Genomic DNA, 63,399 nt, shown 5'->3' on the forward strand with positions numbered 1-63,399 from the left:
TCATAGCATAAATTATTCTTTATTTCTAATGTTTTTCAATGTCAATTAACTAAATGAGCAGATTTTTTTCACTTGGTCGAACTATGAACTCCTCTAATCTCAAAATGCATATATATATATATATATATATATATATATATATATATATATATATATATATATATATATATATGCTATTTGGCATTAGATGGTTAAAAAAAAAAAAGAAGGGATATATACCCCCACATGTATATATATATATATATATGCACTACAACCCTTTAATAGTATATAATTAATTGAATTCATATTTTAATGTGGAAATTGCCAAAAAAAACCCCTAAGTTTACAATATTGCCAAAAACACCACATTAGTTTTCAATCCCTAAAAACCCCTTCCTTTTAAACTATATGGTTTTCAAACCCCCAAAGCATGTAACGGATGTCAACGGAGTGATTTTCAAATTTTATGGACGAAAATGCCCTTGCATGAGGGAGTCATGGGCTGCACCATTTCGGCGATTTGAGAGGAAGTGGGGGGTTCCGTAGGGGTAACCCTAAGAAACGAATTTACTGGAGCCGTATACATAGAGTTTTTTCTCAACTCGCGTCTTCAGCTTTTCAATTTCCAAAGTTGTCTCTACCGGCGCAGCCTCTGTAATTTCAGCTTTTCCCTTTCCATCGGTATCTCGAAGGAGAAGTCCCGCGCAAGTAGTTAGCATTTCATCAGTTTGTAATCTAAGGTATTGAGTATGGTTTTATGTTAACTATTCTGTTATAAAGAAAGATTTTTCGGTTTTGTTTTGTGTTTTTGTTTTTGTTGGAAGATATTGAAGTCTGCAGGGGGATTTCTCGGCTGGGGTTTTTTGTTAGTCTACAGGGTAATTTCTCGGCTAGGGTTTTGTTTTGTTTTGCATTTTCGTCTGTATACACTATCAAAATAGTTTTTTCGATTGTTATGATTTGTGTAATATTTATAATGTACATTTCCCCTTTCATTTGATATGGTTGCAGTTTTACAAATGAGGTTTACGTTTAAGAAATGAGATGTTACCGTTTAAACTTTGTTGTCTCTGTTTAAGTATTGTTGTCTCTGTTTAACAATTGATATCTATGTTTAAGAATTGAGAGGTTACCGTTTAAAACCTTATATTTTCGCTAAAACATTTGTGAATACTGCATGTTGAATGTGTTATTATTGTCGCAGGCTTGTGATTATGGCGGTCAACCTAGTTAATAGGCGATGCTATTTGACACCGGTAGTGGAGACCTTAGCTGAATTGAAAGATAACATGACCCCTTGACACTGGGAGATCATCCGAAGGACACAGTATGCAACATTCACTGAGCTGGAAGCTATATTCCAAGAGGGGGCCCTTCTTGATTCTCTATTGCAAAGGTACGATGGCCGTACCAATAAATTCAGGATCGGGGAAAGCCTGCTGAGTTTCAGGCCTCAAGATGTGGCCCTCGTTCTTGGTCTGCGTTGCGATGGCGACGTAGTCGTGTTTCAGAAGAAGAAAACCGGCTCAGCGTTCGAAGGGAGGTATTTATCAAAAACCTACGAGAGACACAGAGACTCCATCAAGAGCACTCTTGTGCAACTTGTTCGACAGAGGGGAGAAGAAGAAAATTTTGTCAAACTCCTGATGGTGTACCTCATGGGTACAGTCATCTTCCCAAATACATCATGTTCAGTTCCGAACTAGATCGTTGATTATGTCGATGATCTACCCGCCATGGGGCGATACGCATGGGCGCAGGTGACGCACAAGTAGCTTATGGAGGACATTCCACAAGCAGCCGCTCGAGTGCAAGATAGATGCGCCGGGAAGAAGACCAATACAGGGTATATTAAGGTTTACTCAGTCGTGCTTAACATCTGTTTTTACGAGCTGACCCGAACTGGAAAGAAAGTCCGTTTCGGCAAGATTCCAAGGATGTTGTGCTACGGTGAAAGTACTTACCGGAAGCAAGCGACGATAAAAACCAGCTTGTCATCGTTCGAAGGAAAAGAGGTAATAAATCATGGACAATGTTTAACAGAAGTCTTTAATGTTTAAACATATTATTTAGCGTTTAACTTTATTATTTACAGTTTAAATTTCTTCATAAAGGTTTAAATATTTTGTTCTCCGTTTAAATATATTTTATAATGTTTAAATATATAAAAACTCTGTTTAAATATAGTTTTCTATAGTTTAAACTGAATGATTTCGCTGAAATTGTTTGGTTTACTTATGTTAGTTTCCTGAGCTGGTTCCGACGAATGCTGAAGAAGAAATATTTGTTGGGGCCAACCGACGGATGGATGCTATTGCTCCAGAACCACTTGCTCGAAGGCAGGATGAGAGGGCAGCCTCTATCATGCGCGCTCGACACCGTTCTCCTACTTCTAGCCCACCACGCGCACGCATTCATCGACGCCAGAGAAGCCCTCTCCTACCCCGCCAGATTGCAACAACCCCCCCGACCACGACAACGATAGTCCCCCTGATTATGGCAGCCCCCCCGACCATGGCAGCCCTTCCGACCGTGGCAGCCCCACCGACGGCACTAGGAAAAGATGTCACTGCAACTCTTATGCAGGCGTGGCAGATATTGATGACCGAGTTTCCTCGGCTTGTCGCTCGGGTTGAGGCACTGGAAGGACGTTCACAATCTACTATGCCGTCCCTCCAAAGAAATGAAGCACCCGGGACGAACAAGGCGTCGGAATTTGACGACGACGACATTATCGGGGTGGTCATTCCAAGACGGCCACATTCGAAGAGACTTGCGAAAAAGAGGAGAACAATACTGCCTCTGTCTCCACCGCCTACTGACGATGAAGCAATAGCAACACCATCGGTGGCTGATGCTGTTACTGAGTTTGTCACCGTTGATGACATGATCGTGATAGTAGAGGAGATCTTAGATGATGTTGCCATTGCCGCGGTTGAGAAGATCGTTTACTTTCTTGTTAACGAAATCCCCGACCCGGTGGAACCGGCGGCCGAGAGTGCGGCATCAAAGATGGACACAATCCCTAAAGAACAAGAACAAGCTAAGGGTGTGTCTCCCATTGATGCTGTTGCCGTGGCCACGGTTGAGAAGATCATTGAATCTGTTGCCGTGGCCGTGGCCGACAGTACCGCATCGAAGCAAGACACAATCCCACAACAAGAAGAAGCATGTAAAGATATATCTGCGGTTAATGCTGTCGTCCCCGCATCGAAGCCAGACACAATCCCACAATAATAACCATGTAAGGATATGTCTGCGGTTGATGTTGTCGCCGTCCCCGCATCGAAGCCAGACACAATCCCACAACAACAACAACCATGTAAAGATATGTCTTCGGTTGATGCTGTCGCCGTCCCCACATCGAAGGAAGATGCTGCTGGTGCTGAACACCGTTAAGGCTCAACAACAGTGCCGCATGAAGACACTGACCGAGCAACGAGAGATATGATCAAGGCCAATAAAAAATGGGACGAGACGGCTCGGAAAGTCTTTGTTCCAAAGAAGAAAAATTGGGTTGGGCAATCGCGTCTTAATAAATAGGAGCAGGAGTTGATGAGGGTCTTCCTCAATTGCCCTATGGACAGGTAAGTTTAAAGTTTTTATGATAGTGTTTAAATGTTTATATATTATCATTTAATTTATCTATTTAACGTTTAATTATTTATAATATCATTTGAAAATTGTCTATATCATTTAAATAGTTATAATATGGTCTAATTATATCTGTTATCGTTTAACCTCTGCACTGTCGTGTGGAAGAATGACGCTGTCAGCACCACACGGGACAAACTATACACTCTGCTTGAGGGGAAAGAGATGGTCACAGATGTTGTGATGGACGCTTTCGTATGCATAATACAAAAGTCGCTGAGCAAAGTGTCATATCCTTACAAGAAGCGCGCCTCCATCACACGACCGCTGGCGCTGTTTATGTCAAAGCAAGACGGCGCATATGAAACCACTATGGCTATGATCGGAGATGCCGTGCGTAACTTGCATGAAGTTCAAATTGTCATCCTCCCGATAATCATGAATGGCCACTTCCATGTCGCCGTCCTTGACAATGATAACCAAGAATACATGCATTATTCTTCATGCGCGGGGTACGATAAAGACGCGTTGGACATGGTAAGTTCTTTAATAAATTATGTCTGATTAATAGTGTTTGGTATTTAATCGGTATTCTAATCTCAACTTGCATATCTCGACAGTGGAATCTATTTGACATTTGTGTAGATATGGAGTTCGGCGAGTCGGCGACCTCAAAGTACCCACTAGTTCACAACATGAAAACCCCATGACAAAAACAAGGAAGCGTCAATTGCCCCGTCTATGTCATGCGGTTTATCGAGCAATTACTCACCTATGAGAAGCTACGGCTACCGCATACAGACGTCCCTTACCTGAGATTAAAGTATGTTTCTTGCATACTTAAGGATGGGAGGTCAGCCGGCGTCCATGAAAAAAGGGGGTTGTCGCAAGCAGGTTAAATTTTGTTTTCGAAGAACAGGACTTGTATATCTCAATGTAAATTTTGTTTTCGAATGTAAACCATGACAAATGCAATTCATTGTTTTTGTTTTCGAAGAACATGACTTGTATATCTCAATGTAAATTTTGTTTGTTTTCAATAGTAAAGCAGGTTAAATTCAATTCAGTTTCATTTCATTGTTTAACTTATAGTGTCATTGTTTACCTTTCAGTTTCATTGTTTAAATTTACCAGCTATCATTTAAATATCAGTGTGAAATATTTAAAATTACAGTTTCTCTATTTACAATAACACTGTCTCTGTTTAAATAAATGCATTCATTGTAAAGAATAAGAGTTTATCTGTTTAAATATGAAAAGTTACCACTCAATTCAGATTGTTTCTCTTTAGAAATCAGCTTATTTACAATGCCTAATCGGCGACAATTTCATTGCAAGATCTACGATTGTGATCGGATCCATGGTAGCGGCTGCAATGTAACTCGCGGATATCAAACGCTTGCGACTCAATCCTCTTTCGTCTAGGACACTGATAAGTGCTTGAGTAGACATATTTTTATATATGTTTTATATGCATTGAGCATCATTTTTACCATGGTTTATGTCTCATATTGTGTATTTGGTGTTCTTTTATGCATATAGGTTGTGAATACCTTGAAAATTAAAAGGAAGCAAAGATAGGCTATAAAGACACAATGTTGGGAGTTCTTATTCAATTCAAGGACCAAGACACGAGAGGAGTTCATAAACGTGGAGATGTGTGCCAACTTCCAAGAAGATTCAAGTCAATTCACTAGTCGGGAGGGCACAAAGGCAGCCACATCTTCATGTTCCTTCTCTTTGTGAAGATTGCAAGACCTCTCAAAGATACGTCGATGAGGAGAAGTTTTATAGCCTACCACATGAACGTGAGCCCGGACATGTGGCCTCAAGAGAAGAGTGTTTGAACCGCATTTTGTGAAAAAGTACTGTAGTAATTTCAATGCAGCAGTATTGTAGCAAAATTACTGTTCACGCGCCCTCGTGGAAATTCCTGCAGCCCACGCGGGCGCGTGGAAAATCCACATGGGCGCGTGGGGGCACGTGATAGACGCGGTCTAAGGCCTATAAATAGCCGTTTTGCCCTATTCTTTCTCATCTTTTGTGCGGCTCTTGAGGGGTGAGACGGCTAGGGTTTGGAGAGGAGGTCTTTGCGGCTTTGGAGGCGCTTCATCACCAACTTTAATCGATTCCTCCTCCGTCATAGCATCAAGGAAGCCACCGGTGAACCTAGCTTCGGAGTGGGTCCTTCAAGACGTCAAAGCTCTCCATCAAGGCCATCAGTTCATATATAAGGGTGTTTATTTCTATGGTTTTAATGTACTTTCATTCATTGATGGTGTGTTTTGTATGTTGCTCCATGGAGAGGTAAAACCCTAGAGGGTATTTGGGCTTGTGAACCCTAGGATTCTCATCTTTTGTGGATTTTCTTAGTGTTTCTATTTAATCCGAGTTTGATTAAGTTTTAATCTTGATTGTCTAATGCTTGCTTGCCTTATTGATCTTTTGGTTATTTGGTTTGCATGATTTGTTACCTTGGTGAGAGACAGGTCTCCATTAGGGTTAGAATCTCAAGATTGAAGAGGGTTGAGAGGGTGAGTCATGAGATAGTGAGCATCCACTTTCCCCTCCGATTGGTGTATTCTATCTCCGTTCCCTAAGCTCTATGCAATCATATTTGGTGTGAGGAGTGAGATTGAGAGATTTCTCCACCGGGACCTCGTAGGGGACTAGTATCGGCGATCGGGAGGTCGGAGCCGATTATATTTGGATTTCTACGACTTAACTTACTCCTCATAAAAACACTTTGCTTATCCGGTACCTAATACATGAATCCTAGGGGGAGCATTGTCCGAATACCAAACTTTTACTGATTGAGATCTCCATCCATTTTACCCGTGCATATTCATCTCTGGTATTCATTTCTTCGCACATTAGATCACCACACCTTTCCATTTATCATTAGGCTAGAAAGCAGAGAAGAAGTTAGTACTAGTAGCCCTGTTCCCTATGGATTCGACTACCCGACTCACCGGGTATTTTATTACTTCGACACCCGTGCACTTGCGGTTTACACGCATATTCGGACGCGTGTCAAACGCCCAGGCTGCCTTCTCGTCATAGGCGGTTGCAAACGAAGCTCACGATTTCTGTCTGAAGGCTTGTCATCGTCGGGTATGGGGAATATAGCTTCCTTATACGCCAGATTGTAATTGTCGACGGTGAAGTAGCCGCTAATAAATTGATGAACGTTAGCGTCTATCTGCATTATTGCAACGCAAGCGTGTTTGCAAGAGATACCATAAACTTGCCACCTTCGACATGAAAAAGTTCTGATGGTAAGATCTACAGAGTTGCTGTACTGGTCGATCACTTCGTAACAATCATCGACACAACGACCAACACGAAGATTCCGGCTATCCTTGACAATTATCTCTACCTTCGAATGTATGTCTGGGCATAAGTAGGTCTCCCATTTGTTCGCTTGCTCACGGCGATTACATAACATGCGCATTAACTTGAACCTCGCAAACAAGTTAAACAAAGACAGTGATGGTTAAATAATTGGTAAACTGGTTTAAACAGTAGGGTAAATATTTAAAGGATAAAATTAATATTTAAAGTCAGACAATAATAATTAAATAATTATGAAAAGTTTTAAAGGGTAACACTAAATGTTAAGTGTAAATCAACATTCGCAGACCTTATGGAGTTGACCATTTTTGTCACCGGTAAATGGCGAGCTTCTTTGATCTAAGCATTGAACGACTCCGCAACATTTGAATACATCTCACCCCAACAATCACCTCTGAATAAATAATTCGACCAATGTGCCATATCCGATTTATTAATAAACCAGTGATGGGCTTCGGGTGATGTGGCTTGCAGTTCATTCACGGTATCATCGAATTCTTTAGCCGTGGATACCCACGCAATGCGAAAGCATATAGACCGGCACTCCTCCCTTAATGCCTTCTCAAGTCTGACATTGGCTTTCATAAAATTGGCCTCCAAATGTCGAAGACATTATGCATGTGGCGAAGAAGGTAATTATCTCATGATAATCTCCTTCCTCGTATAAAGCATTGCCTAACTTGGATATGAACCAAGTCCAATTGGCATCTGTCTCGTTGTCGACAATACCGAAGGCGACGTGAAAAAAACCATTGTTTCCATCTTTCCTTGTGGCACCCAGTAGAGTACCCCGATACTTTCCAAGGAGGTGGGTACCATCGAGAAACAGCAACGGCCTGCAAGCCCTCTTGAATCCCATAATACACGCGCTGAAAGAAAAGAATGCACGTTTAAAACGATCACCGTCTCTTTCCATGATCGCAATGGTGCCGGGGTTTGTCTCAGTCACCTTATCCACGTACCAAAGCAACAAATTGTAGCTGGAGATGTCACTGCCGTCGAGGACCACCCGGGCATGCTCTTTTCCCAACCAAGCCTGCTTGTATGGTATGTGGACACCATGTTCCCGCAACATGTCCTTCTGAATGTCGATGGCCTTACACAAGGGCCGGTTCTTGAGCTTCTGAATCACTTGTGCGCTTACCCATTGTTAGGACGCTTTCGGATGTGAAGCCGAACCTATTCCACCACCGCAAGTGTGTGACGGGTTGATTATCTTAATTTTGAAAGTATTTTTATTATACTCTTTTGATGCATGAAGGCGCCAATGACAACCATCGGCAGCGCATTCCACAGTCACCAGATGTTTTTCGTTCTTTATGAATTTGAAGTCAAAATTCCGTTTGATTGCAAAATTTTGAAGTACATCCCTGAAATGTTCAACACCGTCAAAACGTTGTCCGATATCCAACGACAGTACTTCAGAATGATCTGACGAGGAAGGAAGACATCCCACACCGTCAGGGTCACCATGGGGTTGAATGGGAGCGCTTGCAGAATCTGAATTCCTGCCAACACTTCAGTTAAATGAAAAGATCAATATTTTAAGCAGAGAATAGACTGTTTAAGTGATAAAGTAAACATTAAATTAAATAGTTAAATAGTGAACAATTAACTTAAATGAGTAATACAAGATTTTAACCAGTGACTGACATACCTAAACAATAATGAATCTATACAACTGGATCAAATAAAAGAGAAGGAACTTACAATAAGAAAAACTCGTTTTCATTAGGATTCGACAATGGCACATTGTCTGTCTCAACAACAAGATCAACTACATCGCATTTCAAGATGGAGTGCACGTGACACATCCGCTGGAAGTCAACATCGTTTTCTATTGGACAAACCGTTTTATATCCATCGGGTGTGATAAACTTCACCCTGACAAGGGAAACTTCGAGACCCCATCGCTCACATATCTCAGCTAACACCAACTCCCAAGAAGTCTGAGCCGTGAACATTAGCACTCTTCCCTCCCCGTTGTATCTAGCAATACCACAAAAACTCTCCATAATATATCGGCTGAAAACCAAATCGTACAAACCAAATGAAAAGAAGAACAAAAAGAAGAAGAAGAAGAAGAAGAAGAAGAAGAAGAAGATGTAAAGAACAAACAGCAATCAGAAAGGCAAACAAAAAAGTGCACAGTTGTATGCATAAAGGTTAGACTAGACGTGATGTGATTGGGCGGTATTTTTCCCTCCATCCCAAGGGCAAAAAAGGAAATAACTAGTGTGGACCCACTTGAACTGACATACAAGGGGTAATCCCTAGAGACAAATATTATTGGATCCATTGTACTTTTCGGCCGGGCGGGCATCCTTGTCTGGAAGTTGGCATCCGCTTTCCACCATTGTCGCGAGGAAGACATATTGTCATTGCTCGAAAGAAAGTTCTCACCTTATCATGAGTCTCTGTTTAAACGTCAAGCTTTTTATGTTTAAACCAATTCATATAGTGTTTAAACTAACAGTTAACTGTTTAAATAATTTCTATATCGTTTAAAGAATATGTAAACCGTTTAAATATAGTGATTTAACTGTTTTAAAATATATGTTATTGTTTAAATTAAATGCTTTCACTGACATCGCGTTGAAGATGGGTACCTCCTGGGTAACTGTTTAAACATCTTTATGTATTTGCTTAAACACCGTTGTCACTGTTTAAAGAGTAAATCTATTATTGTTTAACATTTTGTTTTGTTTACAATGGCGTTTTTTGTTTCTCAAATTGTTTTTACTATGTCTCTGTTTAAATTTCACAAGTTGACACTCAAATAAGTTTGTTTGTTTAAAATATTTAAACATTTACAATGGCCTCTGATTAAATATCAGAAGTTCACACTCAAATAAGTTTGTTTCATTTAAAATAAAACATTTACAACATTTACAACATTTACAATGTCTTCTTGGACCTCGGACACTCGCGAGTCGACCCTCGTTCGTCTATTAAGATTTCATTTTGACTCACCAAGTATCTGTACATTCGAATGCTCACGGCGGTTGCATAACATGCACATCAACTTGAACCTGCACAATGTAGAACACAACATGTTAAAAAAGGTTAAGCAAACACATTCATAAAAACATCTATTAATCAATGTGTCATGGTCTGACTTAAGCGAAGATCCTGAGAGTTAAACACAAAAAATAATATTTGTACACTGATGAAAAGTTTTTAAAGGGTGAGAACAATTCTCAAATGATAAATATCAACTCCGTCTTAAAGGATGTTTCATGATCTTCCTCCTCTGGAGAATTCTCTGCAATCAAGCAATAAGTGAAAATTTTTTTTTCTTGCCCAAGTCGAAATGCCCGCTTAATTGCTTGCCCGTCATCCACCACTGGAGAATCCTCTGCATTTAGGCAATTATGCGGGAATTTCGACTTGGGCAAGAAAAGATAGTTTAACTTGTTGCATGATTACGGCTGATTGATTCTCAAGATGAGAAGGATCATGAGACATCCTTTAAGATAGAGATGATCTTCAAATTTTGGTCTGACTCCAGCTTCTATCATACACTAGAAGCAGAGGAGGAGGAGGACGATGAGGACGATGAGGAGTGGTTGTCCATAGGAAGGGTTCTTCCTTGTCATTTATGGTGTGAAGTCCACAAGCAGGTTGACGCTTCATATCCAAGAAAAAAGGAAAACGCACAGTGGACCAAGAGTGACTGATCACAACGAACGGGTCTTCGGATATTGATGTTACCGTGCAGAAGAATTAATATCGTCATTAATTCTTCTGCACGGGATACCATAAACTTGCCACCTGCCACCTGCCATATGCCAACACTTTAGTTCAAATGAAAATGATCAATATTTTACGCAAAGACTTTGAGAATTTACACGTTAGGTCAATATTTATACGTTAATATAAATAGTTAAACAGGTAAAGACAAATTTAAACGGAGACGACAATTCTTAAACAAATATGTAATATATTTAAACATAGAATAGCAAAGAGTTAAACAATATTTAACATATACAACTAGATAACCATAAACGAGAAGAACTATCATAAACGAGAATAACTTTACAATGAAATGAACTCGTTTTCAGTAGGATTCGACAATGGCACATCGTCTGTCTCGACAACAAGATCGACTACAGCTCATTTGAAGATGGAGTGCACTTGACCAATCCGCTGGAAATCAACTTCATTTTCTGTTGGACAAACCGATTTATATATTTCGGGTATGATAAACTTCACCCAGACTCATTTCCTGAAACAGATTTACATCTATCATTACCACAAAAACCCTCCATAATAAACATCCATTGTTTATAAATTCTGTTACTCCCACGCTCCCGCAGAATGGTCAAAGTGATAGCAACGAAGAGATTCTCACCGTATTACGAAACCGGCAGAACTGAAATCGAACAAACCAAATGAGGAGAAGAACAAGAAGATGTAATGCAACTTCTAGACATTGTATAACATAAAGCAAGCAGAAAGCCCTTGAAAAGATTGGACATGATGTGATTTGGCGTTTTTTTTCCCACCATTTTCAAGGGCAAAAATGGGATTTCACAACATGGACCCATTTGAAGTGAACGGTAGGGGGTAAAAGGGAAGTTAAACACTAACGGAAGGGCTGTCCGGGGTTTGCCAAACTTGGAGGGGTTGTTTGGGAATATTTGAAATTCACGAGGGGTAAACAGTAATTTTCCTTATTTTAATTGATTCATTATATGTAAGTATTACATTAATTTTAAAATAATATAATAAATCAAATCACATGCATTGGTAGGTTTATTCAAGAAAAATAAACTTATTTGAAGTGTGTATATATATATATATATAAATGAGTGTGTACATATTCTAATATATTGTTATAGGATATCTAGATGAAATAAGACAACCAATTAGAGTATGCTACCTTCACGTATTTTTGGAGAATACCGTCAAATAGCTTATGCAATTGCTATTAACAATGTATTATGATAATCTAACCATTTACTTCAAAAGGCCCCAATGTCTCATCTTGCTTTGTTTTTATTTATTATTAAAATTTTTAGTTTGTGTTTGATTAGGATTAGGTAAATCAAAGTTTTGTCAATTTTAAACCTATCAATAATATTTTTGTAATTATAATTTACTTTTAAAGTTTTAGTACAACATTAAAAATATCTTGTGTTTGATTAATATTAAGTAAATCAAAATTTTGTCAATTTCGGAAATTATCTATAATTATTTTCAATTATAAATACTTTTGAAATTATAAATTTGTTTTTTAAAGTTTTAGTATGATTTTAGAGATTTTCAAAGTATTACATGAATTTTCATATTTAAAAAAAGTTTACTTATTCATCAACAAATTTATATATTTATATTTATTGATATACATTGATAATTCTTAACAGAAATTATTCTTTTGAAAGCCAATTAACTAATATAATAATGATAAAATAAGATTTTTTTTTCTCTTAGTCAAATAATGAACCCTTCGAATCCCAAAATATATATATAGATAAATATATGATATTTGATATATATATATATATATATATATGCAGTACAACCCCTCTAATAGTATATAATTAATTGAATCATATTTCAATTAATTTATTACATGTAATTATTACATTAATTTTAAAATAATATAATAGGATATTCAAGAAAAATAAGTTTTTTTTTCAGTTATCATATATGCTTACTAAGATTTTCCATATTATACATATATTTTCAAATATTTAATATTTTATTTTATTCCTCAAAATGAATTAATTTAATTTTATTCCCTATAGATTCCAAGTCCAATATATATTTTTTTATTATAATTAAATTTTTTTATAGAACTATTGATTTTTGTTTTCCAATAAAAATAATTAAATATAAACAAACTTTAATTACCCCACTAAATAAGAAAAGTAAATTATTAGTATAATAAATTCATATTCTATTTACGCATTTTATGCTTAATGAAACCATTGATATGCATATAAATGGTACATGGTAATATTAATATTCATAACAAATGATATAAATAAACTATATTGCCTTCATTAAAATTAAATGATAATCATAAATTTAACAGAGTTAAAATAGCATAAAACACAAATAAAGTCATCCTATAAGGGACTCCATTGCTAAAATCATTTATTACAAATTAGTTTTTCTTACTTCAATTTTTTTTCATCTTGTTGATCGATTTATAACAATTTTGCCTCATTGTTAGATACAGTTCTGTACATCAATCAAACTTTATTAATTCATAAATTTAATACAAAATTATCAAAAAAAATATGATATTATAAAAATTACCTTGAGCTCAACAGCATCAACATAGTCATGAAATATTATTTGTTGGAATAAAATCAATTATAAAAATGTTAAATATGAAAAATTATTATTTAATAATCAAAACTAATTTACTTTACACAAACCTTATTTTTCAAAGAAGAGGTTCTAATTCTTCAGCTTCTAGATAAATATTAATCTCATCTACAAAGTCAGCCAACAAATTACATGAAAGCTTGTTTTTTTCCCTGGTAAAAACAAAGAAAAAAATACACATTAAAACTTATATACAATAGTATAAGCAAATAAGAATATACTCTAACATATAAAAAAAACTTCTTAACATAATAAATATGATTATGAGACTATAATGATGCATATAAATATTTTTAAAACAAAAATATATAAGTAAAGCATACTCTAGATCTTAAAGCACAACATCCCTGAGTTTTAAAGGCTATCCACAAGATTTTTGAATTTTTGAATTATCTTTGCCAATGACTTCTCCTATTACATCTTCAACAAAGTTGCATCATAAAGCATCAGTTTTAAAGGCATAATAATTACATAAATAGTTAAATACTTACCAAATAATTCTTTTTTGTTGAGTTCACGTGAAACCAAAATATCAGCAAACGATCAAAACCAAAAACATTGCCTTGAAAAATTTTCATCTATAGCATCTATAAATAATAGTTTTATATCAAGAAAAAAAAACTTGAACCATATCAATGGTATTAATTTCCAATTTATTTTGGAAGAATGGAATCTCCAAAAGTCTAGCAACCCAAACTTAAACATAATCTATATATATATATATATATATAGAGAGAGAGAGAGAGAGAGAGAGAGAGAGAGAGAGAGAGAAATCTCTAATATTTAAATTTAGATAAAATAGGATATTTATTATTATTAATTTTAGAATTTGATATATAATTATAATCCGATAAATAAAAGACTTTAATTTATCATGATATAAATTAACAAATTTCATATTTAAAATTTTAAAAATCTATTTTAAAAATATTAATTAAATAAGAGAGATAAGTTCTATTATCATGAAAAAAATAATCTATTTGTATTTTTAAATTAAATAGTAATATAATTATAATTATTGAATGTTTAATATTATTGTAACATTTTATTTAGGTTTTTATGAGAGCTTGACACGTCATATTTTTGTCTTCTACTTTAATATATATTAGATGATTGTTATTATTATTATTATTATTATTATTAGGAAAAATTACTGTTTGCCCCTCATGAATTTCAAAAATTCCTAAACAGCCCCTCCAACTTTTGCACACCACGGACAGCCCTCCAGTTATAATTTAAATTCTCTTTTACCCCCTATCGGTCACTTTAACTAGGTCCATGTTATGAAATTTCATTTTTGGCCTTGCAAATGGTGGAAAAAAAAACCGCCCAATCACATCATGTCCAACCTTTATGCATACAATTTTGCATTTTCTCCCTTCCTGCTTGCTTTTTGTCTAACAAAGTTTAGAAGGCTCAGCACTTCTTCTTCTCCTCCACATTTGGTTTATTTGATTTGAGTTTTGCCGGTTTCCCGATAAGGTGAGAATTTTCTCGTTGCTCTCACTTTGATCAGGGAATAACAATTTATAAAAATGCAAAGCTATTATGGAGAGTTTTTGCGCTATTGCTAAATATAACAGGAGGGACAAGTGCTAATATTCACGGCGCTAACTTCTTGGAAATCAGTGTTAATTGAGATATGTGAGCGATGGGGTCTCGATATTTCCCGTATCAGGATGAAGTTTATCACACCCGATGGACATAAAAAGGTTTGTCCAATAGAAAATGAGGTTGACTTTAGCGCATGTGTCACGTGTACTCTATCTTCAAATGCGATGTAACCGATCTTGTTGTTGAGACAAATGATGTACCATTGTCGTATCCTACTGAAAATGATTTCTTCTCATTGTAAAGTTCTTCTCTTTTATGTTTATCTAGTTGTAGAAGTTAATTATTGTTTAATTATCCCAATTACCGTTTAAATATATTACGTTTCCATTTAAATATTACTTTCTCCGCTTAAATTATTTTGTTTCTGTTTAAATATTTGTTTTAACATTTAAATTTTTTAGTTACCATTTAAACATTTTATGTTTCTGCTTAAAATATTGATCATTTTTGTTTAAACAGAAGTGTTGGTAGGAATTCGGATTCTGCAAGTGCTTCCGTTCCACCTTATAGCGACCCTGACGATGTCACATGCCTTCTTTCCTTGTTAGATCAATTTGAAGTGTTGTCGTTGGATATCGGATAACGTTTTGAAGACGTTGAACATTTTAGAGACGCACTTCAAAATTTTGCAATCAAACGGAATTTTGACTTCAAATTCCTCAAGAACGAAAAACACTAGGTAACTGTGGAATGCTCTGCCAATGGTTGTTAATGGTGCCTTCATGCATCAAAGGAATATAATAAAAATACATTCAGAATTAAAATAATGCACCTATTACACACTTGCGGTAGTGGAATTGAATTTGCGTCACATCCGAAAGAGTCCAAAAAATGGGTACGCGCACGAGTGATTCAGAAGCTCAAGGACCGGCCCTTGTACATGGCCATCGACATTCAGAAGGGCATGTTGTGGAAGCATAGTGTCCACATTCCATACAAGCAGGCTTGGTTGGGAAAAGAGCATGCCCAAGTGATCCTCGACGGTAGCGACATCTCTAGCTACGATTTGTTGCTTTGGTACATAGATAAGGTGGTTGAGACAAACCTTGGCAGCATTGCGATTGTGGAAAGAGACGGTGAGTGTTTTATTGCGTGTATCGTGGGATTAAGAGGGCTTGCAAGCCGCTGCTGTTTCTTGATGGTACCTACCTCCTTGGAAAATATCGGGGTACTCTACTGGGTGTCACAGGCAAAGACGGAAATAATGATTTTTTTTACGTCGCCTTCGGTATTGTCGATAACGAGACCGTTGCCAGTTGGACGTGGTTCATTTCCAAGTTAGGTGATGCTTTATATGATGAAGGAGATTGTCAAGAGATAATTACATTCGTGTCAGACAAGTTTAAGGCCTTTTGAACGCTATTAAGAGAGTCTTCCCTTCTTCCCCACAAGCATACTGCGTTCGACACTTAGAGGCCAATTTTATGAAAACCAATATCATACTTGGGAAGGCATTGAGGGAGGAGTGTTGGTCTATATACTTTCATATTGCGTGGGCATCTATGGCTAAAGAATTCAATGATACCGTGAATGAACTGCAGGCTACATCACCCGAAGCTTATCAGTGGTTGATTCATAAATCGGATATGTCACATTGGTCGAATTATCTGTTCAGAGGTGAACGCTAGGGTGAGATGTATTCAAATGTCGCGGAGTAGTTCAATGTGTGGATCAAAGAAGCTTGGCATTTACCGGTGATAAAAATGGTCGACTCCACAAGGTATTCGAATGTTGATTTTATTTAACGCTTAAGAATTGTACTTATCCTTTAAGAAGATTTCCTTTCGGTGCAAAAACCATTGTATGTGTTTAACTATCCTTCTCTTCGCTTAATTTCGTATCCTACCGTTTAAAAATATTTGTTTTTGTTTAAATATCAGTGTCTTTGCTTAAACTTGTTTACTTCTTCGTGTTCTACATTGTATAAGTTCAAGTTGATGCGCATGTTATGCAACCACCATGAGCAAAGCGAACAAATGGGAGACCTACTTATGCCCGGACATACATTCGAAGATAAAGACACTTGTTGCAGAAAGCCGAAATCTTCATGTTGGTCTTTGTGTCGATGATCGTTATGAAGTGATTGACCAGTGCAACAACTCTGTAGATCTTGCCAATAGAACTTGCTCATGTCGCAAATGGCAAGTTTATGGTATCCCGTACAAACACGCTTTTTTCCCCATCGATTTATTAGCGGATACTTCACCATCGATAATTACAAACTGGCGTATAAGTAAGCTATTTTCCCCATACCTGACAATGAGAACCCTACAAATGAAAATCGCGAAATTGCGTTTGTGACAGCCTGTGACGAGAAGGTAACTTGGGCGTCCTAGACGAAAGAGGATCGAGTCACAAGTGTCGAAGGTCCACAAGTTACATTGTAGCTGCTGTCACGCGTCAGGTCACAATCGTAGATCTTGCAATGAAACTATCGCCGACTAGGCATTGTAAATAAACAATTATTTAAAAAGAAACAAACTTATTTGAGGTCAACTTTTGATATTTAAATAGTCATTGCCTCTTAAACGTTTTACTTAAACATTTTGAGAATCAAAAAGGGACATTGTAAAGAAACAAAAAGTTATACAGAAACTCTTAGAATTTAAAAAAAGACAACGATATTTAAACAATAACAACGATATTTAAACAAAGACAATGATTTCTAAACATGTAGACACTGTTATTTAAATGGTAACTCTGAAAAATAAACAGTAAACTAAGAATTTAAACCGAGACGATGATATTTAAACAAAAACTATGTTATTTAAACGAGATACAATGTTATTTACACGGTAACTCTATTGTACATAATTATATATCAATCTTTTTTCACCCCGGTCGACGAATCCCCTTTTTCAATGATGCCGACTGCGTTCCCTTCCTTAAGTATGTAGGTAACATATTGTAAGCGCAAGTAAGGGATCTCCGCGTGCGGTAGCTGTAGCTTTTCACCGTCGAGCAGCTGTTTGATAAACCGCATGACATAGATGGTGCAGTCGATACTTTCTCATTTCTGCCTTGGGATGTCAATGTCGTGAAAAGGGGGTACGTTGAGTCGCTGATTCGCCAAGGTCCATATCAATATAATAGTCGAATAGTCTCCGTTGTTGAGATTTAAGATTTGATGTTAGAATCCCGACTAAGAGAACACTATTTATAAAATTCTAGTTATCAAAGCACTTACCATCTTTCCATCCCTCCAGCGTCTTTGTTGTACTCCTCACTTTCGTCAGAAGTATAGTGCCTGTATTCTTGCTTGTAGTTATCAAGAACGACCAAATGGAAGTGGTCATTTATGACGATTGGCAAGATAACTATGTCAACATCATGCAGATTACGTGTGGCATCTCCCATCATAGAGAAAAAAGTTTCACTAGCGTCCACCTGCTTGGACATGAATAGTGCCAGTGGTCGCGTGATGGAGGCAAGCTTCGCATATAGATATGGTACTCTCGTCAGAGATTTCTGGAATATGCAAATGAACACGACCATCACATCATATATCACCATTTCCTTCTCGTCCAGCATCGTGTATAAGCTGGCTCGTGTGGTGCTGACACAATCATTCTTCCATACAACAGTACTATGGTTAAACCGTAAAAGATAAAGTTAAATGGAGACTAACAAAGTTAAATGGTAAATCATCACTTTAAACGGTAAAGGAAATATTTAAAATGTAACTCATCAATTTAAATGGTAAAGAAAATATTTAAACGGTAACTCATTAAGTTAAATGATATCGTATATATTTAAACCTCAACAGAAATACTTGATAATTACGAATCCATCCAGCAATTCAAGAAGATCTTTAATAACTCTTGCTCGAATACGTCGAGGCGCCCCTGTCAAGGGTATTTCTTCTTCTTCAATCGAAAGTCAGTCCGCACTTCCTTGTATTGTTGGTTAGCGAGAACCAACTATCAACCGCAACTACAGCACCTGTCATTGTTTTTTCATTAACGATTTCCTTGCCCCTCGTTAGTAGTATCTTTCGATTCATTGCCAGGTGTTATTGTTGACGGTTGTAGGTTTGACCGAAGCAACGATTTTGTTAGCAATGCTGTCAACGATCTTTGCTGGTTTTTATTGTTGAGGGATTGTGATTGTGTCTACCTTCGACGCGATACCGTCATTCGCCGATTCCACCGAGATGGCGATCTCTTTGGCCATCATATCGACTATAGCTGCAGCTTCTTCCAGAACAATTTCCTCAGACGCTGCCATTGTAGCCGGCCGATCAACCGCCAGTGGTACTACTACTGTTTCATCATCAGCCGGTGGAGGGAGAGACATTATTATTTTCCTTCTTTTGGCGAGTCTCTTCAAACTTTTCCCTTTTTGAATGGTCATCCCAATGACGTCATCATCATCAAAATCTGAAGACATGCACTCACATCCTCGGCTGCATCCGAACTTTTTGAAGTGGTATCCATGACAGATGCTTCATTTGTTTGTAGGAACGGTGCATTCGATTGTGGTCGTCCCTCCAATGCCTCCACCCAAGCAACAAGCCGAAGGAACTAGGTCATCAATACGTGGCAGCTAGCATCAGAAGTGCGGTGACATCGTCACCAAGGGGGTCGTTGCTGTCGGGGACTGTTGCGATGGGGAGGCTATTTCGGTATGAGGGGATGTTGCCATCGGGGGAGGAGGTCTTTCAGCCCAGAAGGGTAAGGCAGGGCTCCTCCGGCACCGAGGGATTCGTGCAAGGGTTGGGCTATCATTAGGTGAACGGCATCGAAGGCGCCTTGAAGAGGATGTCCTCTCATCCTGCCTTCGAGCCAGTGGTTCGGGAGTAATAGCATTCCCCCGGTGGATGGCCCGAACGTAGATTTCTTCATTCGCATTCGCCGCGACCAACTCAGGAAACTAACATAGTTAAACAACACAATATCAGTGAAAACCGTGTTTTAAACACTAATAGCTAGTTTTTAAATGATAACAAATATTTTTAGACATCTAACTTAACAATTTAAATCGTTTACATAGGTTTTTAAAGGGTAGCCAAAATATTTAAACAGAAAACAAAGAATTTAAACACTAAGTCAAATTTTTAAACACTAAATTTGATTTTTAAACACTAAATCAAATGTTTAAACATAAACTTTTAATATTTAAACAGATACTCATAATTTATTACCTCCTTTCCTTCTAGCGATGACAACATGGCTTCTATCGACGCTTGCTTCCGATAACTATTTTCACCGTTACACAGCATCCTTGGGGTTTTGCCAAATCGCACCTTCTTTCCGGTGCGGGTTAGCTCGTAAAACCAAATGTTCAGTGCGACCGAGTAACCTTTGACGTACCCCGTGTTCATCTTCTTCCCGGTGCATCTCGCTTGCACTCGAGCGGCCGCTTGTAGGATGTCCTCCATCAACCACTTGTGCGTCGCTTGCGCCCATATATATTGTCCCATGGCAGGTAAGTCATCAACATAGTCAACGATCCAATTTGGAACCGAGCTAGGATGTGTTTGGGAAGAGGATTGTAGCCATGAGGTACACCATCAAGAGTTTAATAAAATTTTCATCTTTTCTCTGCTTAACAAGCTGCTCAAGTGTTCTCTTAATGGAGTCTCTGTGTCTCTCGTAGGTTTTAGAAAAATATCTATCTTCAAAAGCGGAGCGTGCTTTTTTCTTCTTCTGAAATACAACTGCGTCTCCATCGCAACACATTCCAAGAACGAGAGCCACATCTTCAGGCCTGAAACTTACCAGGCTTTCCCTAGTCCAGAATTTTTTAGTGCGATCATCATATCTCTGCAGCAGAGAATCAAGGAGGACCCTCTCTTAGAACACAACTTCAATCTCGGTAAATGCTGCAAAACAGTGTCCTCTGTATTATCTCCTAGTGTCATCCACTCATGTGACCTTTCAACTCAGCTACAGTCTCCACTACTGGTGTCAAGTAGCATCGCCAATTAACTAGGTTGACCGCCATAATCACAAGCATGTGATAATAACCATACATTAAACAGTATTCTAATAAATTTAAGTGGAAAGTAAATGTTTTTAAAAGGTAACCTAAATTCTTAAAGGGAGACATAAATATTTCAACAGAAACCTTACATTTTAAACAGAAACAACAACTTTTAAACAAAACATCAAATGTTTAAATACAATCCCATTACTTAAACGGAAACCTCATTTTTAAAACTGCAACCATATCAACGTAAAGGGAAAACCTACATTGTAAACATTACACAGCATAACAATCAAAAAAACTCTTTCGATCGTGTACATAGACGAAAATGAAAACCAAAACAAAACCCTAGCCGATGAACATTCCTACAGAATTCAATATCATCCAATAAAAACAGAAGCACAAAACAAAACTGAAAAATCTCCTTTTCTAATAGAATCGTTTAAAAAAAACCATAAACACAACTTCTTCAATGGTGTCAACCTAGGCTCAATACCTTAGACTGCGAGCTGATGAAATGCTAATACTTGAGCAGGAATTGTTCTCCGAGACAATGGCGGAAATTATAGTTCTTCTTCAAGACAAGGATGCCAAGCAAAGACAACTTTGGAAATGGAAAAGCTGAAGAGTCGAAGAGAGAAAAAAAGTATAACCGGCGGCAATAATGGTTGTCTCTAGGGATTACCTAAAGCAATAACCCCGCACTCCCTCTCAAACCAGACACATGATTGCACTACCACAACTTCCCATACAAGGGGCAACTTTGTACATAAAATTCAAAAGTAACTCTGTTACAGCCAGTTACAACTTTTGGGGGTTTGAAAATCATTGACTTTAAAAGAAAGGTGTTTTTAGAAATTGCCAAATTAAGAGGGTATTTTTGGTAATATTACAAAGTTAGAGGGTTTTTTTGGCAATTTTCACTTATTATTATTATTATTATTTGGAAAGATATAGAAAATATCAAAAATTCTAAAAAAAAAAAGAAGTAAATAATAGATTATTTGAATGGAACCACCTATACAAAGAAGGATGGCAACTCCGTACCACAATTGTTGAGGTGAGTGGCTTCTATCGTATCAATATATATATATATATATATAACTAATATTAGACTAATTCAATGGATAAGATATTCATTTTTATGCAAGAGATTGGGTGTTTAAATTTCACCCAACACCTCGTGAATAAGAGATCACTGTGTAAGGCCTATGCCCTAGGCATAAGGCCCATAAGTTATATTTTTTAAAAATATATTTATATATAATTTTTTTTATTATTACCCATAAGTAATATGAGTAATGATATTTTACCGAATAGATTTTCCAAATGATGTGGATGGCAACTTGCCATTTTGTCATCATCCGCATTATATATATATATATATATAGATTCAAATTTAAACCTTAAACATCCCTAAATTTTTAAATTTTAAAAAATTATAAAACCATATCTAAAATTCGGAAATCTTAAACTCAAAAATACAAAATTCTATATCCAAAAATCTAAAAATTTAAACCCTAGATAATAAATAATAAAACCTAAAATCCTAAACTCTAAATCTTAAATCCTAAATCCTAAACCCTAAATCTTAAATCCTAAGCCCTAAATCCTAAATAGTAAACCACAAACACCCTGCGGGGGTTTGTCATTTATAATTCAGGGTTTAATAAGGGAGTTTTTGCTTTATAATTTATGATTAAAGGTTAAATTTAGGAATTTAGATAATAAAGATAAATTTTTTAAAGGATAGCGTGAATGCTAATAGAAATGCCAACTTGACATCTACGTCATCCGGGAAACCTATTCGGTAAACCAATTTGATAAAAATAACATCACTCAATTATAACGTTAAAAAATTTTAACTATTTTTTGAAACTATAAGTTCAATAATATCAATATCCAATAAATTTTGCATTATAACAGGTCTCTACAATTTTCTAATCCCCATGAATCATTTTTATGAAATTATATTTAAATTTTTACTATTATTCTATCACATAATTATAATTTAAAAAAGTTCAAGTATTTTTAAATTATAAATAATTAATTTCTAAAAATATCGATATGTAATAAATTTGGTCTTTTGATACGCCCCCTCAATTCATATATTTTTTTTTTAAAAAAATATATTTAAAATTCTCATCTACTATTATCCTATCCACATAATATTATTCTATTAATGAGTTTTTTATACATGGCAGTTAAATAAATAAATAAAATTCAAAATCTCTAGATTTTTTTTAATCAATATTTTTATTTATTATAATTATTAACAATGATTGATATTTTTTGTTTTTATTATGAAAATTATAATTTAATAAAAATAATTTTAAAAATTGTCATAATTTTGTCTAGGCCCCTTTTACTAAGACATCACTGTGTATGACTGGTTAGGGTCCCCTGTGCACAAGGTGACAGAATCCACGGCTTATGCTTCAAGGTTTACTGAGGAATAGCATTAGTGTAGATATTCAATGCCTAGCTATACACACGTCACGGTTGTTGTATTTGTAAATATATATATATATATATATAAAAAAATGAATTTTTCATTAATAATTAATATGGGCAATGCCGGTCAGCACCCACCTGCTTTCAGTGGTCAGCGCAACATAAGACATGGCATGAACCCACATGAGCTAATGCTATACCTCAATAATGTCTTGATTATTATTTAATTATTACTCAAAGCAATATTAAAAATACCAAAAATTTTGAAAATCATAAAAAAAAAAAAAGAAGTAAATAATAAATTATTCAAATGAAAAACATGTAAAATTTTTATTAAGATTTAATAAGGAAAATTATATGAGTTAACCATTCAATAGCCCAATGATATGACACCAAAGTATAAGAGGGAGGTCATGGGTTCAAATCCCTCCCCCGACAGTACTGTTCATATATTGTTTATCCGGGATTCTTATACTATTCTCATACTGTACATATATTATACATCCGGGTTCCAGTACTGTTTGGTACTGTTTATATTCATATAAAAAGGACGCTTGTCGTCTATTATTCAAAAAAAAAAATTATATGAAAAGATTACTAAGAAGAATAAAATTAAAAAAAATATATTATTATGTAAAAATTCATTATGCTTTATTCGAAAAGTATAATATTATATGTGTTTATATCATAAATTCTTTATATATATATTCTAGCCTTGAAATATTTAATTTTTGGAAGGTTGATGCCACGAAGCATAAAATCAACGTTGATTAGTCCATGATTTTTAGCTATTATTGTGGTGTCTTCTATGTTATTATTAGTAGGATGTTCATGGCGATATTATAATTTATTTTCTACAACCAAGCAATTCTTCAAGCATATGGACATTTACGCAATTTATTAATTCATCCAACTAATTTTGTCATCCAATTATTTGTTCCCTACACTAAAGCAAGACTTTGCTATTGTAAAACTCACTGAAGTGGGCATATTACTTACAATAGCAACTAGCATCGGATAATTAGCTTCTTTTATTCTTCACCTAATAAAATATTCAAATTTTCAATCTCCTCTAAAGTAAATAAATCATTAAAATTAGCACCTAAACATTTTATTCATGTAAAGAACTAGAAGTAGTAGAAGTCGTTATGCATGATTATTCAAACAGCAATCAATGGAGGAGTAGGAGGTGGTTGATCACAATAGCTCGAGGAAAAAAGATGGATAGGAAGCATCAACATCATCTTGATTCATGCCCTTAACCCAAAGTAGAAGTTTTTAGATGTTTTTTAAAGAAAGAGGGAAAACGGGTTGCCCGGTTCTAGTCCAACTGACCAGTTAGTTGGGTTTGATCATGTTGACTTTTGGTCAACAAGTAGTATAAAATTGGACCGGATCGCTGCTTGGTTCACTTTTCTGCAGGTTCGGTCCGCGTTCAGAAACATCGTGTGCGAGTGTAAATATATATATATAGAGAGAGAGAAATCATGTCTATATAACGACAACAAAGCTATTAGTTTTAATTATCCAGGCTAGGTTACATGAATCTTTAACTTTCCATGTTATCCTATCAAAAACTAAAGGACGAGATACACCAAGAATAGATATAACATTACATAAAGTTTTTACTATGTGAGGTCTACCTCTACTTCTTTTAATGATCCTTCACCTAAATCGCTTCCACCACTATACAAAAAAAAGGGTTTTTGAGGCAGTTTTCAAGCCCCATAGATGCGGTTATAGTTATTTCGTTTAACACGTATAGAGACGGTTTTAACCTCTTTCTTATCTCTTTCTAATGGTTTTAGAGGCGGTTATAACCGCCTCTATAGCTAATAATTTTTTAACACTACCAAGTAGTTTAGAAGTTTTAGAGGTAGATTTAACCGCCTTTATAGCTAGTAATTTTTTAACCATACTAAATAATTTAACTGCCTCTATAGTTAATAAATTCTTATATGTTTGTAGTTTTCAGAGGCGGTTATAACCCCCTCTAAATTTGTTCATTAATTAAATTGAATTTTAATTTATTTTCCTACTAATAATATATAAATTTGTTTAACCTGTAAATCAAAAACATTAATCTTTCAGTACATTCAAAATGTAAAAAGTAATAAATAAATTTATTTAACTTATAAATTAAATTTCATTGACTTTTATTAACAAGTAATGAGCTCAAGTGCATTGTATTTTGATTGATAACAAAATGTCAAAAATTTTACACTATTTGTCTACTTTTATTACAAAATATTTTTTTGGCTTAATTACAAAAAGTAAAAAGCTTCATGCATCCTCTTCATCTTCAACCCTCTAGATCTTTAACATGAATTCTCCAAAATCTGCAAAAACATGTAAAAGAAATTCAATCTTGTTCAATCAAAAATCAAAAATATGGAACAATACAAAACTCACTAATCCACAATCAAGACCTAAACATCTCAAAAGATCAAACAACCATGAAATAAAGTTTTCCTTTCCCTTAACTAAAAAGAGGATGAGAACACCACACTGCAATCTCAACACCATTTAATAGTACATCATACAAGAATACCAGTACATTACTTTCTTGCTATAGGAAAAGATCAAACTTTGACGATAAAAAAGATTAATCAAGCATCAAATATATGAACTTTCCAACAAAAGAACCATCTTTGATGAGAAAACCATCCCAAGATCAAATTTTTACAAAAAAAGAAAAAGTGCTTTACACCAATGGATGAAAATTCAAGTAACAAAATATAGCCATAAACAAAGTATATCCATAAACTTTGACGATCAAAAAGATTAATCTTGAAAATTCAAGATTAAACTATGTTGTGTAATGTGTGTGAGTCACATGCTGGGTGTCAGGTTAGTCAAAAGGAAAAGAAATGACTTTTCCAAGGGAATGTATGTGATGTATGCTCTCAGTTTTTTTTTTTAAGTATGTTTAGAGAAATTTCAACTTGATCATTGAAACCTCAAACTCTAAATTTTTGTGAATCAGAAAATTTCTTTTCTTCTTCTTCATTGTGTGATTTTATAGAGGTATCATTGCAAGGTATTCTGTATACAAAAAATTAAACAAACATAGCAACATGTCAAAATAATAAGAACATTAAGAACAAAACAGTTATGTTTATTGTTTATCAAAACATGCTTTATAGTGCTTTGAAGAAATCAAAGAAGTTTTTAATAATTTTTAGCCAATGAAATTAACAACATTAAGAACAAAACAGTTATGTTATTGTTTATCAAAACATGCTTTACAGTGCTTTGAAGAAATTAAAGAAGTTTTTAATAATTTATATTCTTAGTGCTAATTTAATAAGCTTGGTTTTGATCGTATAGGTACCTTTTTTTCATGATATGGCATATGAAAAGTGTATGAATCTTTATATATTAAGTGAACTTCTTCTAATTTATTTTAAAATTTCTAGATGCAAAGATACCAAAAGCCTACAAATAATATAAAATGATAATGGAAATGGTGCAAATAAGCATTAAGAAACATAGAAGAGTTTCCAACAACCTTTCTCCTAGAGTATAAACCAGTGAAGAAAATTCTACGCGACAATATTATTTTTCTTGTAAATCCATTTGTGTAGTTCACAATTAATGAAGACTAACTTGAAATAATACCTTATCAAGCAATAGGTTTGGATGTTGAGATGATTGCTTTTTAGTCCACTAAGGAAACAAATGAGATACAATCGTTCATTCCTCCAATTTGAACCTAACAACAAATACATAATCAAGAATAATTAAACTAAAAAAATTATCCAAGCCTTATGAGGCAAATACAGATTACCAAATAGATTGGCTAAAAAACCTAACTACTAGTCTTAATATTGTTGAAGGAAGAGAAGTGAAGAGGCAGCTCGTCACAGACAAACTAGTGTCCTACTAATAGGACACAGTCATTAGTGCATCCATATATCATTGACAAAAAGAAAAAAAAATGATATGTCAAGCTTCAGTTTTCCCAGTTGGCCGAACAATATGTTGTCTAAAAGCTTCTATTTCATAAAATTAGGTGTTTAGCTTCCATGGCGGAAAGCTAAGATAGCCAAATGAGAAAATGGTTTTAATGAGAGTGGGTGCACCAAACATGCAATTGTTTCCAAATCATAATCAATATTTGAAGTCTAGTGATTGAAGCTAACTTGTTTAATTAATACTTTCCAATGAGAAAAAGAATAAACTTTTAGCAATCCTTCATATGCGTACTCTTCTAAAAAAAGCTTGTACAGTGCTTTGAATGAATTAAAACTTCCTTGGGCAACCTTCTTGACCTGCACATGGACACTATGGAGCTCAACATATAGAAAATAATATGAAAATAAGAAATAAAAATCAACTTAAGTAATCCAACCACCACTGTTAAGTATGACACAAACTACTGAATAGTGATCTTATCAAATGCTTGGACATAATTCACTTAAATAATCATTAGAAAGGACTTTGTACATGTACGAAACTTTACATGGTATGGACTGTTGATAGTCGCAGAAAGTCTATTGAAGCATAACATTGAGCAGTAACAATGAGTGGTTAATGCTAAAGAGGTTCACCTAACAGGGCTAGCTCTATTACCTAATGTGCATGTTCATCTTTTTCAATTTGTACAGTATCACTATTCTAAAAATTCAAAGTTAATCAGATAAATAATTTTAAACACTTTGATCTAAACTCTGACTACCAATACACCAAACATTTAAAAAAAAAAAAAATCAAACAAAAGAACACAGTACCACAAGTAAACCCAAAGCTAGCGATTCAAGCTAATTTTCTAAAAAAATTTAAAATAACAAATGTTAATTCAACACCACAATTAACACATCTTCTATTTATAAAAGTGAACAAAATCAAAACAACACACGGTACCTGATTCTTGTTGCATTCATTTAGTTGTGATAAAATTTAAAAAATGAAATCACTTATAGAGCCTCCATGGTCCTCTTCTTCAACTTCCTCGCCGGAAAAGAAAAGAACTCACATTAGTTAGTTCAAAGTAGGGTGTCAATGCCTTCTTCATACCTTTCTACATGAAGACAGTCCTCTCCAGAACTTCCCCAAGAAGCAAGCGAACTATGACAGCCCACTTGTTGCACTGAATTTGGAAACCTCGGGCTGCAACAGGTGCCTTTCTAGAAAATTACAGGAGCCTTTCCTTAGCATTTGTATACTCCAATTGGATGGTTAAAAGGGATATCGGCAAAAATGCAAAAAAAATTAAAAAATTAAAAAAATTAGAGGGTTCGGTCAACAGATAAAAATTTGGGCTTCAAAGAATTATTTTAAAATTTTGGGTTGGAATGAAAAACTTTTTAATAAACATTTTTTAAAAGTAACTATTAAATATATTTATTTCAAATTTTTTTTATAAAAATATGAATTATACTTATCCCAGGTTATTTGGTTGGGGGCATAGTAATTATCCCCCAACCAAACATGGTGTTAGCATCATATCAAAGTAACTACCTTCAATAGTGATACTATTTTAAGATAATGGTGATCTTACATGCAGGTATCTCCTAGAAAGTTCAGCATAACACTTACTGAACTAGAGAAATAATTTAACAGATTAGTAATGGTGGTCATAATCATAATAAAAAATAATCAGTCTTGCCTTATTGGTTTGAATAAGCCTAAAAGCAAGGTGCTTTTGACCTTAATTTTTCTGCCTGCCTATAAATTATAATGGAGGTAGTTGCAAAGCAGTAAGTTGAGAAGGGTTTCTTGCATCTCACCAAAAACCCGGTTAAGGCCAGTTAAGTAAGGCACCAAACTTAACCACATGTGACACACCGTTGCGTGTGTACCGCAAGTGCACCAGTATCGAAGTAATAAAATACCCAAGGGGTGGGTAGTCGAATCCATAAGGAATAGACTCTAGAAATAAGTAGTATTGCTAATTAGCTAAGGTGATGATCAATTGGTGATTATATTTAAAATATTTATAAAATAAAATGGCGAGAAAATAAACAAAGGATAAAGAGGAAGAAACACTCAGTGATAAAGCGGAGTACTTGAACAGTACTCCCCTAAGACTATTGTTTCACATACAAGACTAATATTATACTTCCCTAATTAAGATTCAAAGAGTCATGTAAATCCAAAAGCACATAGTCCCAAATCTAAGGTTAACTGTGACTAGCCCTCTACGTATGCCCGAGGAAAGGAATACTCTCAACACCTCATATTGCGTGGAATTGCTTGGGGTTCTAGGGATTTCAACTAATAAATCTTATTCCCAGATCTAGATCTAACCATTTGGTCCAAGCAAAAGACCCCTAATCACAACTAAGCCCCAGCGGAAGGGATCTTTCAACACTTCACTTTATTGCGCATGTGCAATTAAGCCCCAGTGGAGGAGATCTATCAACACTTCACTCTATTGTGATTACAAAGAACTCTTCGAATGTGGAGGTAGGATAAATCACATAAGAAGGAAAAGGGGACGCTCTGCTACCTCTCGACTCACCCTCTCAACTCTCTTCAATCTTGCTAAGTCTAACCGTAATGGTGATGGTCGCTCGACAAAAGGGTGACTAGATGGATTCTCAATCTTAGTGTCACTCTAAGGGAAAATCAAACCATAAGCATTCAAGATTGAAACTCAATTGAAAACTCAATTGAAAGAAACATAATAAAAAACAATGAAACAAAAATATCCTAGGGTTTACAAGTTCAAACACCCACTAGGGGTTTAGATCTCCATGGAGCAATACAAAATCAAAGAATAAATCAAAGATAAATGCAAATTGTACATAAAAATAACCCTCTTGTTGTCCGTGATGATGGCCTCCAAGAGCCGTTTCTCATTCTCCAAGGATTCCTCCATCGAGCATAGGACACACCTCACCGAAATAATGCCGTCAAAAGCTCCCCAATAACTCTCCTTCGAAGGAAATTGATATCAAACATGCTAGAAATGCTCCAAAACCTAGCGAAAACCTTCTCCAAACCCTAGCCACACTCTCTCCCAAAGATAGGAAAAATACTCCCAAATAACTCTTTGATGCCGGCTTTTATAATGCTGAAATTGGGATTTCACACGCTCATTTGGAATTTTCACAAGGGCGTGTGGATTCTTTGTTTTTTTGAATTTTGACGTTTGCGAACAGTAACAGCTACGATACCTCATGAATAGTACTTTGTTACAGTGATTGTTGCATTAACTACTACAATGATCCCGAATACCTTTTTTCTATTGAGGTCACACAGTTGGGCGCACACCCGTACAGTAGGTCATGTCGAATGACGCTCTCAAAAACTCTGCATAAGCTGGAATATGAGTTTGTAACTGCCTTTGTGCCCTTCCAATTTGTAGATAGATTTGCACATTCTTGGAAGTTGGCACACACCCTCATGTGTTTGATCACGGCTCATGTCTTGACACTTGTTCCACATAAGAGAATCCTCAAAACCTGCGTTCATGACCTATTTTTGCTTCCTTTCTTCTTATACTGCCTCCACAACCCTGAATACACAAAAAGAACACAAAAACACACAAATGAGCCATAAAACTTGATAAAAGCAATGCTCATTATAAGTTAAACATGCTCAATAATATGCATATACAAGCACTTATCAACATGACAAACTTGACCAAGTTCATCACATCTTAGGGTGGCCATGCGGTGCAACTCAACGAGTTTCATGGTAAAAAAAATTAAAAATTAGTGCTGGTGAAGCCACATTAACTTTAATAGACTGAAATTAAGTAAAATTCACTCAAGTTTATTGGATATTACAAGCCAGCTTGTGAAAAAAAATCAAAGTCTTTCTTTCTCACCCATGAATTTTAGCAAGACTATCCGAAAGTTTGTAGTTGTAAGAATAATAGAAATACAGGCTAGAGGCTAAAGCATCAACAGTTCCGTTTATGTTCTTTAGGCGTGCAATGCTTGCAGAGGAACAAGCTTTAGCCTAGGAAAAATAAGACAAGAAAATGAGTAAACTCATCCATGTAAAAGTGACCAATCAAAAAATAGTAATAACCATGAAAAGAGTTACCTCATTATAATTCTTTTGATCAATCAAAAATATCACTACAAACATGTAAAAGTGCATCTCCAGCTCTGGAAGAGGAAGCTCATTCTTAATTCTAATTTACTCATGATTGTATTTATTAACAGGAAATCTTAATTCATAGAAACATACAATTCAATTCCATAATCCACTAGGGCAACTTCAATCATAATCGGTATGTATACAAATGAAAGGCATGAATTAAAAATAATCCAAGATGTATTAAAAGGAAAAGATCTCATAAACATATAAAAGTCCAAAAAAATGAAGCAATACATTTATAATAGCTAATATTTGTTATGCTTCCTAGCTCAATATCAAATTGTCGGCAAGACGTGTATGTCTCTTAGCTCTAAAAGAATCAAATTTGATAAATTTTAAAATTTTGTCATGCAAGTAAATGTTAAGATGATTATGGGCGAAAACAAAATTTGAAATACTATTTAGATCTCCACTTCCAATGCAATTCAATTAATCTTACCTGTTTGTGCACCATTGTGTCCCATATTGCAAAAATACGGTAATATATGGGCATCAATTATTCCTCACTAATAAGAAATCCAAGAAAATCCTAAGACTTAGTATAAATAATAAAATAATATTTGAAAACATGATCAGATTCACGTAACAACAATAAATCCTTAGATGTAGCAGAAACTACATCTCCATAATCATCAGGCAATAAAAACATATAGGAAGGAATAACATACATCTCGGAGAAGTCAAGGAAAAGATAAAAGGGAACACCCTACACCCTACGCCCACCCCCATAGGCACACAATGAACAATCAACAAACGCAAGAGGCAACAAAAAGCCTCCCAATAATAACTAAAAAAAATTCTCAAAATTACATCTTGCACATCAAGCAGTCAATAGATAATCACATTTTCACAAGAAGCACCAACTTAATCCACAAGAAAGAAGAATATAGCAAATTTTTTTTATACTGAAAAGCCATAATACAAACTACAAACAGAATGAGAAAAAGGAAAAAAGAATAGAAAAGAGAAGGGACATCACTAGCCTTCTTAGCCTTTATAAGATAGGAATTACTGAAATACTAAAATAGGTAAACAAAACACAAGAAAAAAAAAGGTATTGTTCCTGCAATGAAATGAAACATAATTTACTAATGAAACACAATAAGATAGGAATTACTGAAATACTACAATGTATTATGACATTGAAATGAAACACAATTTACTAATGAAGCATATCCATGCTTCTTGTATTATCCTCCAACCAAAAATTCCTCTTAAAAAGACTACTGCAAACCAATGAATAGAAAATATAATTATTTTAAACACACACACACACACACACACACACACACACACTAATTTGAGTGTCTCACTATAATATCGAAACTGGTGATTCCAATATGAGTTATCCTCATCCTTCACTAGAACCTAAGTCTAATCTTTCTTATGAAACTAAGCGAAAGACAAATTCATACTTTAACTGCAAAAAATCCTTTTTTTTTCATATTTCTAAAGAAGTCTAATAGGTTGCTTAAGCCAATAAATCACAATGAATCATAATAAAAGCGCAGTGAATCACAAACAAACTTTTGAAATTCTTGATGTGTGCAATGAATCACAATGTGCAATTGTAGCAGATCGAATAGCACAAATTATAGGAAAAACAAATACACTCGCCATAACATTATAAAATGTAATTACTATGGTAGAAAGGCATAAAAATGCAGTTTTGAAATGGACACCTAAGCAAAAAAAAAAATTAAGTTGCCAAATGAGGCATAGTCAATAGTGTAAACAACTAGGTTGAATTACAACTTTGTTGCAATTAAGCATACCTTTCTCAAGATCAGCAATGTCAAGAAGCTTGACAAGATCAACATGATTCTTTAACTTGTCTTCCATATGCCTATCAACCCATACTCGAACTATTTCATTGTTTGCCTGAAAAACATAGTCAAATCAGTGTCCACAAAACACAATAAACATCAAAAGAATGAAAAGCAAGATGTCTGCTCATAGGTGAACCTCGTCATTGCTAATAGGAATAGAGTCATGCACAAGATTTCCAATTGTCTCAAACTTAGAATCAAGCGCAGCCTTCTCTTATTGAACCTCAATCTCCTTCTCTGTAGTCAATTTCTTGTTCCCATTAGTGTTGTTTATCATCTCCGTCGCATCCTCCTTAACCTACAACAATCAAACAATCAAAACACCAAATTTACCCCAAATCACAGCTTAGAACGACAAAGAAACCCACAATTTTGAGACCTGCAACCTCCTTGTTGATTTGATTGAAGTCTTTTCTGAGATTCTCCAACTCAAATTAATCTAACCAAACACCAAGATCGAAACGAGAAGAGTTAACCATAGAGTTAAGAAGAGAGGAAGTGGGGGATGCATATACAACCGCCATTCTTTGTCAAGGCTGATGATCTCGTCAATGACCTCAACATTGGCAAAACGGTGCCACTGAGACTCATGGAAGCGCTCAAAATCGAAGCCTTTCTTGGCCCTAAAGACATTGATATCTAGAATCCTTGCAGTCGTGGTCGATGAGGAAAATGCACAAATGAGTCCGCCGACTTCTTTGAGCATTGATGCCAACCTCTTCTATTACTATTGTTAAAACATAGTATTTTTATAGAAGTATGGGAGTATAAGAGCAAAAATGAGGAGAAGAACAATGATCTCAAGGGTGTTGCTTGCCAGCGATGGTGGTCAGAAAGAGAGCATCCCAGATCTCAGAGAAGGTGGAGATGATGGTGCGGTGGTGATTGCAAGAATTGAGAGAGAGAAGGCAATGCAAGAGCTCCTCTAGAGCAGGGGGCTTGTACAGCTCCTTCTCTGTAATCATCTCCGCCATGGATCACCGAAAATCGGAGTATCGGATCATTAGATCTCTTCACCACAGTGAAGCTCTCCTTGACCATCAATTTCTCCACCTCCTTCCTGAGATTAATGTCGTTCGATGAGTCAGTGGAGAAGGAAATTAGGGTTTCGATCTCATCACTGTCATCATCTTCATCATCACAATTGTTAAGGGTGAGAGAAGAGGTTTAGTTGAAGAAATCGGTGTGAATCTCATCATCGCTGAAGAACTAACTGCTATAGCTAGAGGAGGAGTTGGGCTGGGATTAGGGTTAGGGTTTCGGAGAGAGTTGATCTTGCTATGAGGAAAGGGAGGGGAAAGGGAGTCGTGGTGCTTAGATCTCTGATATCAACTCTCGTTGGGGTCACCGTTCGAGCAAATGAAGAAGGCAAGAGAATAATCGTGTATGAAATTTGATTTTTAGATTCAGTTATTTTAAACCGACTTTAAAAACGAGATGAATTTTTTTAGGAAAAAATTACTGTTTACCTTCCAGAAATTTCAAAACTTACCAAGAAACCCCTGTAGGTTATGAATACCCTCAGACAACCCTTCCAATATTGTTTCACTTTTTTTTTGCCCCTGTAGGTCACTCCAACTAGGTCCATGTTGTGAAATTCCATCGTTGCCCTTGGAAATGGTGGAAAAAACACCACCCAATCACATAATGTCCAACCTTTTTGCATTCTTTTTTCCTTTTTCGTAAACAAACTTTGGGAGACTTTTATCACCTTGGAGTCTTCGAGTTTTTCAATTCATCCCATTTGTTGCGTTGGAGTTTTGCCCGTTGCCCAATAAGATGACAATCTCTTCCTTACCCTGGCCTTGATCACCTGGGAGAGAGAGTAACAATTTATTTTTATGTAGGTTTACTATAGAGAGTTTTTGTGCTATTGCTAGATATAAAGGAGAGAGACAAGTGTTAATGTTCACGACGCTGACTTCTTGGGAATCAGTGTTAGCTGAGATATGTGAGTGATGGGGTCTCGATGTTTCCTGTGTCAGGGTGAAGTTTATCACACTTGATGCACATAAAATGGTTTGTCCAATAGAAAATGAGGTTGACTTCCAGCGCATGTGTCACGTGTACGCCCTCTTTAAATGCACTGCAGTTGATCTCATGGTTAAGATTTCTTCTACTGACAATGATTTCTTCTTGTTGTAAAGTTCTTCTCCTTTATGTTTACATAGTTTCACAAATTAATTATTGATTAATTGTCCCATTTTTCATTTAAAAGTATATGTTTTCGCTTAATTATTCTAGTTTCAACTTAAAACTTATGTTTTCTTAGTTATCCCTATCGTTGTTTCATCTTAAACTTATCCAGTTTCCATTTAAAATGTTATGTTTAAAAATATCTCTTTCTAACAGAATACCTTATGTTTGCTTAGTTATCTCTGTCCCTGATTCCACTTAAAATTATCCAGTTTCAGTTTAAAATATTTTTTTTCATTTAAAATTATCGACTTTCCACTTAAAATTTATTCTCGTTGTAAAGTTCTTTGATTTTAGCAAATATTCGGATTCTGCGAGCATATCCGTTCCACCTTAGGGCAACCCTAACAATGTGGCAGGTCTTTTTTCCTCATCAGATTAATCAGAAGTTTTGTCATTGGATATCGGACAATGTTTTCTAGGCACTGACCATTTCAGAGATGCATTTTGAAATTTGGCAATCAAGATGAATTTTGACTTCAAATTCATAAAGAATGAAAACACCTGGTCACTGTAGAATGCGTTGCCATTGGTTGTGAATGGTGCCTTCATGCATCAAAGGAATACAATAAAAATACTTTCAAAATTAAGATAATGCACTTATCAAACAGTTATGGTGGTGGAATTGGCTCGGTGTCACATCCGAAAGCATTCGAAAGCATCCAAAAAATGGGTAAGCGCACGTGTGATTCAGAAGCTTAAAGACCAGCCCTTGTATAGGGTCATCGACATTCATAAGGACATATTACGAGAACATGGTGCCTACATTCCACATAAGAAAGCTTGGTTAGGTAAAGAGTATACCCGGGTGAGCCTCGACGGCAGCGAGATCTCCAGCTATGATTTATTGCTTTAGTATGTGGATAAGGTGGTTGAGACAAACCCTGGTAGTATTGCGATTGTGGAAAGAGATGATGAGCATTTTAAACATGCATTCTTTTCTTTCCATGCGTGTATCATGGGATTCAAGAAGGGTTGCAGGCAGTTGTTGTTTCTTTACGGTACCAAAATTCTTAGAAAATATCGGGGTACTCTATTGGGTGCCACAGGCAAAGATGGAAACAATGATTTTTTCCACGTGGACTTCAGTATTATTGACAACGAGACTGATACCAATTGGACATGGTTCATTTCCAAATTAGGTGATGCTTTATACGATGGAGATTATGAAGAGATTATTATATTTGTGTTGGACAGGTCTAAGGGCCTTGTGAATGTCATTGCCAGGGTCTTCCCTTCTTCCCCACATGCATAATATCTTCGACACTTTGAGGCTAATTTTATAAAAGGCAATGTTAGACTTAGGAAGGCATTGAAAGAGGAGTGTTGGTCCATATACTTTCATATTGCATATGCATCCACAGCTAAAAAATTTGATGATTCAGTGAATGAACTGTATGCCACATCACCCGATGCCTATCACTGGTTGCTTCATAAATCAGATATGTCACATTGGTCAAATTATTTGTTCAGAGGTGAATGTTGGGTGTGAGATGTATTTAAATGTAGCAGAATCATTCAATGCGTGGATCATAGAAGCTCGGCATTTAGCGGTGACAAAAATGGTCGACTCCATACGGTATTTGAATGTTAATTTTATTTAATGCTGAATATTAGTTGTTATTATTTAAACCTGTTTGTTTCTATTTAAATTTCAAGGTCTTCGTTTAACTTGTTTTTGTTATCATTTAACATTTTTTGTTTCTGTTTAAATTTCAGGGTCTTTAATTAACTCTATTTATTCATCATTTAAGCTTGTTTGTTTCTGTTTCAATTAAAGTTTCTTAGCTTAACAATGACTTACAATGTTTAATTATATGTGTTCTAGTTCATACAGGTTCAAGCTGATGCGTATGTTATGCATCCACTATGAGCAAGGGAACAAATGGGAGACATGCTTATGCCCTGACATATGTAAGAAGGTAGAGGAACTTGTGGCGAAAAGCTAAAATCTTCATGTTGGTCATCGTGTTGATGACTATTATGAAGTGATTGACTAGTGCAACAACTCTGTTGATCTATCAGGTAAAACTTGTTCGTATCACAGGTGGCTAGTTTATGGTATCTCGTGCAAACACGCTTGTGCTGCAATAATGCAGACAGACACAAATATTCATCGATTTATTAGCAGCTATTTCACCGTCGACAATTACAAGTTGGCGTATCAGGAAGCTATTTTTCCCATACCTGACTATGACAAGCCTATGGACGACAATTGAGAACTGTGTTTGAGTCTGCTTGTCACGAGAAGGCAGCCTGGGCGTCCTAGATGGAGGAGGATCAAGTTGCAAGCATTCGAGGTCCGCGAATTACGTTGCAGTCGCTACTATAAGTCTGGTCATAATCATGGAGGACAACTTATATTAGTTACAAATGTTAGTTACAAACTATCGCATAATACTGTACATTTTGCTCGTTATTTATGAAAATCATTTTTGTAAATAAACACAAATTTAAAAAGAAATGATGATATTTAAACATAAACACTGAAAGTTAAACAGAAACATTGATACTTAAACAAAAAAATTAATAGTTAAAAAGAAACAACGATATTAACATGACAAATCAAACCTGGGCATCCTAGATGGAAGTGAATCGAGTCACAAGCGTCCGACCCCTGTGATATTTAAATAGAAATTTAAATAAACATAAATTTAAGCGGAAACGATGATATTTACATGCTAATTGTATATCTTTAAACATAGACGAAGATATTTAAACGGAGACTATGATATTTACATTATAAAATGAAATTAGTTAGTGGAAAAGAATAAGTTAGCATGAAAGTGCATTATAAACAGGCTTAATGTTTTGCCCCCAAATTGATATATCGGCTTTCTCACTAATGTCAGTTGCACTCGCTTCCATAAGTATGCATGTGACATACTTTAGTCTGAAACAAGGGATGCCAATATGCAGTAGCTATAGCTTTTCATCATCAAGTATTTATTCAATAAACAGCATGACATATACTGCGCAGTCGACACTTTCTCGTTTTTGTCTTGGAGTGTCAATGTCATGAATTAGGGGCTACGAGGTCATCACTCTCTCGCAGAACTCCATCTCGACACAATTCTCGAATAGTTTTCGCCGTCAAGAAATACAATTTCAAGTTAGAATTCCTATTAAGAAACTACGATGTGTGTGCTCTATTTAGCATGTAATTTACCATGTCGATGGTGTCTCTGTCGTACTCCTCACTCTCGCCTGAAGAATAATGCTTGTACTCTTGTTTGTCATTGTCCAAAACAAGAACATTGAAGTGACCATTAAGGATTATTGACAGAACAACGATATCAATATCATGCAAGTTACACGCGACATCTCTGATCATAGTAAGAGTCGTCTCAGATGTGTCTTCTTGTTTGGACATAAATAGCGCTAGTGGCCACGTGATGGAAGCGCGCTTCTCATAATGATACAGTACTCTCTTCGGTACTTTTGAATTATGCACACAAATGTGTTCATGACATCGTCTATGACCATTTCTTTCCCATCTAGCATTGTGAATAGGGTGGCTCCTGTTTTGTTAACACAATCATTCTTCTAGATGGCAGTCCTAATTTTAATGGTAACACATATATTTAAATGAAAACATCAATACTTAATTGAAAACTACATATATTTAAATGAAAATGTAGATATTTAAACGGAAACTAATACTGTTAAATGGTAACACATATATTTAAATGATAACATAAATATTTAAGCGGAAAATACTTTTCTTAAATCGTAGCACATATATTCAAATTATAACATAAATACTTCATACTTACGAGTCTATCCAACAGTTCAGGAAGATGCTTATTATCTCCTGCTCAAATTTGTCAAGGCGCGTGTATCCAGTGTATCTTTTCTTCTTGGGAAGAAAATTCTTTCGCACATCGTCATACTGTTGATTAGCAAGGACTATACTGTCCATGTCCGTAATTATTGTTTCTTTGTTGACATTTCCTTGCCCTTCGTTAGAAGCATCCTTTAATTTTGGGTAATCACTAGAGGGTTCATCACCAGGAATAGCTGAGACATCTTCGACTCCTGATAACGGTCCTTTGGGTGTGTTGTTGACGGTTGTTGGTGTTTTGTGCTTGGTGCACAAGTTGTTTCTTGTTGGTTTGACAATGGTTCATCACCAGTAGTTGCTGCTTCGTGTTGTGGGATTATGTCTTCCTTTGATGCGTCATTGTCGTCTGCCAGTTCCACTGAGGTAAGGATTTCATTAGCAAGAGATTCAATGATCCTGTCAACATCGGCCGTGACAACATCATCAATCGGAGACACATCCATTGGAGATAGGTCCACTATAGGTGGAGCTACTGTTAGTGCAATTTCCTCAGACACTATTGTTGGGGTAATTTCCTCAGATGTTGTCCTTGTATCCGGCTGATCAACTGTGGGTGGTGCTACTGTTGGTTCAACGTCATCTAGTGAAATGAGAGATATTGTTGATTTTTTTCTCGTCACAAGCCTCTTCTAACACGGTCGTCTTCAAATGGTTATCCTAATTACGTCATCGCCTGTAAACTTCGGGGCTATGTCGGTAACATTAGGGCTATACCTAATAGTGTTAGTACCGGGTTGTTTATTTGTTGGTAAGGACATAGTATTTGAATGTGAACATCCTTCCAACGCCTCGGCAGGAGCAACAAGCTGGGGAAACTCTTTTCATTAGTATTCGCACTCCTACAACAACCGTGTAGTGATGTCGTCGGCTATCGCCCTCAGGGGGAGAGGGGGATAGGGGCTTGTCTGATGCTGAGAAGTGCATGCATAGGTTGGGTTGGGAGAAGGGGAATGGCATCGAACGAGCCTTGAAGAGGTTGGCCTCTCATTTATCCTTCAAAGCAGTGGTGCAGGAGCAATATCAACTCCGCAACAGGTGACCAAAACAAAGACTTTTCATTCATATTCGTGGCGACTAGTTTAGGAACTAACATTTGTAAACAACATAATCTTATTGAAACCCCTCAATTTACACAATAACCAATGTTGTTAAACACTAAAAGATTAATTTTAAATGGTAACCATTAAACTTAAACTATAACCAACATTGTTAAACACTAAAACAATTTTTTTAAACAGAACATACTACTCTTAAACGATAACAAGTAGATTTATAAAGAAATAAAGTTTTCTACATAAAAATGTCACTCCAAACACTTGTTAACGTAAAATGTGAAATTGTAACACACTTTGTTAATGATTTATTACCTCCTTTCCTTTAAGAGATGATAACATGGGTCCTATCGACGCTTGCTTCCGATAACTATTTTCACCATAACATAGTATCATGGGGGTCTTGCAAAAATGTAGCTTGTTGCCGTTGCTGGTGAGCTCATAAAACCACATATTCAGTATGACTGCGCAACCTTTAAGGTACCATGTGTTAGTCTTCTTCCCAGCACATCTTGCTTGCACTCGAGCGGCCGTTTGTGGAATATCCTCCGTAAGCCACTTGTCTGTTGCCTACACGCATGCATATTATCCCATGCCAGGTAAGTCATCTACGTAATCAACGATCTAATTCGGAACCCAACATGAGGTGTTTAGAAAGGATAATACCCATGAGGTACACCATAAGGAGTTTTACAAAATTTTCTTTTTGTTCCCTCTACCGAACAATTTGGTCAATTGTTATCCTGATGAAGTCTCTGTGTTTTTTGTAAATTTTTGATAAATACTTGTCTTCAAAAGATGAGCATGTTTTCTTCTTTTGAAATACGACTGTCTCCATCACATCGTGAACCAAGAATAAGCCACATCTTCAGGCCTGAAACTTAATAGGCTTGCCCAGATCTTGAATTTATTGGTGCGGTCATCATACCTTTGCAACTGAGAATCAAGAAAGGCCCTCTCTTGGAATACAGGTTCAAGTTCAGTAAGTGCTACAAACTGTGTCCTTCGGATGATCTCCTAGTGTCATCCACTCATGTGACCTTTAAATTCACACATAGTCTCCAATACCGGCATCAAGTAGCATCACCCATTAACTAGGTTGACCGCCATAATCACAAGCCTACGATAATAGCAATATATTAAGCAGTATTCAGACCTCTTAAACAGAAAGCTATGCTTTAAACAGAAAACTGACAACTTAAATGGAAAACTCATTTCTTAAACTGATACTATTAAACACTCCATAATACAACCATATCAAATTAAAGGGGAAACATACATTATAAACACTATACAGCACATTGAAGTACACACACATGTGAGATTGCATAACAATCAAAAAATCTATTCAGAAGTCTTAAACGGAAAACTCAATTCTTAAATGGAAACCTCATTTTTTACACTGATACTATTAAACACTACATACTGGAACCATATCAAATTAAAGGGGAAAGATACATTATAAACATTACACAGCACAATGAGATTGCAAAACAATCAAAAATCCTCCTTCAAGACAACATTATCACTCTCAATCATATACATAGACGAAAGTGAAAAACAAAACAAAACCCTAGCAAAAATCTCCCTACAAACTACAAGATCATCCAATAATCACACCATAAAACTGAAAAATCTCTCTTTCTAATAGAATACTTTACAAATCAAACCAGAAAAAAAACCCACAGAATGTAAAAACAAAATGAAACTGCACAACATCTTCAATGGCATCCATCTCGCCTCAATACCTTAGAGCGCAAACTAATGAAATGCCGAAGAGTTGAGCCGGAGTTCTCCTTCAAGACAATGGTCTAGTCCTACAAAAGATGTACAGGCAATGACAACTTTGGAAAGGGAAAAGCTGAATAGGTGAAGAGGCGAAGAGAGAAAATAACCAGCGCCAGTAATGGTGTTCTCTCGAGGTTACCCAAGAAAAAAGAAACCGTTTCATCTCAAAGCAGAAAAATCATTGCAGCCAAGAGCGTTATGGTCAAACCATATCTCACTTGCCACAACTTCCTATGCAAGGGACAAGGGACAATTTCGTCCAAAAAATTCAAAACTAACATCGTTACATGCTTGGGGGGAGGGTTTCAAATTCATTGTATTCCAAAGAAGGGGCTTTTTATGGATAATCAAATTTCCTATTTTTTTTATTTTAATTATGGAGCCAGTTTTAAAAAACCACCTCTTCAGGTATGCCTCTAAATATTTAAACTGCCGTAGTGCACCATCTTTCTAGTGTACTAACTGGTCAGCATATTCATGTTTTTCTTTCAGGAGATAAGTATATTTAAAAATAAATAAATAAATCGGGACAAAAATTTTAAAAATAAAAAATAAAAAAGAGATAATAATCCAGATATTAAAAAAATATATAAAATAAAATAAAAGTATAATGCTGGACATTCAAAATTTAAAAACAAAAAAAAGGTTGATAATGATCAAGATATTTGAAAGACGGAAGAATAAAAAATTTTCAATTTAAAAAAGAAAGATAATGAAAAGATAACGATGAAATAAAAAAAATCAAAATAATATATATATATATGAAATAAAAGAAAAGCCATGAAAAAGGATAATGATAAAAATTTCAAAACACAAGAAAAAAATGAGTAAAATCAAAACGAGATTAGAGTAAAAAGACAAGTAAAAATAAACGGAGAGAAAAAAAGAATAAAAAAGAGGAGAGAGAGTGGAGGAGAAGACCTAGAGGAGAAAAAAAGAGAGACCAGAGAAGAAAAAAGGGAGAGACAAGACCAGAGACAAATAAAGAAGAAGAGAACAAGAGAAAAGAGAGGAAGAAACCAGAAGCTCTAAGTAACAAGAAGAACAACGATCAAAACAGGGGAATCGAAGCAGGTACTGGATTTATTTTTAAAAAAATAGAGAGAGAGAGAGAACGAACGTTGAAGCATTATTGCTTACACATATATGAGAGTTCCCCTCATTGAAATATGATGCATGATTTCTCACCTCTCATGGATGGATGCATGAATTGGATGAATGTCGGATTTATATCACCCTTATGTTGACATATATGATTGATGGGCCCCACTGTGGGTTTCATGTCATTCAAATGCATGATTTATGATTCTCAAAAATGCATGTTTGGCTATGTTCCATGTTCACATGGTTCAAATCATATATATTTCCCAATATATTGATGATGAGATAGGAATAAAATAGGTTTATTTTATTATAGACCTATTCATATCTTTAGTAGAAAAATATTCATATTTTTTCTGTTCATGAATCTGTTACCACAGTGGGCATTCGATAATTAGTTTACAATTAGGTCATGTTGAAACCCCAAAGAATATTTTTTTTGGTTGTATAAGAAAAAAATCATGGAGGATGAAAGTATGACATGGTAAACAAATTTGGAAAAAAAAATGAAAAAAAGGATAAAAATAAAATAAAATGAGAGAAAAATGGTTATTGGAAAAATTATTAAAAAATGAATGAGGAGTGAAAAGGGAATGTTTGGGGGAATTTGCATGAAAGAATACGTTAAAAAAATAATAAAAAAAAGAGGGGCTTAGCAGCAAAGTTTGCTAAGAAGATAGATTGGTAGAAAAATTTGGCTTTGTTGCAAAATCTATGGAGAAATGTGAAAAACTAAAATATTTGAGGACACATGTAAAATTGTGAAATGTGTGAAAATATGAAAGCTAGAGGGTTTAACTGCAAAAACCATAAAAAATATGAAAATGTGAAAGTTTGGGGTTTATTTGCAAATTTTGAAGAAATGTGAAAAAAGGGAAAAGTTAGAAAGCCTAGTTGCATAAATCCTTAAATTCGTAGGAATTCAAAGAGCTAATATGCAAAAATGTCATGAGAGGGGTTAAAATGCAAAAAAGGAAAAAAAAAATGGGGTTTTAGTGAAAGTAGATTATATTATTGTAAATTTATCAGACCTACTTCCATAAACTCATGTTGAGTCCAATGTAGTGGTAGAGAGATCTCCTCGAGAAATTTTTTATTATCTCTTGAGACTCTTTTGAGTGAGAGGAAAATATGTTGAATACCACAAACTCATGCTGAGTCCAACGTAGTGGTAGAGAGCTCTCCTCGAGAGTTTCCTCATTACCTCTTGAGACTCTCTTGAGTGAGTGAAAAATATATTGAAAAGCACAAACTCATGATGAGTCCAATGTAGTGGTAGAGAGCTCTCCTTTAGAGCTTTCTCATTATCTCTGGAGATCTCTTTTGATTTAGTGGAATATTTTGAAGACCACAAACTCATTTTGAGTCCAATGTTGAGTCCAATGTAGTGGTAGAGAGCTCTCTTTGAGATTTTCCTCATTATCTCTTACCAAACCTTGGCCAAACACCTCGAAACCCCAGCCAAAGCCCTCTCACAAGTCAAAAAGATAGAGAAAAGAATACCCAAAAATCGCCGAAATCCGGGCTAAAATAGGGTCGAATCGAGCGATCAGACGGGCGTGTATGATGTCACATCGCCTATGTGGAATTTCCACATCGAAGCGTGGATAATTTCCACACTCGCTTGTGGATTCTTCCGCTCGCCGGCTGCTAGTACTTGCTACAAGAGCCGCGCTGAGCTACAACGCGCACGGGAAATACCCCCAAAGTCCACACTTTCACTGGGCAACGCAGGCGGCGCCACGCCACGCCGTGAATCACTTGGTTTCCTTCAATGATGTGCACGCTGGGTGGATCTCTTGTTCTTATACGTACATAAACTCGCATCGCCTCGAAAGCGACCGCTTTCTTTGTGTCCCTCCAAATGAATGTGCCCACCTCGAATATGTAGGAGGCTGAGCACACACTCTAGAACTCTCACACCTGATTCTATAGCTTCACGCGTGAACCTTAGCAAGATCTCCTCCGATAGTAGCATCATGATCCACATTGGCCTATTTCCTTCATAGTACTCGGGCCCTCACAACCCCACTCCGTGATAGTAAAGTAACATATAAAACACACATATTAATGTAAAACTCTGGGAAAAGTAACGCTCAACATAAGGAATGAACGCTTCGCATTCATATCGCACAAGCCATCAAACTCACACTCCTCCTGCTTTTGCTTTGTCCCTCAAGCAAACATTAGCCATTCCGCATCGATGAAGAAAACGTGAAAAGCAAGCTTTGGCCTTTAGGTTCACTCAAACGTACACAAAGAGAGTATCTCTACAAGTAAGGATTTTCAACACTAAATACGACGAAAATCAATGCTCTAGCTTAAAAACTTGAATCAGTAAGGATAACAAACGACTTCGTAAGTGTGTGAACTCACTCAAAACACAACTGTATACTCCCCAAAGTTCTGTAAGTGCAAGGGACTTATTTATCTACAACAAGACATCACAAACATTTCAAAAGATCGAGTAGTAGCTTCACACATCCTCTCAGGTAGCTCTTTCCCAAAGCGGCCGCCGCTAAGGTGGCTCTCACACTTTCGAGGTGGTAGCCCTTTCTACCTCGGTGGTAGCTTTCACTCATCCTATGAGATAGCTCTCTTTCTCCTCATTAGGCATAACTAGTGGTCCGACCTCAGAGAGTAGCTTCATTTCATATAGGTGGTAGCTCTTTCCACCCAACAAACAACACAAATACACAATAAAACTATTTTCGTTCCTTCTTTTCAGCTCAATCTTTTGAGTTTAGCACAAGAGTATCGAAGTAGTCCTTGACATCGAACCTGAGTTTCCACATAGAGTTCAAAGAGTGAGAAAAGTGCACTAAGTGTAAATCGGCAAAAATTCCTAAAATTCAAGCAAGAACTAGAGCATGAAACATATCCAATGTTGACACTCTCCTAGACTGCAGCCATGCACCTTACTGCAACTATAAGTGTGAATCTGCTAATATGGCTATGTGGAGCATATATCAATCATGAACAATAGAAAAGATGTGAGCACAGTGAAACTCACACACACACACACACACACGTCTGTTGACATCGTCCCTCAATGTACACATGCAAAGCTCCACTCAAAATATATATCATCTCATAGATGTGGAGCAGAAGCAAAACAATACTCCCTAACCCTCCTAGTGTTGCAGCTTTGATGAAGCCAATTCATGGGAGTAGTAGTCCAACGTTGTGAAGCCCACACTGCCAAGTGTCAGCACCTTGCCGCGCTCTTACGACTAAGTCTCAATCCAAGATGACAAGTACCATCTCACGACGCACACACGAGGGGTCAAGTGAAGCTCAAGAAATAGGCACAACTCGAGTGTATAAAAAGATGAAGCAATGAATACAACTCTTTGATAATGCAATAACATAAAACCTCGTATGGTAAAATCCTTTTCTCCGAAAGTGAACAAGTCTAGAAACAAGAAAATAAGATAAAGTAAAATGCATGAGAGTAGAAGGAAGAAGAAGAAGTCAAGTGTCATTGTCGCCTCTCGCGTGGCGCGTCTGAGGTGGGAAAGATATAGTATCCTCCTCGTGCCGTCGAGGATGGAGGTGCTGTGCTAGATCGGCGACGATGACGCCTCAAGAGTCCTCGTCGCAGATTTCATGTCGATGAGGCAGCTGCCTCGCTTCTAGGGATCTCGGGCTGTGGCTGGCGTCGGTAAACGTGCCATGAACTCGTACACGTGAGTGGCTCGCGTAGCTCCTAATCTTGGCAAGTGATTCTGCTCGAGCTCTGTCACCCTCCGTCCGCATTTACTCCTACCTGCGCCGAGCCTTCAAATGACGATCATGTGGGCCCCGAGGATGGTGGAATCAGAGTGCATCGGGGGTGGTCTCCGATCACGTCGCAGGGAGGTGTCTCGGTCTCCATCGGTGTGGGGTTGTAGCCTCTAGAGTGACCGAGATGCAGCCTTCATCTTCGACTGGTATGTTCAAACGACATAGTATTACTCATTTGAATATTTTCGGTCAATCTACGTAGCTTCCTCATGGTCTCTAACCTCAAAGTGGTGGCCGGTATTATCGCCTTGCCCGTCTCACCGATTTTGTCTCGCAAACCTCATTCCTGTACAATGAGTCTCAAATGTAATATATGGACCCGAGAAAAATGACATCTAATCGAGGATATCGTCCTTGATGCTTCAAATACTCGCTTAAAATGCGTCCTGCACGGGACCGTCTAGGCCTCGACCCGCTGGAGTACAAAGACATGTTCTTGCTTGTTGATGACCCCAGACTATCACCACGCATTTAATCGACCTCGCTTATGATGGCGTGAAGATATCCTGCAATTCAGGCTCGCAGATAAACATGAAGCCTTAGACACTCGCGTTCATAACGCCCTTCCACATGATAAACGACACGCTTAATGGGAGATAAACCCGCCATGTCTATCGAAGGTTCCTCACACTCGCCCGGCCAGATATCTGCATCATCATATAGACCAAGTCTAGTGAAAACCGCAGTGACACTCTTGCTACCATGACGCCGCCCAAAAGCTCTAAACCGAATCACACGACACTATCAAAAGTGAGCACAGAGCTGCGTCGAACTCAAAATGAAGCAAGCACTCCAGCGTAAGTAAGTCCGCTGGATAAAGGTGGTCGTCACGTAACGTTCGGTGAATTTCCAGCCACCATCTAATTAATACTCATTTCTCGACCCTCACGCCATACATCATCCTCGCTAGTTGTACCTTCCCTTCGAGTATCTCAATATCCGGGATTCACTGTTCGACCAAACTTAAGCTTCTAACCGCCAAATCGAGCTACGACGCGACCAAGTAGTGTGAATCCCATAACTTCCGCCTCGTGGGCAAGGTGTGCCGAGGCCGCCAGTAATCGCTTTCAAGCTGATTTGGCAGCCATGCCCGATGACTAGAAAAGGAAAGATCCATCAGTTCCATATCTGTGATCGGCAAAAGCTGAGAATGGCCACCTGGGTCGTAGGCGTTCCGCATCAGGCGCGCCCACGGGCGCGTGGGAAACCGCACGCTTGTAGCCAAATCTCCATGCCACCGCTATTCCACTTCCATATCGCCTTAGAAACAAATTATAATCAGTTTCAGCAAGAAAACGATGCGTATTAACCATTTCAATTCTGCAGATAATCCGGCTTAGAATCCAAAATCGAATTGAGACGAGGAAATCAAGGCTTACCTTCAATGAACAGCACGTACACCCTAAGCAATCCACACAATGCTCTATCAATCATCGACTCAAGACGACAAAAGAGCAAAGGGACAAGAATGCTCTAGAAAAGTGCTCTTTGGGTAGTTTCGAGGGTCATTTGAGGAGTAAAGAGTCTCGACTTTTGTATTAGAAGAGCCGGATGGTCCTTTTAAACCCGAGGGAAACCGCTACGGGCGCAAGCGGGAGCCGCCCACGCCCGGCGCCAGGTAATAACGGGTTCACAGTGGGCGACGATGCGCTGCGTGGTCTTTACCGTGATATCCGAGAAAAATTATACACGCCCGCGTGAGAATTCTCTGCGACGTGGGCAGTGACTACGCCGAAACTCACAGGGCAGCGCATTTCGCGGTTTTCGCTCGGGATGGAGAAAAGCAACCCGCAGAAAGGTTTCCGCACGACGGGCAGCAAATGCACTGCGCGCAAGCGTGGTTCACGAGGTCACGCGCTGTGGGCGAGTCCACTGCAGTGTGGCGGAAAAATCTGCCCAATCTCAGCGAAGGCACACGCAGAAAATTACCCACGGCCGCGGCGCCTGGCCGCGATGGTAACGCTGGCTGTGGGTGCCCAGACGCCCGTGCCCTCCTCGAAGAGTTCACAAGATATTAACACTAATGCTAAAGCGTGGAATTTATTGACGCCCGATGTTTTCTCCTCCGGATGACTTTAGAAAATCTGCGTGCTCGCATAGAACTAGTCCTAACATGTTTACACACCCGTAGCCCATGCATCGTGCAAGAGATATACTCGTATGATACACAAAATAGGAACTCAAACGAGCGACTTCATTGCTTAATTCTCGACGAAACATTAAGCAATGAATTCCTTTTTGAAAACCCACAATAGAAATCGGTGAGCACACAAAGCACTCCAAAAATTGAGACACCAACACTTAACACTTATTTCATGCACACACTAAACTAAACTAAAAGGTACGAAATAGTGTGCAAACACTTGGGTTGCCTCCCCAAGAAGCGCCTTTGTTTAACGGGCCACTTTTGCTTTGATCGATCTTCCTTTACTCCCTGCCACGGGGGTTCATGGAGGAAAAATACTTCTCATTATCACTACAAATCTCCGCTGCAAGCATGTATGGTTTCGCTCATGTCCATTCACCTTGAATGCAGCCTCTTCTCCGAAATGATTAATCTCAATGGCTCCATGAGGTGAAACTTCTCGTTGCGTGGTATATACGGACTGTACAATCTTGATTAAGTTTCCGAAATAAATGTACTGAAATTGAATAGTAGCACCGATCGCCGATTTTGAAGTCTTTTTGGGATTTTAATATGTCATGCCACTTCAATTCTCCTTATATATCCCGTATTCTCGATAGTTCTCATCTCCCATTCATCAAGCTCATATTGAGATGTAATATTCGTTGCTTCCGATTTGCACAAAGTCGAAATTATCAATTTAATTCCCAATACGCTTTGTGCTCACCCACCAGAATGGCAAGGTGATTTACACCAAATTATAAGAGTGTCCCTATCGGTGTTTTGTATAGTCAAGCTCTAGTGAGCCCAAAAAGCGCAGTCAAGCCCAACCTTTCTGCACTAACCGCCATCTTGGATCCAATCGCTTGGCCTCAAGATCACCTCTTGAGCTCTATGGTGTAACCCACCGCCCCACCAAGCCATGATGCAGGTAAGGTGCTTGAAGCCGATGATGAACTCCACAACGCTTAACACTTTCTAATTGTTATAAAAGTGTGTTCCCGATCACAATGATAATTTTGGAGTTCCCAATCGAGCCAATAACTTAAGAAATTTTACCACACCTTGAATCATTAGTTGGAAGAGCCTCGGGTCACCCCTGAAACATATAGTCAATCATACCAAATGTATTGATCGCCATTGACTTTGGAAGTTTTGTCCTATGAAATCAATTCCCATACATCAAATACCTCGCAAAATTGTATTAGGATTTTGAGGCATCTCATCCTCTTCTGATAAGTTTCGACAACTAATATCACATCGTAAAACGTAATTGACGAACACTGAATAAAGTCGCCAAGAGGAACCCAGCCTAGAACTCCTCTCGCAGCTCGACTTGACGAGACAGGGCCCCCACCGGGCCTCGGGAGTGACAATGTGCAATGATGTTCCACCCTTCCCCTAGAACACACCTCAAGACCAAATTCGACTACCACGCAAATACGGGAACAGTATGATCCTCCCAAGAAATTCTTGAACACCGAAAAATTTCTTCATCGAAAGCTTGCCCCGCTCATACCAGCGTATAATTTGCAACTGCGAAACTGTGTGGTGGCCTTCCGATTCTCGATTCAGACTGCATCGCACGCGTTCCTCGAAGAAATCATTAACCTCCTCGACCACGTGGTTCTTGGCCCTCACATAACCTTCTAAATCTCGACATAAATGATCGCAAACCACATTCTATGTCCCTTTTATCTTTGATTTCCATATCATTTTTGCAACAACAATATCCAATCAATCAATCCCCAGAGACGTGATCCGGCTTTGCTCATGACATATAACTGTGAGTCGTACGATCCTACCGAATATGCGACATTAAATAGGATGTGATGACAGTGGTCTCGGAATTTACTGCCAGCATATACTATCGCTAATCATTTCTCTCTCAAAGAGTGGTGTAATTCCTCTTGTGCACCTGTGAGGGTCTTGCCAGGCATAATAAAACTCTATTGAAATTGCTTATTTCTTCTCTTCTCGGCCTCTAAAACCGGCCTCCCACCGCGATAACCACCGCATCGCACATTACCGAACGCTCATCCCACTGCGTTGCTGTCGATTGGTGCTGCAATCTAACTCTTTTAATACATCGAATGCATCCAAACAAACTATTCTAAACTCAAACTACGGGAGGTTGGCACACACTACCCGATAGCATCTCGCACCCGACTTATATCTTCATACGCTTGACCAACTTCTTTAGCGCGCAAGATTTTGTCCAAAAATCGCATTGTGATCCGTTACTGGCTTCTTTCCTTCATATAAATTGGTTTCACAACGCTACATGCATCTAAAGTAACATAAAAACACACATATTAGTAAAAACCCGAGGAAAGTAATGCTCAACATAAGGAAATAAATGCTTCACGACTCATATCGTCGATAAGCACTTATCGATCAAACCATACACGCTTCATTGAAGTGCATAAGTGATCATCATGACTAAGGTTTGTCTTACGGGCACTCGGAAGTGTACAATCCTTTCTTTCTTTCTCCCACTCTCGTCATCTTTCCCCCTTTACATCGATATAAAAGCACCAAAAGTGGCTGAGGAAAGGACACTCGAGGATCGTGTTGGACTTGAACATCATCAACCACATTGAGCAGTATCACAAACCGCACTGCGATAATGAGTTTATCCACTTTCACCAAAGACATCCTCAACAACATACCTAGGGCTTTCACCCATCAATTTCAAGCTACAATTATTCTTGTAGGCCTCAAACTTTGTTTCTCGCAGCAAGGATAGCTTGTAGGGCATCACATCGATGGTGGCCCGTGACCGCCAATGCTTTTTCTTGTGTTCCTCCCAATCACATCATGCATTGATGGGACGACGACGCCTGGGCCGGCTTAGCTCGGTGGAGCTTCTTTTGGACTGGCTGTCGACATTTCTTGCAAAGGTGCACTATTGCTTCTAGTTCCTCTAACTTCCTCTTTCTGGTAAGAAGTTGTCTTCATGAATTTTGCATACTTAGGTATCCCAGCCAATATCCGATAAGTACTTGTATAAGTAATATGAAGTATTCTTTCTTATCGTAGCATCACTTTTATCGATTTTTATCGCTATTCGTGGTGATTTGTGTTCTTTTGTACATCTGTGGTTGCGAGTCAAGTTTAGAAGAAAAGAAAGCAAAAAGTAGATCATGGATGCAAATTGTTGATGAAGTACTTTTGATCAACAAAGATGAAGACACAAGTTGTGCTCAAAGACATATGGGGTGTGCCACTCCATCAGGCTCAAGTGAATACGCAAAGTGGAGGCCCAGGCGCTACACTCATATGTTTCGACGCGTGCAACATTAGCAAGAGTCAGCTCGTCGTGGTTTCATTGAAGACGGGCGCGACTCCATCGATGGATGTGCCTCATCCATGTGGCCTCATGAAAAGAGTGATCTGTGGAGGATTTTGGTGAAGTACTATAGCACCACTCTAGAGGGAAAATCATCAGATCAAATTTATTGTAGTAGTTACTATTCACAAATTTTGCAAAAACCACTCTCTAGATCCACTACACTGCTAGTGGGAAAGTCCATACGGGTGTGAGCTCATCACTCCTACAAATACCACACTTTGAGGATTATTAAAGGATCTTTTTCCCATCTTTTCGTCGACTTTTGAGGTACTACATGGGCTAAGGTTTGAGAGGCTTTGTATAGGTTTTTGAGCTGGTTCTACGATCTTCGAGCATCACGCTCCTTGGAAGAGATCTACTGGGTAGCTATTGGTATTGATTCGGTGAGGTGTGCCTAGGTCTTGACAAGGGAACCTTTGGAGGAGATGAGGCAACTCCACAAGACTATTGACATGCACTACAAGGGGTTTTATCCTGAGATTGCACGCTTTTACTGATTTAATTATTGATTGTGTATTGCTCCATGGTGAGAGCAACCCCCTAGTGGGTGCTTGACTTCGAAACCCCTAAAATGATTTTGTTTCATTTACTCTTGTTTTGCTTTTTAATTGAGTTTCAACCTTGAATGCTTGTTGTATTGACTTTCCCTTAGAGCGATACTAGGTTGAGAATCTATCTGGTAATCCTTATGACGATCGACACCCATTAGAATTAGACAAAGCAAGGTTGAGAGGGTCAAGATGGTGAGTCGAGAGGTAGCCGAACGCTCCACTTTTCCCTTTCCTCGAGATGATTTGTCCCTACCTCCACGCTCCAAGAGATCTTTGGCGGTCATGATAGAGTGAAGTGCTAAGAGACAAACTCCATCGGGCTTAAGTTGCGCAAGCAAGCAATAGAGTCGAAGTGTCGAAGTAATCCTTAGTATTGGGACGTAATAGTGACTAGGATTCTTTTACCTCGACCAAAGGGTTAGATCGATATATAGAGAATCAGGATTTATCATTTCGAGTCCTTAGAACTTTCATGCAAGCATGCCATGAGGCGCCTAGAGCATGTCTTTTCCTGGGCATAGTATAGGGTTAGTCACGGTTGACCTTAGGTTTGGGACAATGTGTATTTGGATTTTCACGACTCATTAAACATCAGTTAGGAGGCATAAGAATTAGTCTTCAGCATTTGAAACAATAAATCTCTAAGGTTAGTAATGTCCGACTACTCCCATCTTTTTATCGATACCTCTCCTTATCCCTATTGAGTTTTCCTTTCTTCTCTTTACTTTTTATTTGCATTGATATTGTTCACTCACCACAACTTGGTTTTCACTCTAGCTAAATAGCATTACTATTTGCTTCCGAGTACTATTCCCTATAGAACGACTCACCCATTCACCGATGTACTCTATTACTTCGACAACCTGCGCACTTGCGGTACACACGCGCAAAGTGTGTGTCAATGTCTCAACAAGAGGGATATTTATATGCAGTTGTTTGAACATATTAAGGAACTTATTAAACTGAGCATCCTCTTTTTCCTGTTTCAACCTGGCTTGATATAGGACAGGGGGTTTGTACTGGGTCACCCTTGATGTTCGTGGGTTTAGGGGTTTCTCATGTTGCTCATTTTCACCGCCCTCCTCCAACTACCGGGCTCAACAACTTTAGGGTCTTCCCCTGAATGGTTACCCCTATCTTTATTGGCATTTGAGTCATCCCTCGTTCCTCGCCTCCACTTGTCTCCCACTACTAAGTGTAACGGCCTTGAGGTGTTCCCTCAGATTTTGCCTCGTACATTACTGGGAGACTACCTCGTGGCCACTCAAAGATGCGCCCCTAGCAAGTTGTCCAACTTGATTCTCAAGTGATTGGACGGATGCTTGGAGATTTCTCAACACTGTGCTTATCTCATTGAATTGTTCCTCATGCTGAGCGAGTTGGTTGTTTATTTTCTGAAAGCTCGCTCATGAACTTTGCCAACACATCTTCAGTAGTGAATTTCTTCTCTTGTTGCTAAGGTTGAAATTGAGGACCTTGAGGTTGTGCCTGTCTTTGTTGCTGATGTCTTGAATTACATGAAAAGTTTGGGTGGTTCCTCCACCCCTGATTATATAGTGGTCCCATAGGGATTTCCTGGCCTCTTTGACCTCTACCGATATAATCCACCATCTCCATAAGAGTTGCAGAAGCTACACAAATAGGGCATTGTGTAGCTATATGTGCAGCCCTGCATGTACCACAAGATAGGACCGCTCCAGAACTCGAACCTGAACCCATCATGAGCTGATCAACCTTTCTTATCAATGCATCTATTTTGGCCGCAAGTGCAGCATTATCACTAACCTCATATATCCCTCACCGCCCTTTGTGGTCTCCTCTCGAGTGCACTAGTGGACTCATTGCTAGCTATGTTTTCAATCAATTGCTCGGCATCCTTAAGGTATTTGTCGCTCATGAACCTCCCTATCGCTGCATCATTGAGTTAGGCGTGTTTGATAGTTTAGCCCATTACACAACATCCGCACTCTCATCCAAAAATGAAAACCATAATGGGGGCATTGTCTCAAAACGTCATTGAACCTTTCATGAGGCTCAAAAAGTGTTTCTAAGTCGCCTTGCCTGAAAGCAGAAATTTCCTTCTCAATTTAGCTGCCTTGCTCGGTGGAAAGTATCTAGCAAAGTTTTTTTTGTGTATTCGCTTACTATTTAACAAATCTATTGAAATTTATGTGTTGTCAAATAGAATTCGAACTTCCAAAGATGACTGGAGAGATGAAATTGAATTGGTTGTAAAAATGAGGGATTGCATATGATAATTTTTTGCTAGAAAGACTTATTAGAATAAACAAAAAATTTTAGGGACTAATCAGTAATTTTCTTTTATAATAAAACAAATATGTGTATTTATCCAACTTATCAAAGATATTTAATTCAAGAGAGACCCCTCAAGTTTATATCAACCCTAGTGAGGGATGGTTAAGTCACTTTTTACATGTAATTAAATTAAACTATTTAATAAAAATATTAATGGAAATTTCTTAAAACAACCCCAAAGTTTCGTAATATGCATATTATTCTCCCTCGAATTTGAATATCAATAATAACCCTTCCTTTTAAATACAATGACTTTTTAAACCCCTTCCCCCAACCCCCAACCACCACTAAAAAGCATCTAATGATGATTAATAGAGTTAATTTGAAATTATTTTGATCGAAATCGTCCCTCATGCTGAAGTCGTAGGCAGTGTGACATGAGTTTGCCATAACGCCTCGGGTGCAAATGTAGCTTTCTATTTAAAAACACTATGCTTCTGCTTAAAAATACTTATGTTTCTACTTAAAATATGAGGATTTATTTCAAAAACGAGTTTTCGCTTAAGAATAAGATACGCATTACTTTTTCATACTAACCCTAAATTCTTTGTTTGTAGTTATAATGTAATCATGCTAATCTAAATTTCTTTTACGTAAAACTTATTAAATTTTTTAATGTAAATATCGTTATCTCCATATAATAAAGAAATCCAGTCGCCTTTTATGCTTGGTCGCCTTTATTTAACTATCGATGTTTTTGTTTAATATATCGGTTTACATTTAAAAAAGTGCTTAAATATCGTTATTTCTATTTAAATATGTACTGATCGACTAAAAGATTAATTGGTTTTTATATCCAAGATTAATTTGTCACGTGAATATTGGTTTTTCTCGTTTAAATATCAATGTTTTCGCTTAAAAATTAGTTTTCTGCTTAAGAAAACGAATTTTCTATTTAAAAACGACATTTATTTTTAAAAAATGTTCTCTGCTTAAGAAATGAGTTTTCGCTTACGAAGCTTCTATTTAAGAAATGAGTTCTCTGCTTAATAAATAAGTACATGCATTACCTTCACGCTAACCTAAATTCTTTTTGTTCAGTAGTTATAAGTTTGTTCAGTAGTTATAATGTAATCATGCTAACCCTAAATTTTTTTCCCACAAATTTATTAAAATTTTTTTAATGTAAACATCGCTATTCCATATAATAAAAAAACGGCTCGCCTTTTACGCTGATTGTCTTTTATTTAACTATCGATGTTGCTTAATATATCGCTTTACATTTAAAAAGGCATTTAAATATCATTGTTTCTATTTAAATAATGCATTTGTGTGCCAAGATTTATTTGCTTTTTATATCCAAGATTAATTTGTCATGTAAATATTGGTTTTTCCGCTTAAATATTAATGTTTATGTTTAAAAACGAGCTTTTCGCTTTAGTGAAACGGCGTTTTTATTTAAAAACGAATTCTATTTAAGAATCGAGTTCTGCTTTGTTAAAACGTAGCCTTTTCGTTTAATAAACGAGCTCTGCTTAACATATTTGTTTATGTTTCTATTTAACAAAAAGCGAATGCAAAAAGAATGAAAAACGATGTGAAAAAAGTTTTTAATACGACGTGATTCGGGCTATTGCTTTTCCCACCATTTTTGGCGCTAATGACTTTAATTCCATAATACGAGTCCCAATCCCTAGATGACCTGTAGAGAGGTAGTCAAAACAATAAAAAGAATTTATTGTTTCGGCGATTCAAAACTCACAGTACTGTTTTGTAAGCTTTTTAAAATTTTTGGCGTAAACAGTAATTTTTTTCTAAAAAAATTTATCATATCTAATATGATATCATAACTTCATGTCATTTAGTGGACCAGTGGTTTTTCCATAGAAAGTTGTTTTTATTGGTTATATAGAATTTACGGCAGACCATTACATTAGGGATGAGCAAGTATCATTGTCAAAATTATATAATAGATTTACAGTAGTATATTTGGATGTATGGGACCACCCATATGTTGGCCTTTTCCTTGGTCCCCTGGATGCATGTGATCATGTCTCCAAAAGTTTCTTGTGTTACAAATTTTTCAAATGTTTTGAAAGTGCAAGTTCTTGCATAGTGCCATACTATCAAGAAAATACAGAAATTTATACTTTTATATTTTAGTTTTCAAATTTATAGGGTTTGTGTTGGAACACCATTTCTTTCACAGGACCAATCCTTCTGTCTCTTAGCTGGCTATTTTTATTAAAAAAATTTTAAGCTTAATAATAGTGTTTCAGCTTTGAGCTATTTAGTTAACTTACTCAACAAAGATGCCATCTTGTTTAGTTTTCTATTTTATGATCTCTTAATACTACCTTACCTTTGAGTATACAAACTCTTTATATATATCTCAAAATCTGTAAATCAACCTAAACTCTAAACCCTGAAAAATGAGTTGTGATTATTTTTCAAATCTAAACTGATATTACAACATAAAAAAATGTAATTAAATTAGCATGACCACCAAGGCAAAATTTAAAACTACATTTAATAACATGCTCATTTATGAATGATCACCGAGGTCTAATGAACATGATGACTTTGCTAACAACTATCTGATGAAGAAAATTTGAAGATATAATTAAATTATTGAAACTAAAATTATTATTATATGAACACCTCACAATCTTTCATAGTTTCTATTTAACTCTCTGATTTTGTTCAAATAAAAACATAAAAATAAAACGAAACCATGACATATTAATTGGCAAATTAAGAACCCACAAAGAAATACTCTTTAAATGATACAAAAATCCACTCAGACATACCTTTTTTCATGCATGCCAACACATTTGCAATCACAAAATCACACCACCATTCCTTCGAAAGAATAAATCTTAAATTTTAAAATTAAGAAAAATTGGAAAATAGAATACAGAGGATAAAATCACAAGCAGAAATCATCCCTCCTATTTGCGTAAAATCTGAACACCTCCAAGTGGTCACTTGCTCAGCCTCACGAGCTCTTTGTTGCGTGCTCCGGTGAGTCTCCAGCGGTCACCGAAGGCATCTTCTTAAGACTTTTGCTGATGATACACTTGCCTCTCAATCTCTATTTCTCTTCTTTAGTGCTTCTTGATGAGCTGCTTTCATCTCACACAATTTCCAGCAATATATCCCGTCCTTTTCTTAATTAAAATATTCCAAAAATTCAATTAATAGTGATGGGGATGTAAGTGCCGCAAATACTGACCGTCCTGAAAATTTTATCTTGGGCAAATAGCTGCAATCCGTTGTTTCAAATGGCTGTTAAGCCAACTGTGAGAACTGAACGCTGGTGGTCGAGGAAGGCCACCCTGAGGAGACAATGCTGAAAACCCTCAGTCTTCAAAATAAACATATAGTAAGTCTCCATTAGTACTGATTTTCCTCATAAATTGTAGTATGTCCAATATATATATACATATATGTGTGTGTGTGCGTGCGTGTGATTATAAGAACTACTCGCAATGATGTAACGCTGCGCTCCCAGCTCGGAAATGTCACTGCAGTTTCCTAACTCGAGATCTTTGTGCCGACTGCCTGTTGGCCAAAAATCCTAAAATCCACATTGAGATATATATACGTGAGTTCTCAGCAGTACCTAAAAAGCTACATTGAGAAAAAGATGAAAAATTGATTATTCACCTCTTTGACCCTTTTTAGGATCGACAATGATTTGATCAGCGGTTGAGGCTGCTGCAGTGTGGGCAGCTTGGTTTGTCTGTGGCTCAGACTTGCACAGGCTTTGCGTCTCCTCCAATTCGTTAACCAATTGCTGCTCGGAAGGCTTCTCCTCGTTAATGCTGCTGTGATCGGAAGGTTGACGGAGTGGAGGATGATAATGGAGCAGCAGATGCGCCTGATGACGGTGGCAGGTCGTCAGGGAACATAGAAATGGAGCTGATCTTCATCTAGGCGATCGAATTCATGCATTGGTGCTCCACCACCGTTACTACTGATCATTGGCGCTTCAAGAAATGCGACTGAGTCGCTCATGGACCGTCGGTGAGCACCACGTCTGGTTAAAGTGAAATCAAGAAACTCATCAACCCAAGATGGGTGGTTGCCGGATGATGGTGGTGGAGCCGGAGCTGGAGGTAAGAAAGAGGCCATGGAGGGAGCTCGCTGATGGCCGAAGCTAGGCCAGTTGCTGGGTACTTTAGGAGGTAACTGAGCCATGTTGTATATGAGGTTTAATAATATCAGAAGAAGAGATAATAACAATAGTCAATAAGTATTGAGAGGTGAAGAGATGATGAGCAATTAAGTTTGAATGGAAAGGCTACTGTTGTGCTAGTTTCGGATTGTTTTGATAGGGAGGTATAAATGTATAATAGAGGGATAGAGAGGGAGAAAGAGGGGGGATCATATGAGATTGATAGGAAGGACAGCTAGGAACAGCTGTTAAAGAGAGAGAGGGAGATTTGAGAGGGAGCGGGGAGAAACTGAAAGGAGGGAAGTTGGCCTCAACGGTTTTACAGGAAAGTCGTAGGGCAGTTTGATTATCTGGCAGGAATCGTCCCCACGTGCCGATGTGACTGTGCACTATTTTTGCTTATGAAATATTTATTTTTAGGTGGGAGAACATAATATTATACACACGCGCTCTGTATTACTAGTACTGGATCTTTTATAAATAAATAAATAAAATTAATATTTAAGTAAATTTTAGGACAATGATTTTGGAGTAAGTCTTTTTTTTAACAACACAATTGAAAACAATGCTACACAATTAGTAACTTATGGATGGAAATGCGTCAATTTCTTTAAAATGGTAATTTATAATTCTTGCCGATCAATATATATCTATAAAAATAGATGATTTCTCTTTAACTCATGATAAAAATGAAATTGAATAAGGGAAAAATCAAGCCAATCATTAAAAATTTCAGGCTCCATTCACTCACTTGTCATGGAATTAATGTCTTCATCTTTAGAATTAAGTCATTTTATTAATTATATTTATCATTTTATATTATTTAATTTCTAAAAACTATTTATATAACCAAGTTTAATTTATTTTGTGTCTTATTTTCTTTCATATTTTAATAATGTTTTTATATATCCCATGACAGTTTAATTTCATAAGTGTTTTTCTTAAAACTATGCGTCATTGTTTTATGGGTGAGCCTTGTTTTTGAAGTGTATGTAAAAACCGACTACCCACGGGTTCTCAACTAATCGAACTCGCGCCTGTAATCGGTCTAGCTTTGGACCGAACGGGCTCTAGTTGGTTTATTTATTTTTAAATTTTTAATTTAAAACCCGTTTGAAAATTAAAAAGCAAGATATTATATACTTTGTATTTTATTTTTATTCCACATTTTTTATTGTTACTTTTTGTTGTTGTTGTATACTTATATTTTATTTAATTATTTATTTTTAAATATTTATTATTTGCGTTAAACTTTGTAATATACAATTTTATCCTTTTTAAGTTTTAATTAATTTTTAATTAATTTTACCTATTTTAAAATTTTTAAAAATTTATTTTATATGTAAAAATATTAAATCTAGCTGAACCAGCAATCCAACGGGCTCAATTAGTTGGACCGTGAATCTATAGTACGCCTCCGGTTGACAACTGTGCCGTGGCTTTTTAAAAACATTGGTTTTAACAATTATTTTTGTAAAGTTTTAATGTTATATTTCAAAAAGAATTATCTTGATTTTCTTTGCAAATTAACTCTTTGCAAATAGTAGAATTCTTGATACCCTCTAATTATTATGATCTAGAATGAGGAGCAGGGTTAGCTCTGCTGGACCTAGCAAGGTTTTATTATTTAAAATTTCTGTGATCATGTAATTAATTGTGATGGGCTGTTAATTTTGTGGATTATGATGTTTGTGTGCAATGTTAAGAAACTGCCATTTTTCACAATGCTGGATCTAAATAAAAGGTTATATTGTTTGAAATTTAAATACAAACTAGTGTTTTATCTGACTTTTATTTTATTTTTCATTTTTAAAGTTTATCTAATTTTTATGATCTCTTAACTTATATATATCAGTTTTCCTAAAAGCCGATTATTAAATAACTTTATTTAATTACTTTTAATTTAAATTAACTTCTATATAAAAAAAAATTCCTTATCTTCGATGTGTTTGAATTCGATTCTTATATTATTAAAAAATCATATATTTTTTAGATTTTGTCATACTATTGTACAATACCTAAAATTATTGAAATAAGTTAAAATAAATAGGCTAGCTTTTAATATTTGAATTTAGTTTAGAATGAACTTTTAACGGAGGTGACTAAAGTTTGAGTTGTTTATGCTAAGTAAAACAAATATTATGTGATTTAAATTATATATCTTTTGTATTTTAACCAATTGATAGTTGTCAATAGTTACTTTAAAAAAGAAAATTAATTAATAATTATGTTTACTTAGCTAAATAAATTATTTTCAAGAACTTCTTGTCCCGCTTTCAGTTAGTCCACATTAATAATGTATGGTTTGATATAATTAATCCGAACACCATTAAACACTGTAAAATTGCCATCAAGACACTTGTGCTGACTTCATGTCATCTCTCTCATGAAACTAAATAAACTCCCCGTGAACAAATGAAAAGTTTTACTCATTTATATATATATTTACATCCCTGTCAATCAATGTTCATAACTATAATTTTATAATTTTTATTAAAACTCCTTCAAATTATTTAGATTAAATTATTTGTATATAATACAATATTTTCTAAATGATCAAGCTCATAAATTTTGGAATTTTTCTAAATTTTGTTTACAACTTTAGCATACAACACTTTCATTATATTTACATAACTGACACTTCTGATTTTTAAATCTAATTTCGTACATTGTATTTATCTCTATTTCTATTTTAATTATAATATATCTATATATGTATATATATATATTGTTATAATTAAAACATCAACTGCGATTATGTAAATAATAGTTAAAATTATTCTTGAACAATTTTCTCTCATAGTGACCAAATTTAGATACATTTAAAATATATAATCTCATTACATATCATTTGAATTCAGTAATTTACATGAAACGCTTTTAAAGCTATATATATGTGAGAAAGGAAACTCAGTGTATTAATATTTGTTCCTGATCTAGTTAATGCAGTCATTCCAAAAAGATGAAAGAGAACATTCTTTAGGAAAATACCTTGTAAATAGTTCATAAATAATACTCACAAACTAACTTCTTTCTTGGGAATGCACAGATTGATGGCATCTTCTAAAGCATAAAAGCTATGAAGCATGTAGCCATATGTTTAAAGAATAGAAAAATGTTGATTTAGCTGATGCCTGCATGACCCATACGTAAAGAAGACAAATGTGCTGAGGCATACATTAACAGAACAACAATGAAAAAGGAGAGACAAGTGAGAGAGAGAGAGAGAGAGAGAGAGAGAGTTTCAGGAGTGAAGATAAGTGGCTAGCTGTGTGCGAGTTGAACCATGCTCTCATGTGTGGTGTGTTACAAGTTAACTTATTCCGTCTGCTCGTCTTCAAAAACCGCTCTTATATCTTCTTCTCTCTCATCCTCATGATGTCCAGTACGTGTGTACCACTTGCGCTTCATCCTATCCTGCATCTCACTTTTGATCCTATCCTCTGTCTTTTTATATATCTATCTTTTTCATTATTATAATTATAATTGTAATTATACTAAATCCATATCAAGGCGTTTTCTTAGACGGACTAGCTGGCCATGTGCATGATAATTTAAAATATAGACATGTTACAGGCACACTGAGGAAGTCAGCCGTAACTTCAAACTCACTTAATTAAATGGCATTGCACCCCAAATCTCACTACATTGGTTATGGGAATCGAATCCCTGTGTAAAGGGGTGAAACCGCATGGTATATATAATTAGGTGACCTGTAGCTTGCCCACAGATGAGGCCTCGCATGAGCAAAGGACGGTCATTGCCCAATAATAGTCTTGTGAAGTGCAACTTTGGGTCGCCTACTTTCAAATAAAAATAAATTGATGCTTGTTAAAACTCACTCTCTTGGCTACATCGGATAATGCTGCTTTAAGCCATCTGGCACACCTTTTTCGCATCCGATCAAAGTTTTTATATTCTCGGTTTTATAACTTAGCTCAGTTTTATTAAAAAGTAATTAAATATAACAGTGTTCATGCTTCAGGACTTTAATTGAGGGATAGATAAGC

General features: G+C 36.5%; 2 pseudogenes; both read right to left on the reverse strand.

Annotated features, from left to right (window-relative positions):
- Window positions 1-25,575: 25,575 nt before the first annotated feature.
- On the reverse strand, window positions 25,576-34,129 carry LOC120255680 (annotated as a pseudogene).
- A 5,200-nt stretch (window positions 34,130-39,329) lies between these two features.
- LOC120255682 lies at window positions 39,330-59,552 on the reverse strand (annotated as a pseudogene).
- Window positions 59,553-63,399: the final 3,847 nt, after the last annotated feature.

This window comes from Dioscorea cayenensis, unplaced genomic scaffold (genome assembly GCF_009730915.1).
Source record: "Dioscorea cayenensis subsp. rotundata cultivar TDr96_F1 unplaced genomic scaffold, TDr96_F1_v2_PseudoChromosome.rev07_lg8_w22 25.fasta BLBR01001131.1, whole genome shotgun sequence".
In the NCBI taxonomy this organism is placed as follows: Eukaryota; Viridiplantae; Streptophyta; class Magnoliopsida; order Dioscoreales; family Dioscoreaceae; genus Dioscorea; species Dioscorea cayenensis.